This window comes from Triticum urartu, chromosome 7A (assembly GCF_056163025.1).
Source record: "Triticum urartu cultivar PI428250 chromosome 7A, HENAU_Tu73, whole genome shotgun sequence".
NCBI lineage: Eukaryota > Viridiplantae > Streptophyta > Magnoliopsida > Poales > Poaceae > Triticum > Triticum urartu.
Genome location: NC_141879.1, coordinates 614,060,371 through 614,130,776, shown reverse-complemented (window position 1 = coordinate 614,130,776; position 70,406 = coordinate 614,060,371). Strand labels below are relative to the sequence as shown.

At 43.7% G+C, this 70,406-nt stretch overlaps 7 protein-coding genes across 7 annotated transcripts; 5 read left to right on the top strand and 2 right to left on the bottom strand.

The window, feature by feature from the left end:
- Positions 1–11,418: 11,418 nt before the first annotated feature.
- LOC125520098 (putative B3 domain-containing protein Os03g0621600) lies at positions 11,419–14,815 on the top strand. The gene is made up of 7 exons (XM_048684922.2): positions 11,419–11,663; positions 11,798–11,916; positions 12,876–13,197; positions 13,282–13,454; positions 13,553–13,880; positions 13,995–14,191; positions 14,336–14,815. The coding sequence occupies exons 1-7, from the start codon at positions 11,630–11,632 to the stop codon at positions 14,603–14,605; spliced, it is 1,443 nt and encodes a 480-aa protein (XP_048540879.1). The 5' UTR covers positions 11,419–11,629; the 3' UTR covers positions 14,606–14,815.
- On the top strand, positions 14,676–17,235 carry LOC147960690 (uncharacterized). Its single transcript, XM_087533493.1, has 2 exons — positions 14,676–14,734; positions 15,159–17,235. The coding sequence occupies exons 1-2, from the start codon at positions 14,676–14,678 to the stop codon at positions 17,233–17,235; spliced, it is 2,136 nt and encodes a 711-aa protein (XP_087389619.1).
- A 7,762-nt stretch (positions 17,236–24,997) lies between these two features.
- Positions 24,998–27,992, top strand: LOC147960689 (uncharacterized). Its single transcript, XM_087533492.1, has 3 exons — positions 24,998–25,727; positions 26,219–26,316; positions 26,904–27,992. Exons 1-3 carry the CDS (start codon positions 24,998–25,000, stop codon positions 27,990–27,992), a joined length of 1,917 nt encoding a protein of 638 aa, XP_087389618.1.
- An 11,713-nt stretch (positions 27,993–39,705) lies between these two features.
- Positions 39,706–44,522, top strand: LOC147960688 (uncharacterized). Its single transcript, XM_087535848.1, has 7 exons — positions 39,706–40,507; positions 40,627–40,671; positions 42,060–42,162; positions 42,241–42,362; positions 43,002–43,140; positions 43,410–43,479; positions 43,586–44,522. The coding sequence occupies exons 1-5, from the start codon at positions 40,289–40,291 to the stop codon at positions 43,020–43,022; spliced, it is 510 nt and encodes a 169-aa protein (XP_087391974.1). The 5' UTR covers positions 39,706–40,288; the 3' UTR covers positions 43,023–43,140; positions 43,410–43,479; positions 43,586–44,522.
- A 3,215-nt stretch (positions 44,523–47,737) lies between these two features.
- LOC147960687 (uncharacterized) lies at positions 47,738–48,427 on the bottom strand. Its single transcript, XM_087533491.1, has one exon. The coding sequence runs from the start codon at positions 48,425–48,427 to the stop codon at positions 47,738–47,740; it is 690 nt and encodes a 229-aa protein (XP_087389617.1).
- Positions 48,428–50,161: 1,734 nt separating this feature from the next.
- Positions 50,162–61,762, bottom strand: LOC147960686 (uncharacterized). The gene is made up of 7 exons (XM_087533490.1): positions 61,708–61,762; positions 60,900–61,156; positions 52,141–52,273; positions 51,613–52,053; positions 51,448–51,525; positions 50,465–51,367; positions 50,162–50,373 (listed from the first exon to the last, which is right to left on the bottom strand). Exons 1-7 carry the CDS (start codon positions 61,760–61,762, stop codon positions 50,162–50,164), a joined length of 2,079 nt encoding a protein of 692 aa, XP_087389616.1.
- A 2,049-nt stretch (positions 61,763–63,811) lies between these two features.
- Positions 63,812–68,329, top strand: LOC125521844 (methyl-CpG-binding domain-containing protein 2-like). The gene is made up of 5 exons (XM_048686904.2): positions 63,812–63,943; positions 65,800–66,382; positions 66,930–66,983; positions 67,114–67,268; positions 67,669–68,329. The coding sequence occupies exons 2-5, from the start codon at positions 65,817–65,819 to the stop codon at positions 67,983–67,985; spliced, it is 1,092 nt and encodes a 363-aa protein (XP_048542861.1). The 5' UTR covers positions 63,812–63,943; positions 65,800–65,816; the 3' UTR covers positions 67,986–68,329.
- Positions 68,330–70,406: the final 2,077 nt, after the last annotated feature.

The following is a 70,406-nucleotide window of genomic DNA, read 5'->3' as shown; positions in this document are numbered from 1 at the left end:
ATAAAGAACTCACATACTTATTGCAAAAATCTACAAGTCATAAAAAACCAAGCACTACGCGCATGCTCCTAGGGGGATAGATTGGTAGGAAAAGACCATCGCTCGTCCCCCACCGCCACTCATAAGGAAGGGAATCAAAGAAACACCTCATGCTTCAAATTTGTCACACAATGGTTACCATACGTGCATGCTACGGGACTTGCAAACCTCAACACAAGTATTTCTCAAATTCACAATTACTCAACTAGCACAACTCTAATATCACCATCTCTATATCTCAAAACAATCATCAAGTATCAAACTTCTCATAGTATTCAATGCACTCTATATGAAAGTTTTTATTATACCCCTCTTGGATGCCTGTCATATTAGGACTAAATTCATAAACAAAGCAAACTACCATGCTGTTCTAAATACTCTCAGAATAATATAAGTGAAGCATGAGAGTTCAATAATTTCTTCAAAATAAAACCACCGCCATGCTCTAAAAGGATATAAGTGAAGCACTAGAGCAAATGACAAACTACTCCGAAAGATATAAGTGAAGATCAATGAGTAGTCGAATAATTATGTAACTATGTGAAGACTCTCTAACATTTAAGAATTTCAGAGCTTGGTATTTTATTCAGAAAGAAAGCAAAACAAAATAAAATAAAATGATGCTCCAAGCAAAACACATATCATGTGGTGAATAAAAATATAGCTCCAAGTAAAGTTACCGATGAACGAAGACGAAAGAGGGGATGCCATCCGGGGCATCCCCAAGCTTAGGCTATTGGTTGTCCTTGAATATTACCTTGGGGTGCCTTGGGCATCCCCAAGCTTAGGATCTTGCCACTCCTTATTCCATAGTCCATCGAATCTTTACCCAAAACATGAAAACTTCACAACACGAAACTTAACAGAAAACTCGTAAGCTCCGTTAGTATAAGAAAATAAATCACCACTTAGGTACTGTTGTGAACTCATTATAAATTCATATTGGTGTAATGTCTACTGTATTCCAACTTCTCTATGGTTCATACCCTCCGACACTACTCATAGATCATCAAAATAAGCAAACAACACTATAAAAACAGAATCTGTCAAAAACAGAACAGTCTGTAGTAATCTTTAGGTTTCGAATACTTCTGTAACCCCAAAAATTCTGAAATAAATTGGTGGACGTGAGGAATTTGTCTATTAATCATCTTCAAAAAGAATCAACCTAATCCCACTCTCCAGTAAAAAAAGGCATCAAATCTCGTGAGCGCTAAAGTTTCTGTTTTTTACAGCAAGATCACATAAACTTCCCCCAAGTCTTCCCGAAGGTTCTACTTGGCACAAACACTAATTAAAATATAAAACCACATCTAAAAAGATACTAGATGAATTATTTATTACTAAACAGTAGAAAAAAGCAAAGAACAAAAATTAAGTTGGGTTGCCTCCCAACAAGCGCTATCGTTTAACGCCCCTAGCTAGGCATGATGATTTCAATGATGCTCACATAAAAGATAAGAATTGAAACATAAAGAGAGCATAATGAAGAATATAACTAGCACATTTAAGCCTAACCCACTTCCTATGCATAGGGATTTTTTGAACAAACAACTTATGGGAACAATAATCAACTAGAATAGGAAAGCAAAACAAGCATAACTTCAAGATTTTGAGCACATAGAAAGGAAACTTGGTATTATTGCAATTCCTACAAGCACATATTCATCCCTAATAATAATTTTTAGTAGCATCATGAATGAATTCAACAATATAACCATCACATAAAGCATTCTTTTCATGATCTACAAGCATAGAATTTTTATTACTCTCCACATAAGCAAATTTCTTCTCATGAATAGTAGTGGGAGCAAACTCAACGAAATAATTATCATGTGAGGCATAATCCAATTGAAAGTTAAAATCATGATGACAAGTTTCATGGATATCATTATTCTCAATAGCATACAAGTCATCACAATAATCATCATAGATAGCAACTTTGTTCTCATAATCAATGGAACCTCTTCCGAAATAGTGGAATCATTACTAAATAAAGTCATTACCTCTCCAAATCCACTTTTATAATTATCACAATAAGATTCAACATCCTCCAAAATATTGGGATCATCACTTCCTAAAGTTGACACTCTTCCAAACCCACTTTCATCAATATAATCATCATAAATAGGAGGCATGCTATCATCATAATAAATTTGCTCATCAAAACTTGGGGGACAAAAAATATCATCTTCATCAAACATAGCTTCCCCAAGCTTGTGGATTTGCATATCATTAGCATCATGGATATTCAAAGAATTCATACTAACAACATTGCAATCATGCTCATCATACAAAGATTTAGTGCCAAACATTCTAATGCATTCTTCTTCTAACACGTTGGCACAATTATCGGAATCCTTATTTTCATGAAAGTCATTAGAAAGATGAAGCATATGAGGTACCCTCAATTCCATTTTTTGTAGTTTCCTTTTATAAACTAAACTAGTGATAAAACAAGAAACAAAAAGATCCGATTGCAAGATCTAAAGATATACCTTCAAGCACTAACCTCCCCGGCAACGGCGCCAGAAAAGAGCTTGATGTCTACTACACAACCTTCTTCTTGTAGACGTTGTTGGGCCTCCAAGTGCACAGGTTTGTAGGACAGTAGTAAATTTCCCTCAAGTGGATGACCTAAGGTTTATCAATCTGTGGGAGGCGTAGGATGAAGATGGTCTCTCTCAAACAACCCTACAACCAAATAACAAAGAGTCTCTTGTGTCCCCAACACACCAAAAACAATGGTAAATTGTATAGGTGCACTAGTTCGGCGAAGAGATGGTGATACAAGTGCAATATGGATGGTAGATAAAGGTTTTTGTAATATGAAAATATAAAAACAACAAGGTAACTAATGATAAAGTGAGCATAAATGGTATTGCAATGCTAGGAAACAAGGCCTAGGGTTCATACTTTCACTAGTGCAAGTTCTCTCAACAATAATAACATAATTGGATCATATAACTATCCCTCAACATGCAACAAAGAGTCACTCCAAACTCACTAATATCGGAGAACAAACGAAGAGATTATTGTAGGGTAAGAAACCACCTCAAAGTTATCCTTTCTGATCGATCTATTCAAGAGTTCATCCTAGAATAACACCTTAAGACACAAATTAACCAAAACCCTAATGTCACCTAGATACTCCTATGTCACCTCAAGTATCCGCAGGTATGATTATATGATATGAATCACACAATCTCAGATTCATCTATTCAACCAACACAAAGAACTTCAAAGAGAGCCCCAAAGTTTCTACCGGAGATTCAAGACGAAAATGTGTGCCAACCCCTATGCATAAGTTCACGAGGTCACGGAACTCGCGAGTTGATCACCAAAACATACGTCAAGTGGATCACGTGATATCCCATTGTCACCACAGATAAGCACATGCAAGACATACATCAAGTGTTCTCAAATCCTTAAAGACTCAATCCGATAAGATAACTTCAAAGGGAAAACTCAATCCATCACAAGAGAGTATAGGGGGAGAAACATCATAAGATCCAACTATAATAGCAAAGCTCGCGAGACATCAAGATCGTGCTGCCTCAAGAATGAGAGAGAGAGAGAGATTAAACACATAGCTACTGGTACATACCCTCAGCCCCGAGGGTGAACTACTCCCTCCTCGTCATGGAGAGCGCCGGGATGATGAAGATGGCCACCAGAGAGGGATTCCCCCTCCGGCAGGGTGCCGGAACGTGCCTAGATTGGTTTTCGGTGGCTACGGAGGCTTCTGGCGGCGGAACTCCCGATCTAGGTTATTTTCTGGAGGTTTCTGTATTTATAGGAATTTTTGGCATCGGTCTCATGTCAAGGAGGTGCCCGAGTCGTCCACGAGGTAGGCCCACGCGCCCGGGGGGTGGGCACGCCCCCACCCTCGTGGACGGCCCGGGACTCTTCTGGCCCAACTCTTTTACTCCGGGGTCTTCTTTTGGTCCATAAAAAATCATCAAAATTGGCATGTCAATTGGACTCCGTTTGGTATTCCTTTTCTGTAAAACTCAAAAACAAGGAAAAACATAAGCTGGCACTGGGCTCTAGGTTAATAGGTTAGTCCCAAAAATCATATAAAATAGCATATAAATGCATATAAAACATCCAAGGTTGATAATATAATAGCATGGAACAATCAAAAATTATAGATACGTTGGAGACATATCAATGACAAAGACACTCTATTCTTCGAGGACCAGATTGTGGTTCCTAAAGGTGATCTAAGGAAGGTCATAATGAACGAGGCGCACAATTCTCTTCTTTCCATTCATCCTGGAAGTACGAAGATGTACCATGACCTCAAGCAGTCGTTTTGATGGACTCGAATGAAGCAAGAAATTGCTCAATTCGTGAATGAATGTGATGTCTGCCGAAGGGTGAAAGCAGAACACCAACGACCAGCTGGTCTCCTCCAACCTCTTGCTATTCCAGAATGGAAGTTTGACCATATTGAAATGGACTTCGTTAATGGATTTCCTAAGTCCAAGAGGGGAAATGATGTTATCTTCGTTGTCATCGACAAGCTTACAAAAGTGGCTCATTTCCTTCCAATCAAAGAATATATCATAGCAGCTTAGTTGACAGAGCTATACACCTTCAGGATTGTCTCCTTGCACGGTATTCCGCAATTGATCTCTTTAGACCGTGGAAGCATTTTCACTTCTAAGTTTTGGGACTCCTTCCTGAAGGCCATGGGCACCAGCATTCGCTTCAGCACAACTTTCCATCCTCAAACTAGTGGCTAAGTCGAGCGAGTAAATCAAATTCTCGAAGATATGCTCATGGCTTGTGTCATCTCCTTCGGTATGAAGTGGAAAGATTGTCTTCCATATGCCGAGTTCTCCTACAACAACAACAGCTTCCAAGCGAGTTCGGGCAAGGCCCCATTTGGAATTCTCTATGGCAGAAAGTGTCGTGCTCCTCTCAATTGGTCAGAGACTGGTGAACGCCAGCTTCTTGGCAAAGACTTGATCACAGAAGCTGAAGAAATGTGTAAAGTCATCCGTAAAAATCTCAAAGTCGCGCAATCACGCCAGAAGAGTTACTATGATAGCACGCACCGTGACTTGGCTTTCGAGATCGGAGACCATGTCTACCTTCGCGTCTCTCCAATGAAAGGCACTCGTCGCTTCGGTATCAAAGGGAAGCTTGCCCCGAGATATCTGGGTCCTTTCAAGATCATTGGCAAAAGAGGCGACCTCGCCTATCAACTTGAGCTTCCGTCCAACTTTGCAAATGTGCACGATGTGTTTCACGTGTCACAGCTTCGCAAGTGCTTCAATAATACTAAGCGCACTATCAACTTCGAAGAGATTGATCTCCAAAAAGATTTATCTTATCATGAGCATCCCGTTGCTATTCTTGAAGGAACCAAGCGCAAGACTCGCAATAAGTCAATCAAATTCCTGAAAGTGAAGTGGTCACACCATTCTGACCGAGAAGCCACCTGGGAACGCGAGGACCACCTCTGTTCCGAATATCCAGAGTTCTTTCAGTCCTAGATCTCGGGACAAGATCCTCTTGTAGTGGTGGAGTGTTGTAACACCCCGAATGTAACTTGCCATATTTGTAACTCCGACTCTTGCCATTTTCGGCTTTATGTTATGATATTCCCTTCGTGGTTGGGTTTTGTCTTTCATTTTGTATTTTGCTCATGTCATGCATTTCATATCATGTCATCATGTGCATCACATTTGCATTCGTGTTTGTCTCATGCATCCGAGCATTTTCCCCGTTGTCCATTTCGCAATCCGACACTCCCACATGCACCCGGCGCACCCCTTTTGCCTCTTTTCGTGAGTGGGAGAAAAACGTTCTCGGAATGGGTCGAGATTTGTCAAGTGGCCTTGGTACACCACTGGTAAACCGCCTATCAAATTTCGTTCCATTTGGAGGCCGTTTGATGCCCCAACAGTTAACCGAGTAACCATAAAAGCCTCTTTGTGTTGCAGCCCAAGACCCCTCCAAAACAGCCCAATAACCCATCTAAACCACCTCCATGTTCTCCGTCGTCGGATCACGATCGTGTGGGCAAAAACTGCACCTCATTTGGACACTCCTATCTCCACCTACCTATAAATATGCATCTCCCCGTCCAAATCCGGGTCCCGAAACCCTAGCCCCGCTCCTCCTTGCCGCCGGACGCGTCCGGACCGCGCCGGACACGTCTGCGCCGCCACTCCCCTCCACTCCTGAGCCACCACGTGTCCAACCCGGGGGGCCCGCCGCCGTGGCCCAGCGAGCCCGAGGAGGGCCCGCCCGGCCCATCGTACCGCGCCGCCGCCGCGAGCCTCCGCCCAACGCTGCCGCCTCACCGCTGGCTGCCACCGTCCGACTCCGCCGCCCGCGTCGCCGCACGCCGGCGCCGCCCCGCCACCCACCTCGCCGGCGCCCGTGCGCCCCGACTTCGGCCGTCTACCGCCGTCCCCGGCCACCAACTTCGGCGCATCTCCGGCAAGCTCGAGATCCGGCCTCGGTTCGCATGCGTGTCAGGAACCCTAGATCTCGCGAGGTTGACCCCCGAAATCTCACTAAGTCCTAAAAGTCTGTAACATTTTTATGCCTCCTTCATCGCATCATATCTCCATGACCGTGGCTCCAAATCATGCATATGATATGTTAAAATGTTCGTCTCGCTGAGATCTTCATGTTAGAAACATTTCCATGCACGTTACTGTCCATTATGATGTCTTTTTCATCGTTGCAAGAGTGCTATAAAATGTTAACTGCTGGTTCTTAACAGAACATGGAGATTTGTCATTTTTGTTGCATTTTCTGTGAGCATCTTATGAGTATGAGGTCTATATGTGTTTTGAACTAGAACATGTCATATTTACAGAAGTTCAAGCCTTGTATTTTTGTAATCTATGTGGTGACTAGAACAAGCATGCAAAGTAGGCTCCATAATGTTGTTGTTTTCAGGGACTTTGGATTTTGCTAAGTCCTTTTCCTGCTGTTATTTTGATGCCATGTAAACTTGATGCTACCGTGAGATCCATGCTTATTTTGAGATACTACATTAAGGATGTTTTTAACATGTGGTTATGATATATCCATTCATGCCTCTGGTTGCAATTATGGGGTGCTTTAACATGTTTTTTCTTTCTCTACTTTTGCTATATATTATTCCTAGCGGATTGTTAACATGTTAATCAATATTGCCATGGTTGTTGCTAGTGATCCATGCATCCTATGAACTTGCTCTTGCCATTTATAGCTTCATGAACATGTATTCTGACTGTTGGTATGCTTGTGGTGTCATGTAATCCTTTGTGCTGAGTGGCATGAGCTTGCAAAGTTTCTATCATGAATCTGTTTCTGCCATGCTCTGTTTTTCTTCTAAGTCTGAAACTGTTAATATAACTTGCTATGTTTACATGGGTGCCATCATATCTTTTGTGCCTTTTTGGCTCATGATCAGTAAGGGAGTTTTGTTCTATGCATTTAGTAGAATTATGCTATGCCTTTGTTTTCTATGATATATTCCTGTAACATATTGTTTGCTTGCTCTAAACATTGCTTCCTGATATTGTTTTTAACATGTTAGTATTTTCACTAAGTCTGTGAAGCTGATATCTTTTGCACTCTTGCCATGCTTGTTTGAACCTGTTCTAGTGTGATTTAGCCGTTGCTCAGTGTTCATGCTTTGTCAAGCATCTCTTCTAAATCACTGCCATATGCTTTGTTGCTATGTTGGAGTGCAGTAGCTTAGTTTCTTGTTGCATTCTAAGTGTCATCATGTTGTTAATCGTAGATTTGCGTCATTCTTGTTTTGCTTGCCATTTGCAATCCGTGCATCTGTTTTCGGTGATCCTTATATCAATTTTGACCGAAATCACCTCATCTTTCCAGCGGCATTCTTGGTTTGCCAAGTTGATGCCTTGGTCATTCTTTCCTTTCCGGAACACGCATATGCATTGCATATCATATCTTGCATATCATGCCATGTATTGCATCATGTTGCTTGTGCATTGCATCGTGATTGATTGTTGTTCCATTGTTTGTGTTCTTGTTTTGGGTAAAGCCGGGAGACGAGTACGTGAACGAGGAACCTGTTGAGTATGCTATCGAGGATCAAGCTTTCGACAACTCTGAGAACATTGCAGGCAAGATGACCATATCCTCGATATCACTTCTATCTTTGCTCGCTAGTTATTCGTTCTATCACTATGTCGCGCTACCTACCACTTGTTATATCATGCCTCCCATATTGCCATGTCAAGCCTCTAACCCACCTTCCTAGCAAACCGTTGTTTGGCTTTGTTGCCGCTTTTGCTCAGCCCCTCTTATAGCGTTGCTAGTTGCAGGTGAAGTTGAAGTTTGTTCCATGTTGGAACATGGATATGTTGGGATATCACAATATATCTTATTTAATTAATGCATCTATATACTTGGTAAAGGGTGGAAGGCTCGGCCTTTTTCCTGGTGTTTTGTTCCACTCTTGCCGCCCTAGTTTCCGTCATAACGGTGTTATGTTCCTTGATTTTGCGTTCCTTACGCGGTTGGGGATTTATGGGACCCCCTTGACAGTTTGCTTTGAATAAAACTCCTCCAGCAAGGCCCAACCTTGGATTTACCATTTGCCTACCTACCACCTATACCTTTCCCTTGGGTTCTGCAGACTCAAGGCTCATCTTTATTTTAAACCCCCGGGGCCAGTGCTCCTCTGAGTGTTGATCCGAACTAGAGTCCTTTGCAGCACCACCTCAGGGAAACTTGAGGGCTGGTTTTAGTTGTACGGAGTGCTCATCCGGTGTGCCCTGAGAACGAGATACGTGCGACTCCTATCGGGATTTGTCGGCACATCGGGCGGCTTTGCTGGTCTTGTTCTACCATTGTCGAAATGTCTTGTAACCGGGATTCCGAGACTGATCGGGTCTTTCCGGGAGAAGGAATATCCTACATTGACCATGAGAGCTTGTGATGGGCTAAGTTGGGACACCCCTGCAGGGTTTAAACTTTCGAGAGCCATGCCCGCGGTTATGTGGCAGATGGGAATTTGTTAATATCCGATTGTAGAGAACTTGACACTTGACTTAATTAAAATGAATCAACCGCGTGTGTAGCCGTGATGGTCTCTTTTCGGCGGAGTCCGGGAAGTGAACACGGTCTTGTGTTATGCTTGAACGTAAGTAGTTTCAGGATCACTTCTGGATCACTTCTAGCTTCTCGACCATTGTGTTGCTTCTCTTCCCGCTCTTATTTGCGTATATTAGCCACCATATATGCTTAGTGCTTGTTGCAGCTCCACCTCACAACCTTCTCCTACCCATAAGGTTAAATAGTCTTAATCTCGCGGGTGTGAGATTGCTGAGTCCTCGTGACTCACAGATACTTCTAAACAGTTGCAGGTGCCGAGGATACCAGTGTAGGTGATGCTACCGAACTCAAGTGGGAGTTCGACGAGGATCTGGGTCGTTACTATGTTCCGTTTCCTGATGGTCAGTAGTGGAGCCCAGTTGAAACGATTGGGGATCTAGCATTTGGGGTTCATCTTCCTTTTCTGTTGGATTTGACCGTAGTCGGTCTATGCGTGTATTTGAATGATGTATGAATTATTTATGTATTGTGTGAAGTGACGACTGTAAGCCAATTTTTTATCCCTTTCTTATTCAGTACATGTGATTGTGTGAAGATTATCCGTCTTGCGACAAAACTACCATGCGGCTATGCCTCTAAGTCGTGTCCCGACGCGTGGGAGATATAACCGCATTGTGGGTGTTACACTATGCATGCGTCTGAATATGTTTGTAAATGTGGTGTGTATACCTGTTCGAAGTGGTATGTTCCTCATCCTCTAAAACACTATGTTCCTTAGTTTTAAAGAGCCCACATTCAACTAAGGTACCAATTAAGATTGGGTTACCCAATTTTAACCAGGTCAACAATTTCTCAAATCAATCTCATTCAATTCTTATACTATACACTATGCTTTCTAATTTTTATGGCCTTGCAATTAATTGAGGTATTCAATTTAGAATTAGGTCAGATCGATTTTGATCGGGTCAACAATTTCTCAAGGGCTCTCCCATTCAATTCCGTTAATTCACTGTGTTCCTATTTTGAAGCTCTTTCATTCAATTGATGTATTCAATTTTAGATTTGGTTTACGATTTTGACTAGGCCAATGATTTTTCAAATCAATCAGCAACAACCGGCCTATAAAAACACACAACTTTTCACCCCCTAGAAAAAAGAAGTGCATTATGTGATACTGTAGCACCAATATAATACATGCAGCCACCGACGTAGAAATTTTCCTCAGATAAATATACATTGGTTAACAAATAACACAGAACCACACTACAAAAGGCCCATCAAATCACAACATTATAAATAAAAATAAAACTCACCCCATCATCACCCCCACTTGTCAAACTAAATATTCCATCAGTTCTAAAATATAAGGGGTATTAGTTTTTTGGAAAGTCACATTTCTTTAACTCTGACCAAATTTAGAGCAAAAAATATCGACATTCACAATATTAAACAAAAAAGTATAGAAATACATTTCATGATAAATCTAATCGTACAGATTTGATATTATGAATTTCGATATATTTCTCTACAAATTTGATCAAACTTAAAAAATTTGACTTTAAAAAAAATAATACACCTTATATTTTGAAACATAGTGAGTACTTTTTTTAAGAAACCCAACAACACCTACGTCGTAGCAAAGTGCATCCAACCCTTCTAGTTTTGATGATTTTGCACTGTCCCATGCATGCATGCTGATAGGTGGTTAAATCGTGCAATACAAAAAGGATACACGATCATGCCAAGCACTTCTTCAGTAAACCCGGCGAGCTCAAACTCAGGCATCACATGATTTTTTTTAAATGTTCATGAATTTCAAAAAAATATTCTTGATTATAAAAATGTTAATAATATTTAAAAGAAATTTTTAAAAATAAAAACAGTAAGGAAATGGGAAAGAAAAACCGAATAAAAATCATGAATTGTAAAAATATGTATGTAAACTCAAAACTAATGATACATCAGGATCGGGTATTGTTCTTGGGTGGTCGAACCTCCTTGTGACCAGGCTGGTTATTTCTATCGCCCTGCATGCGCTTTTCCTCGCGGTGAAAAAACTGAATCTCCTTGTGACCAGGCTGGTTGATTGACCGCTGGAACCACCAACATTTTCACTTTCATTGAGATAGATTTCATTTTTTCTTTCGCCGTCGAAAAAAAGAGGGATGGGATGCCGATGAACTACGCCTTTCGATGGTTTCGATGACGGAACCAAAACAGTGTGCAGTACACCGGCCGTGTGTCTGTGTGGATGGGTCGCGCATTTCGACTTCATGTGGGTGCGTACAGTATCTATCTATACGATATCTATCTATCTACCGCTGTACCACAACTTTGGTTGGTCTAGCAAATAATTGAAGAGCGCCGCCCCAAGCAGAAGTAGCAGGCGGAGAGAGAGGGGGAGCTTCCCTTTCGGGCTTCACCCACACCCAGTGCCGGACTCCCCAATACGACCGCCCAACCAACACAAAGAAGAAGCAGCTTGACCTTGACCTTGGGGTCGGCGACGCAGCCGGCGGCGGCGGCGGGGGCGATCTGTCCACCCATGGACACGGACATGGACGAGTTCAGCAACCCAGGTGACCACCACCTCCCGTCCGTCCGTCCGTCTTCTTCTTTTTCTTTCTTTCTTGATTGATTTTATTCGCCCCCGGCCGGCCGGAGAAAAATGCCGCCTTCTCTTACACCGATCTGTGGCCCCATCCGTGTCCAGGCTGCGGCGGGACGGGCGGCGCCGGCTGCGACTGCCGGGACTGCGAGGACTACTGGAACCACGACCACGGCCACGCCAAGCAGTTCCTCCTCTTCGCCTCCGACCACAAAGATTTTCTGGTGAGAACCCCTCCTGCTCCCCCTTCTCTCTCTCTCTCTTTCTCGGTTCTGACTTCCCTCTGTACATTTCCTCATTCAAGGGTTCAATTTGAGGGTTTTTGGGGGCTGAAAAAAATGTTTAATTTCATCCTTGGCTTAAAATGTTGCTGCAAAATCTGCCTGGGAATGGATAGAACATGACATTTTGCCTGGGGGGAAATTTGTTTCACAACATGTGTACGTAATGTACCAGGAGGTGGCAGGAACAAGTCTGTACTGTGTGTTTATTGGTGAGCACTTTTTGCAAGGGAAAAGAATGATTCCCTTCCAATGCTGCTAGTGTTAGTCAATTCATCCTGTTGCTGCTCCTAGCAAGGGAGGGGTTTTCAGGATTATTTTGGGGGTGTTCAATTTTCACTCAAGAAACATGTTTAATTTCATTCTTATCTATGCCATGTGTGCCTGGAATAGGTGGCGTATTCATGGTAGAATTGTTTCAGGATATTTAGTTTTGGAAGAACCAACTCACAACACTATGAAGAGGTAGCAGGAAGGCAAACACTCTGTACATGTGTGTCAAACTAATCGTTGATACTGCAAGTGAAGCTACTACTCCCTCCGTTCCATATTACTCGTCGCTGATTTAGTACAAAGTTGTACTAAATCAGCGACGAGTAATATGGAACGGAGAGAGTAGCTCTTATGGAGATAGAGAATAACTACACTGCTGCCTGTGTGTGAACCTCTTATGGAGATCGATACTACTAGTACTGTACACTGCAGATGCACTGCATACCAATACCCTGAGCCCGGTATTTATTAATGTTCACCAAAAACTTTGTTTTGTTTGTTTTCCATATCCTCTGCTAGTGCATGCAATCTGAATTGTGTCAGGCATTTTCTTCAAATAGTGTGAAACTCAATGCCCACAAACGCTGAAACCTGTATCTAACTCTAACAAAAGTGAATCTTTCTGACAGTGCATACCGTGGGAGGTCAGAAGACAGCTGAGAAATGTGATCACCGATGGCGAGCCTATCAAACTTGAAGCTCCCGATGGCCAGATGTACAGTGTTAAATTCGTCAAGTTCGGCCTGATAACTCTTACGACTGGCTGGCGGCGCTTTGTGAATGCAAATCGCATACGACAAGGTGACCCCATCTTGTTCGTCTACTGTGGGAGCTCCACGTTCAAGGTCCACATATGCAGTTCATCCAGTCACAAGAATTCTCTGCCCTGTTCTCAACAGCCTCCCAACATCCTTAGAGCTGTTCCTCCTCATGATCGTCATGTGCTGAATGGTAAAGTGAATTAAGACCTTCAAGTCGGGTGATTTTGGTAATGCTTTTCTGATCAATGTAACAGTTTTCTTTCTTGATGCGCAGAACAAATGGTGCCTGGTCCTGCACATGTTGGCTATACCATATCCCTTGGGACCTGGCTAACCAAAGAACAAAAGAAGAAAGTGCTAGAGCTAGCTGATAGCAGCATGAGGTCTGAAATTCCTCTGCATGTGGCAGCTATGATCAAAAGAAATGCCAACGAGGACTGCTATGTTGTAAGTTGCATCCTTCCTCACATAATTTCCTGGTCGTGTTTGTTACTCTGATCCATAGGCTATTAATTCCTGCTTGTATTTTTTTTCTGTTCTTGCAGTACATACCGTTGAGGCTTTTGGACAATTTCAAAGAGGGGGTAACTGAAGCTGCCATTCAGCTTGAAGCCCATGGCAACGACATGGTATACAGTGTTGGCACAAGCAAGCACAGTGATGATCAAGTAATCCTCCAATCTGGGTTGAGTCATTTTGTAGCTTCTCTCCGCATACAAGACAACGACCTCCTCGTCTTCAGAAACAAGTGGAAAGACCGCCTTGAAGTTCTTGTCCTTGATCCGAGCGGCTGTGAGAAAACTTGTTTTGCCATGGGAAACTCTTCAAATGCTCAGGAGATGGCTTCGACATCCTCCCCTTGTACTAAGTCAGGTAATAGTATTGTAGTTAGTTACCATGTGTATTTCTTTCCATTTACCATATTTTAGATGATCAACTTGTGGTTATCGTATGCTAACCACAACAGAGTATGGCATGTTTTTTCAGGATACATCGCTGGCAAGTCGAATGAAACAAGTTCAGAAGCTCCTATGTCCAACAAGTCCTACATATTACCCGAACGGAAGAACCTAACTATGCAACAAGAGAAGAAAGTAAAGGAGAAAGTCCGGTCGATAGGATCTGAATTCCCTGTGTTTGTGAAGGTGATAACGGCACGCGATTTATCGAAGCCAACAAAGCTGGTGAGTTCAGAACTTCAGATGCCATGTGCAAAATGTATAGTCCATTTCTCATCCGAAAGCTCGCAAATTTAGAACCATTTTCTTGCTGAATTAATTATCGGCCTGAAATTCGATCGCCATCTTGACGCACTCTTTTCTGAACAGAATTTCTGCGTGGAATATGCTTCGGCGTGTCTCCCGCTCGAACAAACACCTCTCCTACTTGGGCTGGCGGGCAGCACGATGCAGTGGCCTACAATGCTGACCGTCATGGAATATACGAATTGGAGGATGATTTCCTTACTCTGGAAGGACTTTGTCTTGCAGACCGAGATGAAGGCGGGAGACATCTGCCTCATCGAACTGGCAGACAGGAGCAGCAAGAGCCTCAAGATGATGGTCCATCTGATCCGCAAGTCGGAAATGCAGCTCTAGCTCTTAACAAGCATCTAGTTAGTGGTCTCTTTGTGTGTGGTCTGTAGTATGATGACTTTTAACTCAGCTGATGTATGCATTGCTTGATGATTATTTGGAACAACCTGATGTTAAGCAGGTCTCTAATGTGTAATGTAATCTGGGGAAACACTGAACCCTTGACCCACCTCTAGCACTGCTGCTGCTGCTGATGATGATTATTATTTTTTATTTGAAGACAGATTTTATTTTATTTCTGATTTATTTAATTTATATTGTTGCGACAAATCTTGTTCTGTCGCTCACTGGGGCGTCTCCAGCTGACCAAAAATTTCTTCAGCATCGTGCTTGTGTTCCCTACTTGCATGTGTGGCTGCTTCAATTTGGACCTGTTTTCTTGTTCAAAATGTTGTGAGTTGCATGAATGAGCAGATAGATGATTCAACCACACCGTCTAAACCTGATGTAAGGGGTCAGCTGCTCTGAATCTCTTTCAAGATCATATAAATTATGTACTTGCAATTAGTTCAGTGCTCTTTTGGGTATGTTATTTGTTCTAATAACGTGTCTCAAGGTACTCTAACTATGGTGAGGGACTGCACCGTGGATCTTCATCGGGTGGCGGCCGTGGTTATAACCAGTACAATTCCGAGAACACTGGACATTTTCAAGGTCCACCCGGTAATTTTGTTGAAGGTGTTGCCGGACCCAGGGATCGATTCCGAGGTGTCTATCATCGCGGTGGGAGAGGGAGACGACCACCACCGCCTCGACACTACTCACCGCCACCACCGCCTACTGCGGATATGGCCTCGGAGGAGGAGCTCGAGCATACAGCTGATGGGGTGGGAGACCCATCCACGTTACCCGCGGTGGCAGTGGACGCGGTTCGGGCTCTCGCAGCAGTGCATGTTCCGGTGACTACAGGAGGTGTTAAATCTAAGGATGGCACGTCTGATAAAAGGCCGGAGAAAGCGGAGGGCGAAAAGCTCTCTAAGTGGGCAATTAAGAAGAAAAAGTTGCCTTGTTATAGATGTGGTGAACCGGGTCATTTCGTGGTAGAGTGTACGAATGAGCTTTGTGATTATTGCCTCCGCTCCCAGCATGTGACCGGGGAATGCCCTCTCCTTTCTGGTCCTAAGCCTGGCATTAACATCTTTGGGGTCTGCTGTAAGGAGTTGATGTTCTTTGAGACACCGGAGGTGGATCCTCTACCACAGATGATTGAGAGTTCTTTCCCGGCAGTTATCAGAGTTACTAATGGACAGTTGACCGAGGCTCAGATCGTCAGACAACTACGTGAGTTAGTGCCGGGTAATTATCAGTGGCAGCTGAAGCAGTTAGAAGGTCGGTCTTATAAGGTTGACTTTCCCACTAAAAAGGATCAGATGCATGTTCTTAAGTGGGGTTTATGCAGAGTTACGAGCACAAATATTGTTATCGCTTTCGACGAGTGGAAGCAGGAGGAACCTAAGGGTACACCTTTGGAGAAGGTGTGGGTTCGTTTTTATGGCGTGCCACCTAAATATGTAAAACATTTTCTGATTGCTTGGAGTTTGGGTGGTTTAATTGGTAAGACAGAAAAGGTTGACATGCCATTCACTCGCGCACAAAACGCTGCGAGGCTTTTGGTCAGTGTTGAGCATATACCAGATGTAGTCAGATGGACACATGCTGGAGTCACTTATGTCTTAGAGCTTCAGATCGAGGATACTGCAGTTTCCGAGGATGGGGATGGGACACAAGACATGGATACGACTGAGGGTGGCGGCGCACCCGGGAACCAGGAGAAGGGGGCCGATGATACACTGCCAGAGTCGGACAAGGGGCCAGCAACACAGTCAGATAAGGTAGCCAGTTCTACCAAAGAGGCGCCCCCGTCCACTACTCCGATGAACACACTTCGCTTTGGTTCATTTGCACCGGGGTCCGCTCCTAGCCGGTTATGGAGCACCAGGGTCGAGGCAGACGACCCGACAGAGCTTGAGCTGCCACCAGTGCCGAGTTTAGTCGGCGATATGACGATCGCGGAGCCTACTCCCGGTACGAGGGTGGCTTCCGTTGGGATGGCCGCGGGTTTGGGGGGCCGTGGGCAGGATGTCCATCACACCCAGATACCAGAGCCCGACTTTTCGTCGGCGGGAGGGGTGCCTGGACAGGAGGTCTACGGTGCTCTTCCTATTTCGACGTCTCCGGTCGAGTTGGGGGTGAGGTGCGGGAAGGAGTCCCGTGCTATAACCCCTCCACAGGACCGCACCATCCACAGTGGCGAGCCGGGGGTGAGATGCGGGAAGAAGTCCTGTGTCGTAACCCCTCAGCGGTATTGTACCGAGAAGGGTGGCCGAGGGACGACGGTTTCCACGGGTGATAAGGGGGACGGGATCAGTGAGCAGGCGTCTCCACGGTCCTCCTCCCCCTTGCCACTCACAGCGGAGGTTCACTCCACCATGCCTTACCCTCCTTCACCGACGATACGGGAGGGGCGTGGGAGTCCTGACCGCACCCCACGCGGGAGGACCATGGAGGAGCTCATCGCTTTTGGCGGGATTGCGGATCCGGTGTCGGCTGGCAGGCGTGTCAGCAACCGGATCCAGGGACAGCCGGATGCGGACGACCTGCAGCTAGCGCGTGCCAAGAGGGTCATCCTTTGATATAAGTTTTTCAATTTTACACTTCTCTGAGAATGAAATAGTTGATAAGGCAAATGACTTAGGCATTTCTTTGGGATCAAATGAAACTGAGGTCGTCAAATCCATTAATGATCTTTTAGACATGGAAGCGGAGAGGGCTTCTGAGATCATTCGTAATCTTGCCTCTATCCAACCTATGAATGACAATGACATGAATAATTTAGGAATTAATGATCTTGCAACTATCTGTAATAATCTCTTGCCTAGTGTCGAGGTTGAAGATGAGGAGGAATTTGAGAACACAGATACAGTAGAGCCTCTCTTGATGGACGAGGCAGTGTCTGTCATAGATAATACTATCATCCCGCGGGGTGTTGAGGAGAAGCCCAAACGACCCTGGAAGCGGAAAATTTATCCTACTTTGGCAGTATGCAGAAGTGTTAGAGTTAAACTTAAGAAAAAAATTCATGATGACTTATGAAAGGACTCTTTTGGAATAGCAGAGGTCTAGCAGACTTGGCTAAACAAAGATTCTTAGCAAAGACAACATTAGAGCATCACTTAGATTTCGTTGCACTTTTGGAAACTGGACAAGATAATTTCACATCCCAATTCCTTCAAACCCTCTCCAGTGGTATCGATTTTGACTGGCACATTTTACCACCTAGAGGAAGATCCGGCGGGATTTTACTACGAGTACGGTGTGAGACGTTAGAGGTGCTTAATGTGGTGCAGGGAGACTTTTTGGTTAAATTCAGGGTGAGATCAAAATTGGATGGGTTCCGATGGTCGCTAGTTGCGGTATATGGGGTAGCACAACCTGAATTTAAACCTGATTTTCTTGCCGATTTAGTGCGGATTTGTGGAGATGAAAATCTACCACTACTAGTCGGGGGGGGGGGGATTTTAATATCATTCGGAGAAGAGAAGAAAATAATAATGACAATTTCGATGGACGTTGGTCTATGATGTTTAACATGATTATCGAGAGCCTCAATTTGAGAGAAATTGAGCTCACTGGTAGACAGTTCACATGGGCCAACTCGTTAGCTGTTCCGACTTATGAAAAGCTGGATAGGGTACTTGCTAGTGTGGAGTGGGAACAAAAATATCCGTTGGTGATGGTTCATGCGATGCAAAGAGCGATCTCGGATCATACACCACTCTTTTTAGATTCGGGAGAGGCTACCCATGTTGCAAACAAAAGTATCTTCTCCTTCGAGCAAAGCTGGTTTGAGCGAGAAGGATTTATGGAGATGATTGCACGCGAATGGGCTAAGCCGGTTACGGGAAGGACACATGTCGAGAGATGGCAAAATAAGATTAGACACCTTCGACAATTTCTGAGAGGATGGGCCAGGAATGAGAGTGGGATTTATAAGCAGAAAAAAGAACGTCTAACTCAACTCATTGAGGCACTAGATGTAAAGGCTGAAACCACTCTTCTTTCTGTTAATGAGCATCGAACGAAGTCCGAGCTGAGCAAGGCCTATGTGCTCTCTTGAGAGAGGAGGAACTCAAGTGGGCGTTGCGTGCGAAAACGCTTAAGGTTGTCCAAGGGGACGACAACACATAGTTTTTCCATATGGTTGCAAATGGTAAACATAGGAAGAAGAAGATCATACAGCTTGAACAGGACGAGGGAACAATAGTGGGGCATGAAAATCTGAAAGCATATATTTCCAACTATTATAAAAGCCTTTTTGGACCTCCCAATACTTCCATGGTGTCTCTTGACGAGTCTGTGATTGATGATATACCTCAACTACAGGCAGCGGAGAACGATGTTCTCTCTGCATCGTTTACTGAAAAAGAAGTTTATCTGGCCATAACTCAAATGAAGCCGAATAAAGTACCGGGACCAGATGGGTTTCCAGCTGAATTCTATAAGAAATGTTGGCATATCATTAAAGATGATCTTATGCCTATGTTTCATGATTTTTTCGATGGCCATTTGGAGTTGTTTCACCTCAACTTTGGTACGATAACGTTATTACCGAAGAAGAATGAGGCGGTCCGGATAGAACAATTCCGACCCATTTGCCTGCTGAATGTGAGTTTTAAAATCTTCGCAAAGGTAGGAACCAATAGATTGACACAAATTGCTCACTCAGTGGTTCAACCTAGTTAGACAGCTTTCATGCCGGGACGACACATACTCGAAGGAGTGGTTGTCTTACATGAAACACTTCATGAGATTCACTCGAAGAAACTAGACGGGGTTATCTGAAAAGTGGATTTCGAGAAGGCTTATGATAAAGTAAAATGGCCTTTTCTTCAGCAGGCAATGCGCATGAAGGGTTTTAGTGAAACCTGGAGGCGCCAGGTGGATACTCAAGTCTAGAAAGGTAGTGTCGGAATTAAGGTGAACGATGACATCGGTCACTACTTCCAGACGCATAAGGGGTTGAGACAAGGGGATTCCATGTCACCTCTTCTGTTCAATATTGTGGCAGATATGTTGGCCGTCATTATTGGCAGGGCCAAGCAACATGGCCATGTAGAGGATCTAGTTCCTCATCTGGTTGATGGAGGGGTGTCCATTCTACAATATGCTGATGGCACTATTCTTTTCATGGAACATGACATGGCTAAGGCACGTAACATGAAACTTATCTTATGTCTATTCGAACAATTGTCTGGCTTAAAGATCAATTTTCATAAGAGCGAGGTGTTCTGTTTTGGGAAGGCCAAAGACGAGGAACATACTTACAAACAATTGTTTGGATGCGAATTAGGTGCTTTACCATTCAGTTACTTGCGTATTCCGATTCATCACCGTAAACTATCCAATAAAGAATGGAAATGTATTGAAGAACGAATTGAAAAAAACTCAGCTGCTGAAAGGGCAAGCTGATGTTATATGGAGGTCGATTAGTTTTGATTAACTAAGTATTAACTAGCATGCCAATGTTTTTACTTTCGTTCTTCGAAATTCCGAAAGGGGTCCGAAAGCGACTTGATTTCTTTAGATCTCGTTTCTTTTAGCAGTCTGATGAGACCAAGAGGAAATACCGTCTCGCGCGATGGGATATCCTTTGTTGACCTAAAGACCAAGGGGGTCTCGGTATTGAGAACTTGGAGATTAAGAATAAATGCCTTATGAGCAAATGGTTGTATAGGTTAGAGACAAAGCCGGAGGGCATGTGGTCACAAATCCTGCGCAATAAGTATTTGCACTTGAAAACGCTAGCCCAGGCTACCATCAGACCGACTGATTCACCGTTCTGGAAGGGACTTATGAGAACGAAGGATATGTTCTTCCGTAGGGTCAAATTCTTGGTTGGCAACGGGATGTCAACAAGATTTTGGAAGGATACGTGGCTAGGAGAGACACCTCTGGCCTTACAATATCCTACCCTTTACAATATTGTGCAACGTAAGGAAGATTACGTAGGTATCGTCCTTCAAACTATTCCCTTGAACATCCAGTTCAGACGTACGTTAGTGAATGAGAGATGGACAGCCTGGATGCACTTGGTTCGGAGATTGATTGAAATTCGACTCTTCGACGTGCCGGACTCCACACAATGGAAGTTAACTAAAAATGGGATATTTACGGTGAAATCCTTTTATACGGATCTGATCAATTCTGGCTCCATCTCAAGGTCACTTCATATATGGAAGGTTAAGGTTCCTTTGCGGATTAAATTTTTATGTGGTTTGTTCACAAGCAAATAATACTCACAAAGGACAACTTACTTAAGAGGCGATGGGTAGACAACTCACGGTGTTGTTTTTTTGCTCAGGATGAGACAATACAACATTTATTCATTAAATGTCCACTTGCCAAGTTACTTTGGAAAACGATTCATATAGCTTTTAATATTAATCCTCCAGTAGATACTGCGTCTTTGTTTGGGACGTGGTTAGCTGGGGTTGAATAGATCACGACATCTTGTATTCGGATTGGAATATGTGCGTTATTATGGGCTATATGGAACTGCAAAAATGATATGATTTTTAACAGACAACACAACTTAACTTTTTTGCAGGTTATCTTCAGAGCTACAGCTTGGATCCGTACGTGGTCCTTACTCACTCCTATGAACTACAGAAAGCCTTTGGTTACTGGGTGCAACCAATGAAAGATGGTGGCTCGGATTATATTCAACCGGTTCGGATGGCGTTCGCATAACAGGATAGGAGTCTAGAGAGCTTGTCCTTATTATCACCGTATCGGTTGTCTTTGTCCGCTTGTATTTTTCAGTTTTATGTGCTATGACTTGCTTCGTTTGTGAGCTGTAAGACCTTTATGATGATACTTTCTAGATTTTTAATAAAAGGGCCGCATGCATCATCATGATGCAGAGGCCGGGTATATCTCCATTACCAAAAAAAAAACTCTAACCCTTTGGCTTTGTAGTTTGGTTTAAGACCTTCCGTAGTGATGTGATTAGTCGGCTATGCTTTATGTTGTTGTTTGAGATGTTACTAGGAGTACTTGATAGCAATACCACGTATCGTATTATGATCTGTGTGTTATGATTAGCATCGTGTTCGTATAAAAAGTGCGGTTACCATGCTATCCTATTTGAGAAATGTTATATGTCCAGGTGCGCTAGCGCCTACCCAGCCATGTCCACCTCCACCGGCATGGACAAGAGAGAGTTCGACGAAGCCGCCATGGCCACCTCTTTCAGTAATGTCACGTGCGCTGGACGAAGCCGATGAAGCCATTGATCGTTATAATTGTACTTTTCTTATTTTCCTCTCAAAACAAGGGACTGTATAGAGTTTTTTTTAGAGCATCTCCAACCGTAGCTGCAAAAAACACGCGCACAGTAAATGAAGGGTTTAGCGCGTGCAGGGCAAAAGCATCTCCAACCGTAGCTACAAAAAAACACGCGCACGGTAAATGGAGGGTTTAGCGCGTGCAAGGCAGTTTCACGCGCTCCAGCGGTGGCGGGAAACTCAGACGCGTGAAAAAAGATTGCGCGCGCGAAAAAGCGGTCGGGCGCGCGCTAGTTTTGACGCGCGGCATCCGACGCGCTTTATAAATGCAGCGCCTGCCACTCGCCACACGCCCTCTGCTGCTTTCTCACCTCGTCACCGGGGAGTTTCGGGCTACCGTGGCGTCCGTGCGCGCCCCTCCGGCGCCTTCTCCGCAGAGATATGGTCCGGCGACATGCGCCTCGGCCTCGGCACCTTCGTCACGGCTGCCCACGAGGCCGCCCACGCGTACGACGCGGCGGCATGGCTCCTCCGGCGGTCTCATCGGGACATGAACTTCCCGGAGGTGCTGACGCGGGAGCTGGCGCCTCCCCCGCGGCTTATCATCGGTGAGGATTGTCGCGACAACCGGAGGTGGGAGCGCCATCAAGATGGACAAGGAAGCCATGGCACTGTGGCGCGAACGCTTCCCGCAGGACGTCATCAATGAGCGCCAGTTCTACGCGCAAAGGAGGGCGGAGCAAGCCTCCTATAGCGAGGACAAGCGTACGTGGAAGGCGACTGCTCAATTCAACATCGACCTAGGAGCAGCGTCATCCTGGGACTCCGACGACGATCAGTACCTTGACGCCTTCATTGAGATGTAGGAGGAGGACATCACCGAGACGGAGTCGAAGGAGGAGGATGACGACGACGAGGAGTAGTTTTTTATCTATTGTTTTATGTATCGTAGAAGGAGGCTATGAGCGAGGAGAGACTAGTGTACAAAAAACACTTTGTGTGCAAAAATAGAAAAATCAACAACATCCATCGAATTTTGAATGGATGTCTCAGATCCACCTTGAGGAACATGGTGGAGGGATCTTTTTGTACATAACTGTTAGTGAAGGGGGTTTTCACAAAATGCACAGAAGCTCCACCAACTCGCGTGCATTGAATCCGAGACATCCATTTAATATCCGACGGATGTTTTTTTTCTCGTCCGTCCCAAGGGTGACGGGGTGGTTTCCCTCTCGCGACTGGTTAGGCGACCCCGAGTCAATCCCCGCCGCCGTCCTGGTGCCAGCGCTGCCACCCTGCGCCGCCGCTCTCGCTAGCTCCGCCCACCCCGTGCGCCGCCGCTCCCGCTACCTCCGCCCACCCCGTGCGCGGTGCCCCGCTTCGCTAGGTTCCCCACCCCCTCCAAGCCCTCACACTGGTACTCTAGATCCACCCTGCTCCCACCCGCCATTGTCAGAGTTACCCTAAGCTGTGCATCAGCCACCCCGCGGGGCGCCGGGTTTCGGCCTCTCTCTCCTGCACCCTTCATCCCTCGGGTACCCTGTCCCACCCACAATCGCCGAGTTCGAGTGTTGCTGAGGCACCACAACACATTCCTCTCAAACCCTAGTTTGTGGTCCAGATCCCTTTGTCCTGATTTCGAAGCCGCTAATGGAGCGTGTTGAGGGCTTGATGAAGGGGCTAAAGTTGTCGGATCTGGAAAGCAAGGGGAGGAAGATCATTTGGACAGATGGAAGAAAGGGGGGAGCTGTGGAACCACAAGCAATGGCAAAATTAATGTCAGACAAACCGGCCTTTGCAGAGGGGATGGAGACTGCTCTGGGAAGGATCTGGTGTCCGATGAGGGGGATACGATGCAAGGATCTGGGAGACAACATATTCATGATCACGTTCCACCAACAGTCAGGTAAAAGAAGGGCTCTAGATGAAGGGCCTTGGACGTTCGGGGAGTCTCTGCTGGTGGTTGAAGATTTTGATCCGAGCAAGAGTGTGAAGGAATATGAATTCAAAACGATTCCGATATGGGTTAGAGTTTTTGACTTGCCGCTAGGTATGATGCACTGTGAGGCTAGTTTGGCAATAGGAGACATAATTGGGGAGGCTCTTGAGGTGGATGCGGGACCTGACAGAATGGCAGTGGGAAAGTTCTTAAGGATCAAAGTCTGTATGGATATTTCGAAGCCGATAATGAGGGGTTTTGTGCTGGATGATGGGGACGAAAAGGAGAATGGGGAAGGGATGTTAACCGATGAGGAGAAAAAGAGGAAAAAGGAGAAGAGTTGGTGTCGGTTTGAGTACGAGTTTCTGCCTGACTTGTGCTACATATGCGGCATGCTAGATCATGTGGATAAGGACTGTTCCATAAGACTGAAGAAAGGGGAAGAGAAGCAGTTTGGTCCTTGGCTTAAAGCACACATACCAAGAGCAGCGAGCGATACAAGCAGGGGTAGCTGGAGTGAAGGTCGGAACAACCTTTCTGGGAGGAGTTCTGGAGGTGGAAGAAGCATGAACCTAGGGCTCTCTAAGGGGCGTTCGGGCAGTGATAGCGACAGCTGGAAGAAAGAAATACCGGGGGCTCGACACCAACCGGCAAGGAAAGAGACTCGTGAGGAGGTCACCAGCCCATTGAAAGTTCACTATGGAAAGGTGTAGAACGGTGCAGCTGGAAATAAGGCGGAAGGAACGAAGATGAACAATAGTGCACAGAAGCAACTCACCTATGGGATAGGGGGAGAGGGTTCTGAAAAATGGGGGTAGGGATGGTTTTGTCAGGCACAAGTCATGTTGTCGCACCATCAGAACATGTGCTAGAAGGGAACAAGGAGGAGGTAAAGGGAGGGGACAAGGATATGTTACCGGCGGAAACCTCACTAGCTGATCGGGACAGCGACAAGAAAAGTGGAAGGGTGGGGGCAAAATTTCATAGGAAAGACCGGAAGGAAAAGAAGGGAGATACCTCTAAGATGGAGGTGAACGTTGGAGAGAAGTGGGGTGGAGATGCAATGGAGTGCGGCGAGGGGCTGGATGGGGAGGCGAAACGTTGCAAGACGAAGGCAAACGAAACACACACCACTGAAGCGGGGCTGTCAGAACAGCCCTGCAAGGACCAATGAAGATAATAGCTTGGAACTGCCGGGGGCTTGGGAACCCGCCGACAGTTCGTAGCCTTCTGAAGCTCCAGAGGGCGGAAGAGCCTGATATTCTATTCCTCTCCGAAACGAAGATGAAGGCGAAGGAGATAGAGTTCTTGAGGTGGCGTTTGAATATGGTGAACATGGTGGTGGTGGATAGTGTTGGACGGAGTGGGGGTTTGGCGCTGTTCTGGAGGAGAGGGGTGGATGTAAGTTTGAGGTGGAAGGGACGTTACCATATAGATGTTGATGTGGTGGAAGAGAATGGGAGTAAGTGGTGGTTGATGGGTGTGTACGGAGAATCTAAAGCGGGTGAAAAAGAGAACACCTGGAGGCTTCTTAGAATGTTGCATGGACAGGCCGATCTGCCATGGCTTTGTCTAGGGGATTTTAAGGAGATATTATTTGCGGGGGAGAAGGAAGGAGGGCCGACTCGGGGCCAGGGATGCATGGATTCGTTCAGGAGATGCCTGGAATTCTGTGAGCTAGAAGATCTTGGCTTTGTGGGTGACCCCTTCACCTGGCGGAATAACTGGAGTAAGGTGGAGGGGTATACACGGGAGAGGTTGCACAGAGGGGTTGCGAATGTAAAGTGGAGGTGCATGTTCCCACTGCACAAAATCATCAACGGTGATCCACGTCACTCGGACCATCGACCCGTCATTGCAGAGCTTGGGGACCAGTATACGGGGGAAGGAAGGGAAGCAGGTGGGTCCAGCTATTTTCGGTTTGAAGCTCGCTGGCTGCAGGAGGAGGGATGCGTGGAAGTGGTTGAGGGGGCTTGGAGGGAGGTTGTTCGGTGGGAGAGGTGATCAGTAGGGTGGGGAGGAATCTAGCAAGATGGGATAGGGAAGTGTTGGGGGAGCTGAAAGGCAGAATAAAAAAGGCAAAGCGGGAGTTGGAACGGTGTAGAAGGAAGGCGATAGATCAACAACAAGTATCAAAAGAGCAGCTCCTTCGGTATAAATTGAGCAGACTTGAGGACCAATATAATACTTACTGGCAGCAGAGATCTCATGTCAACTGGCTTCAGAAGGGGGATAGAAACACAAAGTTTTTTCATGCTCAGGCGTCAGAGAGGAGAAGAGTTAACATGATTAAAAAATTGAAGAAGGAAGATGGAGGTGTAGTGGAGAGGGAGGAGGAGATAGGGCCTTTTATTACTAACTACTACAAAAGTTTGTTCGTATCTTCTGCAGGTTCTCCAAATGATGATATCTTCAAACACATCCCTATTTCAGTCACACCAGAGATGAATGCTTTGCTGACCAACCTTTCACTGGGGAGGAAATCAGAAGTGCTTTGGATGCTATTGGGGACCTGAAGGCACCGGGACCGGACGGAATGCCCGCTATACTTTACAAGAAGTTTTGGCACATGATGGGGTAGAAGATCCAGGAAGAGGTGCTAGTAGTTTTGAATGGTGGTGATATCCCGAGTGGCTGGAATGAAACAACGATTGTGTTGATCCCCAAGGTAAAGAATCCAGAATCCCTTGCTCAATATAGGCCGATAAGTCCCTGTAATGTCCTCTATAAGCTGATATCAAAGGTTTTGGCCAACCGTTTGAAGGTGGTACTCCCGGAGATAATTTTACCTACCCAGTCTGCCTTCGTCCCCGGGCGTATGATCACAGATAATGTGTTGTTGGCATATGAGATTACCCACCTGATGCATAAGAGGAAGGGAGGCAGACACGGACTCGTTGCGGTGAAGCTTGACATGAGTAAGGCGTATGATAGGGTGGAATGGGATTTTCTAGAGAGGATGATGCACACGATGGGTTTCGATCCGGCATGGGTGAGTCCGATTATGTTGTGTGTTTGATCTGTTTCGTATCGTGTGAGATATAATAAGAAACTGACTGAGGTTTTCCTCCCACAGCGAGGTCTGCGGCAAGGCGATCCATTATCACCATATCTGTTCATCTTGTGCGCGGAGGCGTTCTCAATCCTGTTGCAACGAGCCGAGCTGGAGGGCTCGATTGAAGGGGTACAAATCTGTCCTGGGGCCCCAAGGATCAACCACCTATTCTTCGCCGATGACTCGTTAATTGTCATGGAGGCAAAAACAGAGAGTGCAACTCGCCTGCAAGAGATCCTCGCGCTGTATGAGGCTCAGTCTGGCCAGAAAATCAATAGGGACAAATCTTGTGCTTTCTTCAGTAAGGGAACAAACAACCACACCAAACAGCAGGTGCTGCATGTCCTTGGCATACCTTTTGAATCACAGAATGAGCGGTACCTCGGGTTACCGGTGCATATTGGGGCAGCCAGGAGTAAGGAATTTGAGTACATAAAGGAAAATATCTGGAGGAGAATCCAGGGATGGATAGAGAAGCTCTTGTCCAAAGTAGGTAAGGAAACACTAATTAAAGCGGTTGCCCAGGCAATACCCACATATGCAATGTCTTGCTTCGATCTTACAAAGAATTTATGTGAAGAGATCACCTCCATGATCTGCCGTTATTGGTGGAGCCAGCAGGATGGCCAGCACAAGTGTCACTGGATTGGGCGAGAGAGATTGATGAAAGCAAAGAGGGATGGAGGCCTTGGCTTCCGTGACCTTCACATTTTCAACATGGTGATGCATGCTCGACAATGCTGGAGACTAACTCAAAACCTAGAATCGTTATGTGCTGTGGTTCTCAAAGCCAAGTACCACCCAAACTGCTCTATTCTAGAGGCGACAGAACAAGAGGGCATGTCCTACACATGGAGGAGTATACTCCAGGGAAGAGATTTGCTGAAGGAGGGCATCGTGTGGCGAATTGGGGATGGAATGCAAGTGAACCCATGGACCGATCCATGGCTGCCGAGGGGGTCAACCAGGAGGCCTGTCGCTCTACAGGGACACTCCATTATCACTAAGGTCAACGAACTGATTGACCCAGTTTCAGAAACTTGGGATGAGGAGCTGGTAAAAGAGCTATTCACTGAAGATGATGCAAAGGTTATCATGGCAATGCCATAGAGAGTGGATATGGAGGACTTTATCTCCTAGCATTATGACAAAAAGGGGGTGTTTTCTGTCAAATCTGCATATCACCTAGGAGTGAGCCTAAAGGAGTCTCGTCATTGTCAAGATGCAGGAACATCTGGTCAGCAGGGGCCTAGCTCGGTGAACTGGAATCAAATCTGGCAGCTTGAACTCCCGGGCAAAGTCTGCATGTTCTTGTGGCGTCTGGCTCACAACAGTCTTCCAATCCGGATGAATATCAAAAGGAAGCATATTGAACTTCACACGAGATGTCCCATGTGCTGGAGGCTTGATGAAGATGGAGGGCATTTATTCTTCAAATGTAAGAAGGTGAAAGCTGTTTGGAGAGAACAATTCCTGGAGGATGTTCGCGTCTCCCTCAGCCAGTGCCAAGATCCACAAGATATGATACGCCATGTTTGCGCTATGCAGCGAGAAAAGAAGTGTTGGGGAACGTAGTAATTTCAAAAATTTCCTACGCACACACAAGATCATGGTGATGCATAGTAACGAGAGGGGAGAGTGTGATCTACGTACCCTCGTAGACCGATAGCGGAAGCGTCAGCACAACGCGGTTGATGTAGTCGTACGTCTTCACGGCCCGACCGATCAAGCACCAAAACTACGGCACCTTCGAGTTCTAGCACACGTTCAGCTCGATGACGATCCCCGGACTCCGATCCAGCAAAGTGTCGGGGAAGAGTTCTATCAGCACGACGGCGTGGTGACGATCTTGATGTTCTACCGTCGCAGGGCTTCGCCTAAGCACTGCTACAATATTATCGAGGATTATGGTGGAAGGGGGCACCGCACATGGCTAAGAATATGATCACGTGGATCAACTTGTGTCTAGGGGTGCCCCCTGCCCCCGTATATAAAGGAGCAAGGGGAGGAGGCCAGCCGGCCCCTATTGGCGCGCCAGGAGGAGTCCTCCTCCTAGTAGGAGTAGGACTCCTACTAGGAGGGGGAAGGAAGTGGGGAGGGAGAAGGAAAGGGGGGCGCCCCCCCCTCTCCTAGTCCAATTCGGACCAGGGGGAGGAGGCGCGCGGCCCACCCTAGCTGCCCCTCTCTCTCTCCACTAAGGCCCATATGGCTCATTACTTCTCCCGATAGGGTTCCGGTAACCCTCCGGCTCTCCGGTTTTCTTCGAAATCACCCGGAACACTTCCGGTGTCCGAATATAGCCTTCCAATATATCAATCTTTATGTCTCGACCATTTCGAGACTCCTCGTTATGTCCGTGATCACATCCGGGACTCCGAACTAACTTCGGTACATCAAAACTCATAAACTCATAATATAACTGTCATCGAAACCTTAAGCGTGCGGACCCTACGGGTTCGAGAACAATGTAGACATGACCGAGACACGTCTCCGGTCAATAACCAATAGCAGAACCTGGATGCTCATATTGGCTCCTACATATTCTACGAAGATCTTTATCGGTCAGACCGCATAACAACATACGTTGTTCCCTTTGTCATCGGTATTTTACTTGCCCGAGATTCGATCGTCGGTATCTCAATACCTAGTTCAATCTCGTTACCGGCAAGTCTCTTTACTCGTTTTGTAATACATCATCTCGCAACTAACTCATTAGTTGCAATGCTTGCAAGGCTTATGTGATGTGCATTACCGAGAGGGCCCAGAGATACCTCTCCGACAAATGGAGTGACAAATCCTAATCTCGAAATACGCCAACCCAACATGTACCTTTGGAGACACCTGTAGAGCTCCTTTATAATCACCCAGTTACGTTGTGACGTTTGGTAGCACACAAAGTGTTCCTCCGGCAAACGGGAGTTGCATAATCTCATAGTCATAGGAACATGTATAAGTCATGAAGAAAGCAATAGCAACATACTAAACGATCGGGTGCTAAGCTAATGGAATGGGTCATGTCAATCACATCATTCTTCTAATGATGTGATCCCGTTAATCAAATAACAACTCTTTTCTTCATGGTTAGGAAACATAACCATCTTCTATTAACGAGCTAGTCAAGTAGAGGCATACTAGTGACACTCTGTTTGTCTATGTATTCACACATGTATTATGTTTCCTGTTAATACAATTCTAGCATGAATAATAAACATGATATAAGGAAATAAATAATAACTTTATTATTGTCTCTAGGGCATATTTCCTTCAGTCTCCCACTTGCACTAGAGTCAATAATCTAGTTCACATTGCCATGTGATTCAACACTAATAGTTCACATCACCATGTGATTAACACCCATAGTTCACATTGTCATGTGACCTATACCCAAAGGGTTTACTAGAGTCAGTAATCTAGTTCACATCGTTTATGTGATTAACACCCAAAGAGTACTAAGGTGTGATCATGTTTTGCTTGTGAGACAATTTTAGTCAACGGGTCTATCACATACAGATTCGTAAGTATTTTGCAAATTCTATGTCTACAATGCTCTGCACGGAGCTACTCTAGCTAATTGTTCCCACTTTCAATATATATGTATCTAGATCGAGACTTAGAGTCATCCAGATCTGTGTCAAAAACTTGCATCGACGTAACTTTTACGACGAACCTTTTTGTCACCTCCATAATTGAGAAATATTTCCTTATTCCACTAAGGATAATTTTGACCGCTGTCCAGTGATCTACTCTTAGATCACTATTGTACCCCCTTGCTTAACACAGTGTAGGGTATACAATAGATCTGGTACACAGCATGGCATACTTTATAGAACCTATGGCTGAGGCATAGGGAATGACTTTCATTCTCTTTCTATCTTTTGCCGTGGTCGGGCTTTGAGTCTTACTCAATTTCACACCTTGTAACACAGCCAAGAACTCTTTCTTTGACCGTTCCAATTTTTGAACTACTTCAAAATATTGTCAAGGTATGTACTCATTGAAAAAAAACATATCAAGCGTCTTGATCTATCTCTATAGATCTTGATGCTTAATATGTAAGCAGCTTCACTGAGGTCTTTCTTTGAAAAACTTCTTTCAAGACACTCCTTTACGCTTTGCAGAGTAATTCTACATTATTTCCGATCAATAATATGTCATTCACATATACTTATCAGAAATGTTGTAGTGCTCCCACTCACTTTCTTGTAAATACAGGCTTCACCGCAAGTCTGTATAAAACTATATGCTTTGATCATCTCATCAAAGCGCATATTCCAACTCTGAGATGCTTGCACCAGTCCATAGATGGATCGCTGGAGCTTGCACATTTTGTTAGCACCTTTAGGATTGACAAAACCTTCTGGTTGTATCATATACAACTCTTCTTTAATAAATCCATTAAGGAATGCAGTTTTGTTTATCCATTTGCCGGATTTCATAAAATGCGGCAATTGCTAACATGATTCAGACAGACTTAAGCATAGATACGAGTGAGAAACTCTCATCGTAGTCAACACCTTGAATTTGTCGAAAACCTTTTTGCGAAAATTCTAGCTTTGTAGATAGTAACACTACTATCAGCGTCCGTCTTCCTCTTGAAGATCCATTTAATCTCAATGGCTCGCCGATCATTGGGCAAGTCAATCAAAGTCCATACTTTGTTCTCATACATGGATCTCATCTCAGATTTCATGGCCTCAAGCCATTTCATGGAATCTGGGCTCATCATCGCTTCCTCATAGTTCGTAGGCTCGTCATGGTCAAGTAACATGACCTCCAGAGCTGGATTACCGTACCACTCTGGTGCGGATCTCACTCTGGTTTTACCTACGAGGTTCGGTAGTAACTTGATTTGAAGTTACATGATCATCATCATTAGCTTCCTCACTAATCGGTCTAGTAGTCACAGGAACAGATTTCTGTGATGAACTACTTTCCAATAAGGGAGCAGGTACAGTTACCTCATCAAGTTCTACTTTCCTCCCACTCACTTCTTTCGAGAGAAATTCCTTCTCTAGAAAGGATCCATTCAAAGCAACGAATATCTTGCCTTCGGATCTGTGATAGAAGGTGTACCCAACATTTTCTTCTGGGTATCCTATGAAGACGCACTTCTTTGATTTGGGTTTGAGCTTATCAGGTTGAAACTTTTTCACATAAGCATTGCAACCTCAAACTTTAAGAAACGACAGCTTAGGTTTCTTGCCAAACCATAGTTCATACGGTGTCGTTTCAACGGATTTAGATGGTGCCCTATTTAACGTGAATGCAGCTGTCTCTAATGCATAACCCCAAAACGACAGTGATAGATCGGTAAGAGACATCATAGATCGCACCATATCTAATAAAGTGCGATTATGACGTTCGGACACACCATTACATTGTGGTGTTCCAGGTGGCGTGAGTAGTGAAACTATTTCACATTGTTTTTAACTGAAGGCCAAACTCGTAACTCAAATACTCTTCTCTACGATCAGATCGTAGAAACTTTATTTTCTTGTTACGATGATTTTTCACTTCACACTGAAATTCTTTGAACTTCTCAAATGTTTCAGACTTATGTTTCATCAAGTAGATATACTCATATCCGCTCAAATCATCTGTGAAGATCAGAAAATAATGATACCTGTCGCGAGCCTCAATATTCATCGGACCACATACATCAGTATCTATGATTTCTAACAAATTTGTTGCTCTCTCCATTGTTCCGAAGAACAGAGTCTTAGTCATCTTGTCCATGAGGCATGGTTCGCAAGCATCAACTGATTCACAATCAAGTGATTCCAAAAGCCCATCAGCATGGAGTTTCTTCATGCGCTTTACACCAATATGACCTAAATGGCAGTGCCACAAATAAGTTGCACTATCATTATTAACTTTGCATCCTTTGGTTTCAATATTATGATTATGTGTATCACTACGATCGAGATCCAACGAACTATTTTCATTGGGTGTGTAACCATATAAGGTTTTATTCATGTAAACAGAACAACAATTTATTCTCTTACTTAAATGAATAACCGTATTACAATAAACATGATCAAATCATATTCATGCTCAACGCAAACACCAAATAACACTTATTTAGGTTCAACACTAATCCCGAAATTATAGGGAGTGTGCGATGATGATCATATCAATCTTGGAACCACTTCCAACACACATCGTCACTTCACCCTTAACTAGTCTTTGTTTATTCTGCAACTCCCGTTTCGAGTTACTAATCTTAGCAACTGAACTAGTATCAAATACTGAGGGGTTGCTATAAACACTAGTAAAGTACACATCAATAACATGTATATCAAATATACTTATGTTCACTTTTCCATCTTTCTTGTCCGCCAATCACTTGGGGTAGTTCCGCTTCCAGTGACCAGTCCCTTTGCAGTAGAAGCACTTAGTCTCAGGCTTAGGACCAGACTTGGGCTTCTTCACTTGAGCAGCAACTTGCTTGCTGTTCTTCTTGAAGTTCCCCTTCTTCCCTCTGCCCTTTTATTGAAACTAGTGGTCTTGTCTACCATCAACACTTGATGTTTTTCTTGATTTCTACCTTCGTCAATTTCAGCATTACGAAGAGCTTGGGAATCATTTCCGTTATCCCTTGCATATCATAGTTCATCACGAAGTTCTACTAACTTGGTGATGGTGACTAGAGAATTCTGTTAATCACTATTTTATCTGGAAGATTAACTCCCACTTGATTCAAGCAATTGTAGTACCCAGACAATCTGAGCACATGCTCACTAGTTGAGCGATTCTCCTCCATCTTTTAGCTATAGAACTTGTTGGAAACTTCATATCTCTCAACTCTGTTATTTGCTTGAAATATTAACTTCAACTCCTGGAACATCTCATATGTTCCATGACGTTCAAAACGTCTTTGAAGTCCCGATTCTAAGCCGTTAAGCATGGTGCACTAAACTATCAAGTAGTCATCATATTGAGCTAGCCAAACGTTCATAACGTCTGCATCTGCTCCTGCAATAGGTCTGTCACCTAGCGGTGCATCAAGGACATAATTTTTCTGTGTAGCAATGAGGATAAACCTCAGATCACGGATCCAATCCGCATCATTGCTACTAACATTTTTCAACACAATTTTCTCTAGGAACATATCAAAATAAACACAGGGAAGCAACAACGCGAGCTATTGATCTACAACATAATTTGCAAAATACTACCAGGACTAAGTTCATGATAAATTTAAAGTTCAATTAATCATATTACTTAAGAACTCCCACTTAGAAAGACATCCCTCTAATCTTCTAAGTGATCACGTGATCCAAATCAACTAAACCATGTCCGATCATCACGTGAGATGGAGTAGTTTCAATGGTGAACATCACTATGTTGATCATATCTACTATATGATTCACGCTCGACCTTTCGGTCTCCGTGTTCCGAGGCCATATCTGTATATGCTTGGCTCGTCAAGTATAACCTGAGTATTCCGTGTGTGCAACTGTTTTGCACCCGTTGTATTTGAACGTAGAGCCTATCACACCTGATCATCACGTGGTGTCTCAGCACGAAGAATTTTCGCAACGGTGCATACTCAGGGAGAACACTTCTTGATAATTAGTGAGAGATCATCTTAAAATGCTACCGTCAATCAAAGCAAGATAAGATGCATAAAAGATAAACATCACATGCAATCAATATAAGTGATATGATATGGCCATCATCATCTTGTGCTTGTGATCTCCATCTTCGAAGCACCGTCGTGATCACCATCGTCACCGGCGCGACACCTTGATCACCATCATAGCATCGTTGTCGTCTCGCCAATCTTATGCTTCCACGACTATCGCTACCGCTTAGTGATAAAGTAAAGCATTACAGCGCAATTGCATTGCATACAATAAAGCGACAACCATATGGCTCCTGCCAGTTGCCGATATCTTGGTTACAAAACATGATCATCTCATACAATAAAATTTTAGCATCATGACTTGACCATATCACATCACAACATGCCCTGCAAAAACAAGTTAGACGTCCTCTACTTTGTTGTTGCAAGTTCTACGTGGCTGCTACGGGCTTAAGCAAGAACCAATCTTACCTACGCATCAAAACCACAACGATAGTTTGTCAAGTTGGTGCTGTTTTAACCTTCGCAAGGACCGGGCGTAGCCACACTCGGTTCAACTAAAGTTGGAGAAACTGTCACCCGCTAGCCACCTTTGTGCAAAGCACGTCGGGAGAACCGGTCTCGCGAAATGTCGGTCCGAGCCGCTTCGTCCAACAATACCGCCGAACCAAAGTATGACATGCTGGTAAGCAGTATGACTTATATCGCCCACAACTCACTTGTGTTCTACTCGTGCATATAACATCAACCTAGGCTCGGATGCCACTGTTGGGGAACGTAGTAATTTCAAAAATTTCCTACGCACACGCAAGATCATGGTGATGCATAGTAACGAGAGGGGAGAGTGTGATCTACGTACCCTCGTAGACCGACAGCGGAAGCGTTAGCACAACGCGGTTGATGTAGTCGTACGTCTTCACGGCCCGACCGATCAAGCACCGAAACTACGACACCTCCAAGTTCTAGCACACGTTCAGCTCGATGACGATCCCCGGACTCCGATCCAGCAAAGTGTCGGGGAAGAGTTCCGTCAGCACGACGGCGTGGTGACGATCTTGATGTTCTACCGTCGCAGGGCTTCGCCTAAGCACCGCTACAATATTATCGAGGATTATGGTGGAAGGGGGCACCGCACACGGCTAAGAATATGATCACGTGGATCAACTTGTGTCTAGGGGTGCCCCCTGCCCCCGTATATAAAGGAGCAAGGGGAGGAGGCCAGCCGGCCCCTATTGGCGCGCCAGGAGGAGTCCTCCTCCTAGTAGGAGTAGGACTCCTACTAGGAGGGGGAAGGAAGTGGGGAGGGAGAAGGAAAGGGGGGCGCCCCCCCCCTCTCCTAGTCCAATTCGGACCAGGGGGGAGGAGGCGCGCGGCCCACCCTAGCTGCCCCTCTCTCTCTCCACTAAGGCCCATATGGCCCATTACTTCTCCCGGTAGGGTTCCGGTAACCCTCCGGCTCTCCGGTTTTCTCCGAAATCACCCGGAACACTTCCGGTGTCCGAATATAGCCGTCCAATATATCAATCTTTATGTCTCGACCATTTCGAGACTCCTCGTTATGTCCGTGATCACATCCGGGACTCCGAACTAACTTCGGTACATCAAAACTCATAGACTCATAATATAACTGTCATCGAAACCTTAAGCGTGCAGACCCTACGGGTTCGAGAACAATGTAGACATGACCGAGACACGTCTCCAGTCAATAACCAATAGCGGAACCTGGATGCTCATATTGGCTCCTACATATTCTACGAAGATCTTTATCGGTCAGACCGCATAACAACATACGTTGTTCCCTTTGTCATCGGTATTTTACTTGCCCGAGATTCGATCGTCGGTATCTCAATACCTAGTTCAATCTCGTTACCGGCAAGTCTCTTTACTCATTTCGTAATACATCATCTCGCAACTAACTCATTAGTTGCAATGCTTGCAAGGCTTATGTGATGTGCATTACCGAGAGGGCCCAGAGATACCTCTCCGACAAACGGAGTGACAAATCCTAATCTCGAAATACGCCAACCCAATATGTACCTTTGGAGACACCTGTAGAGCTCCTTTATAATCACCCAGTTATATTGTGACGTTTGGTAGCACACAAAGTGTTCCTCCGGCAAACGGGAGTTGCATAATCTCATAGTCATAGGAACATGTATAAGTCATGAAGAAAGCAATAGCAACATACTAAACGATCGGGTGCTAAGCTAATGGAATGGGTCATGTCAATCACATCATTCTTCTAATGATGTGATCTCGTTAATCAAATAATAACTCTTTTGTTCATGGTTAGGAAACATAATCATCTTCGATTAACGAGCTAGTCAAGTAGAGGCATACTAGTGACACTCTGTTTGTCTATGTATTCACACATGTATTATGTTTCCGGTTAATACAATTCTAGCATGAATAATAAACATGATATAAGGAAATAAATAATAACTTTATTATTGTCTCTAGGGCATATTTCCTTCAAGAAGTTGCGCGTGGATGTGCTCCTATGGGACTGGTGGACGTCGAGGAACAAAGTCAATGCAGGTGAAGTACAGAAGACAGCAGCAGAAATTGGTTCTTTCATCACAAAACACTTGACTGATTTCACTTCGGTGCACATTCAGAAAACGCCCCAGCCGCAACAACCCCAGGTTTGGATCCCTCCAGCTACAAACTTGATCAAGATCAATATGGATGCTGCTTTTCAGGTGGAGTCTGAGAAGGGTGCGTGGGGTTTTATTGCGAGAGACGAAATTGGCGCTTTCTTGGCGGCTGCTGCTGGCAAGATGAACCATGTAAGATCTGCCCTGCACGCGGAGGTGATCGCTTGTATGCGAGCTATTGAAGGGGCAGCTGACCTGGGTGCACAACGTATCAGTTTTGAATCAGACTGTTTGACAATGATTTCTGCACTTAAAGGGCGGGACTACGATGCTGCGGAGCTGGGAGTTCTCTTCAGAGAAGCAAGAAGCCTGTGCCATGCCTCCTTTGTTTTCTCTGAATTCATGTATTGTCCCCGGAACTGTAACCATGTGGCGCATGCTTTGGCCCAGTTTGCTATGGGTGCTGCTGAACCACTTCATGTGTGGGCGAATGTTGCCCCAGACATTGTTTCTGTCTTGGTGAACGCTGATATGGCTTCCCAAGTTTAAGTGGAATATAATTTGTTCCTTCTCAAAAAAAATATCCGACGGATGTCACTGCATTTTTCTATTTTTGACATCAGGTGCTGCTTTTACACTAGTCTCTCCCCTATGAGTTAGCTTTGTATCATTTTTATCTATCTATGTATCGTTTTATCTATTATTTTATCTATCTATGCCTATTGTATCGAGTCGGAGCTGAATGTGTATCAAGTCGGAGTAGAAGGAGAAGAAATATAGCGTGTCTGCTGGAGCGGCGGGCGCGCACAATTTTTTGCAGCGGCCGCTGGAGCCAGCGCTCCGCGGCGCGTAAAAACTGGCTACGGAGGCGCTGCAAACACCTTTTTAGGGCGCCGCGCGCCGGAGATGTTCTTAGATGAGCAGCTGTATAGAGTTCCCTTAGGGCATCTACAACGCCGGTGCTAAGACCAGACGCTAGGTTCCAATTCATAGCCGTTTCGTTAAAATCCCAATCAATCCCAGGATTCTGGCTGGCATCGATGCCAAGCCAGTCGTTGGGCGCCTGATCTCTTTTTTTTTCTTGCATGGGCCTTTCTAACAAACGCAACAGGTTCTCAATCGATCACGGTAGCGCTCGAATAGGCGCTTGTGCGTTGCCCCAACAAACCCCTCCATCGACGCTTCTCCCTTAATTAATTACTAGCAAATATGCCCGTGCGTTGTAATGGGGAACAAAAAATTATGGCTAGCCAACTAAGTATGACTCAATATTCTAATATATGAATGTACTCTATTTTAACAGAGTGGCTCACCATGTTGCCATTCTCATCCTAGCCGATGATGGTCGCGATGTCTACGTGATCACAATGCATTCGATGCGGTAAATCCCAAGGCTATGAGTTTGCCAGTGCATACCACACTTGTCATTATGTTGCGCAAGGAAACGTTTAAAACTTTAAAAACAAATCTCATTGACCACAAACTACTCCCAACGCCAAGACATATAAAGACTTTCGAAAAACTAATCAAATCCTAGACATAAAATACTTTTGAATTAGTGAACAGTTTTTCAAATCGACAAACATTTTTTTTTGAAATTTTTGATTTTCTCAAAATCATGAACATTAGTGTTTTTACAAAAAAAATGTACAAACCGGTTTCGAATTCATTAACAGTTTTTGAACCAACGAACATTTTATGAATCAATGAATTTTTTTAAAATTGGGAACAAATTTTAAAAACAAATGTTTATTTTTATTTTTGTGAACATTTTTTTTGCGGGAATTTGTGAACATTTTCTAAATTGTCATGAACATTTTTTTCTGATTCCCGAATATGAACATGATTTATTTCCCGACCATTTTTTCCAAATTGTGATTGATTTATAATTTTGCGAACAGTTTTACAAAACCACCAACATTTTTTGAATCTGCAAAATTTTTATGATTTTCAATTTTTTTGAATTCACATATATTTTATGATTTCTCAAATTTTTTTTGAAAAGTTGCAACTTTTAGAATATTAAAATCCTGAATTAATTGAAAGAAGAAAGAAAACAGAATGAGAAAAGAAAATACAAAAAAATAAAATAAAACAAACAGGGCAGCGAAGCCCAGCACATGGGCTGGCCCATGAACGCATACATGCATGAAAAAAGAAAGATGTAAATTGTGGAGGCTGGGATCAAACCATGGTCTAGTCACCAGAGGAGAGATCCGCCAACCAGTCTGCTGCTTATCGTTTTGTGACTTCCACGATGGATCTGTAAAATAACAAAGGAGATGGCGACTTTTGGTCTGAAAAATTGAATCGTTTTCTCACTTGCGGGTGGCATCGGTGAGTAATATTTACCAACTTAGAGTGTAATTTTAATGACGGACGACCAAAAGCGATAGCCGCTTTATTAGTAGGTATAGGTATATATATATATATATCCCTAATAATAAACCAGCGATTGCTTTTAGTCATACGTCGTTCGATGTTTTTACAGAAAAAAGTCCCTCCACTTCTCAGAAATCAACCGGCAGTCCCTGTTTTGAAGTAAGAAAACGTTTCGTCGGGGATGTAAATAAAAAAATGGACAGACACGAACACGGCTGCTCGGGCTCTCTCTCTCCCTGCCAGCCGCCAGGAGGCACGCGGCCCACGCGGCGGCGATCGATCCGGTGACCTACACAGTTACACCTTAGCTCCTCCTTTGCCCCGCGTGCCCGTGCTCCTCGTTGTGCTCCGCCCGGGAGGGCTTGCGCTCGCCGCTCAACCAGAGCCACCGCCAGCTGGTCGTCGTTGCACTTGCCGGCTACCTAGCCGTCCCCTCTGCACTGCCCTCCACCTCAAATTTGTATGCGTATGTGTTTGTGGATGTTCTCAGTTATTTTTTGCACACAAGGTGTTTGTGTGTTTGTCCGAGCCAGTTTCAGTCACAGATCCTTGAGGTAAACTCCCACATGAATACAACATGAGAGTAACTCTCCTTCCATATGATTCAAAACATGTTATGATGGTGGGAGCTAATCGGGTTATTAGAATAATGGTTTGCTAATTAATTTACATTGTGTGGAGTCTCAAGACACATGGGTACGCCGGCTCCTATTGCTTGACAAATGTATATCTGCAGATTTTCTTTAATTGTATAAAGAAGTTACAGTTAGGTGTTGACCTTTTTTTGTACCTAGACACAGCAGCTCCAACAAGATCTGGGCGCTCATAATGAGATATATATGCATGCTTTTTGTTTTTGCCGTGCCTTGTTTTCTGTTTATCTTTGCTGCGCCTTTTTAGTTTTAATTGTTGTTTACCTTCATCCGACCGAATTGAGCTATCAGAGGTGCCGCGGTCTTTTGGCAAACATGCTCTATATTTTATGGTTTGGCATCTACAGGATGCCATCTCAGGTCATGGATCCACTGTGGCTGCTTCGTCCTTCACTGAGATCAGAGGTAACCTACACAGTTGGAAATTGTTGCTCAAGTTCTTGCTTCAACAAATTTTGTTTCAGATATAATTTATGGACATGCCATGTATTAATTATTCTTATAACGGTCATCTGAATTTGCAGAGAAAATTATATTTTGGAAGAAGGAACCCATACCTCAGAAGATGGGTGAGCTGTAGGATTCGATTCTGGTCAACTTGAATTAGTTTTTGCCCATCATGTTCTTTGTATTAGGAATTCAGATGCCTTCCAGCTCTAATCTTTTCGTATTGTTGGTGCATGCTGGGAGTCACATTGTTATGCCTGCTAGCAAACCTTAGGATTGGAAGTCTTACCCTGTAGGTTATTAATATCTTTCCACTATATTGAGGTTCAGCAATTTAATTCATATTAAGGTCACACAAGCAGTTTTGTTTTCGGATTTATCTTGGCAAACATATTTGGTACATCAATTTAATTCGTATTAAGGTCATAGAAGCAGTTAGTTCCATTACACTTGGGTCACCGACGGTTGTCGTGCTACTATGCTCCTCTCATGTTGTAGTGGCTAGCTGCTGCAATTCACGGATCATGCTCTTTCGTGGGAAGGAGGCTATGGCTTTCTCAATTGATCAGAACAACCGAACCCCACATAGTTCTTTTCTAGATATATATTGTTATTTCTGATACTGTGTGGACCATCAGAAACCTGATGTGTGTGTATGTGTGTGTATCATAGAATATCTTGCTATTTATGTATGTTGCTTCCCTTTTATTCATGTACTACTTCTCTAAATATAAGCCGCTTCTTTTCTATTGTTAGCACCATCTTTTGAGGTTAATGCGCTAAAAGTGTAAAGCCTTTCCCTATGCAAAATGATGATATTAGAGCTATGCGTCTTATAATCCCTACTGTATATGACAATGCGATATTCAGTTATATTATGTTTGTAGCATGGCATTTTTTCATTCCTTTTTTCCGATGTATCACATGGTAAATTATGATGTACAATGACTGCTCTTGGAAAAAGTTTGGAATTCGGTTAGGGATTCTACAACAAACTAGGTTTTAGGATCTGAATCTAAATGACCTCTTCTTCAGTTCAGTCCTAGCAAAAGCTGATCAGAGAAACAAAGAAGCAACAACGAATGGGTCCCTTTCTTGCCCAAAAGAGTTGTCTGTGTGCAAGTCATGAACCTTTTGTCCATCAATACAAGTGCAGGATTTGAACAAGTTTATTCTGACCTTCTATTGGGAGTTTATATTATACCTTTCATGCGAAGTAGTTACATTTATCGCATGGAAGACGATGCCCAAAGATTGGAAGGTGGAGAGATTCAGACTTTGGAGGATGTTAATATTCTCAAAGGTTTTCAATTAAACATGTTGAAATCTTCCATGTAGCTGTGATTGTTCTCTCCGGACATGGAGGATCAGTTCTTGGGCAAATTTATTTGTCTGTTGTATGACTTGCGACCATTTTTTCTAAATTTCTATTCATATGTTATCAAACCATAAAGATTTCAATATCTTAAAACTTTAGTAGAATTAATCTGCCTGTATTTCTGGACTCTAGCATTTTGTGCTTGGTGGCCTTCTTCGCCGACTTCATGGGCGTGTCAACCCTCATCTCCACTTCGACATCGACCACATCTACGACCACGACACCTGGCACCTTGGTACGCAAATTAAATCCTTCTTCACCTAGCTAGGCCGTTTTTGTTCTGGAAATTCAGATGCTCGAGCTGGTGGAGCAGGGTATGATTGTGATCTGTGCAATGGGTGCATAGTGGAAGGGGTCGTCCTTCCAGTTCAGCAGGGGCTGCACCTTCTACCGCAGTTAGCCCGCCCCGCATTGGCAGCAGCGGATTCAGATTGTGTAAGCATCATTCGCTCACTAGATCAATTCAAATTTTGTGTTCTGATTTTCCACGTTGCAAGCTTTGCTATATATCACATATCACAACTCTATCATCTTTCAGTACCATGATATGCATGCATATCTCTTCGGTTCTGGAACAAGAACTGCATGTCTTTCAGTTTGCACTGTGGATAAAGTGCAGTGTATGGTCGGTGTTATAAGTAAAAAGTCTAGGCAGATCAAGATGCAAGTTTGTTTGGTTTTAACTCCAAGCGTGAATATTTGATAATTAGAGAGAAGGATCTTGGGTAAAGATCTTTGCCAAGATCAATGTAGTCATATAGGCCGGGTTATCTTCTAGCAACAATTTCTTCTTTGTCTATTCCTCTTTTTTTCTTTTTTGTATCTTCCTTTTCTCAATGCTGAGATTCCCTGTATGATGATTGTAATGAGCCAGATTGGCAAATACTGGACATTCTAGATTTGGAAGAATGTAGTGATCAATTTTTGTGCAGGTGCAAATGCAACGCAGAACGAAACAAAAAATAGATACTCCTAGGCTCAGTCTTTCTACTGCAATTAAAAATATATACTTGTTATGACACTTTTGTCAATCTGTTTGGCATGTTTTATTATCTTCTTTGCTGGCCCATGAAGGTTTGGAGATGGTGGCCGTGAGGAGGATTTCAGGGGAGATCGTACTGTGACTATAACAAGAGGCTGATATTTGACCTGCACTGTATGCGAAAAGAAGGTTCAGGAGCTCCAAGCCAACAACCGCCAGAGCTTTGAAGCTGTAAGATTTCTACTTTCTAACTTCTGTCACAAAATTTGTTGTAGCCTGTTATTTTGTATGGTAGTCGAGTTTATTGTAATAACGAGCTATAGACCTATTGTTCAATTTTGTTTGAGATAGAATAATATCTTGCTGTTCTCTATAGTGACAGAATAATATCTTTTTTATGTGGGACAGTGGGAGTGATCTTTCTGATTCATTCTCTGTAGTGATATCATAAAGGCACTACACTTTGAAATCTGCTGAGAAATAGTCATTTAAACTTGCAGATTTTTACAACTAAAGTGAAGATACTGTGATGGTGTGTAATTTTCTGGAAACGTCGAAGACGAATTTCAGGTTGGCAGAACCTTTTGTAACTTGCTTGTCAATTCCTACTTCATACAGTTCAGTTCCTTAGCACATATCTGATATCCTGAGTGATGGTCCTCTGTGATCAATGCAGGAAGGCACCCCTTTCTTCTTCAAAGGCCAACGTATTTGGGAAGCAGTTATTAGGGAACTTTTATCAAAAGGTCTATCACATGCTAAAGAAGTAGCCTTCCTACAAAAATAGGCGTGGTCATTGATATCTGGGTTAGATAGAAGCAATGTTTGAATTTGAACTGTGCATGTGTCTCAACATGTTTTGTTGGTGCCATATTAACACATCAGTTGTACCGGTCACACCTAGAACTAGCGCCACCACCACAAAGGAAATGAAGAAATAGATTAGTAAGTTGTACCAAAGGCGTCTACTGTGACATATTATCTCTGTATCTTTTTCAATCTGTTCGTATTGATAGCTGAGAGTGACACTTAGAACGATAATTCAGATATCATTTTTGTATTTAAGATGCAGGCTGAATTTTTTACTTCTGTAACTAAAATAACTATTATGTCAGATAGTTTGTGTCATGTGTACTTGTTGATTTCATATATGGTGCAGGGTAGTTGATTCTTTACAAGTGTTTGGAGCAACCAAAATTCAAGCGAGAATACAATACTTCGTTGGTGTGTCCATACATATGTCTATATATATACGCTGGAACCCTCAAGTGAGTACGAATCAAATGAACGATGCCCGAAGAACTCAGGTGCATTTCAAAATGTTATATTCCTCCCACATTCAGCCAACTGGAGTATCCTGCTCTCCCTTCTAGAGGTTCTACATCCTTATTTGACGAATCAGGTGCTTGCATTCTATTGTATCAAGATGTGTAAATATTTAGTAAGTTGTCTGCCGATTACCAGGTTCATTGACTTATGAAGGAACTATTACTCATGAAAGTGTACATGCAATGAGTTATGTAGTTCTCATTTTTTTTTTACCAAAAGACAATTGACTTTACTTGGTTCATTTTTTTGTTCTGTAGTAATCGATCATATATTCGTAGTTCTGAAAGATCTGACATTTCAAGTTGTCTATAAGTATGCATGCTTGGGACAAGGGTGGATGCAATATCACTTGGATTAGTAGGGTGTATTTTTACTTGTGTGTCCATGCTCCTGCTCGAGTGAAAATCTGATTATATCTATATATATCTTCTAGAACTGATGGTGAGTTGTATGTTACTCTGTGTCATGTATAATGAATTCTTCCTTGCCTGTTTTCCCTGTCATGACAAGGTTTTAATAGCGTATCTCCCGTTGCAACGCACGGGCAATTGCTATTGCTTCTTCCTCCCTAATTATCGTACGTCGTTAGTCCGTAATAATTTTCGTACGGTTTATTCCGTCCGTCCGTCCGTTGAATACATGCCAGGTTCGTTTTTGTTCGTCTCAGGCAAACCCCTCTACGCTGTGGACCCATTAATCCGGCCCACCTAGGCCGAGCGAACAAACCAGGGCGAGCTCTTTGGCCCAATGAATCCAGCCCATCTATCAAGACCGACCGACCAACACGCAAAGGCTTTGCCAACTAAGCTAGAACGAGCTTCAGGTAGTAACACTGATTGTTCTATACATTAATAGTCTCACATCGCTCTTTTACATCCAAAATACCTAATTTATATACATCTTCGAGCTTTCTCGGTATCAGCAAGTCATCTCAAAGATCATGACAGAAAATTGAGGAAGAAAAGGGAGGCTAATTAACTGGAGAAAGCGATGCAAGTTAACATTCTATATGTGTGGTGGGCTACTAAGGACAAGAGGGGACAGAAAAAAAAGAATTAAGAAAGGAAATCAGAATCCTAATTTAGGAAGGGCACGAGGTGATAGAGAAGATATAAGGAAGGAATTCAGAATCGAAGAGGCAATAGTAGGGAACACGGACATTGAAGGGGACTCTAGAGGATGGCATTGTGGATTCAGATAAGAATATACAATGGTAAAAAGAATAAGAATAAGAGGATTGCAAGCTCTCGACGCCACTATTTGACAGGGTGTGGTGACGGGATTTGGCATCATGAGATCAGAGAGGTGTTTGCCCCCTGCATTGGTGGATATATTTCGGGGTTCCGATTGATTTCTTTTGTTTTGTGAGACGTCCTAAGTTGCTTCTTCTGCTGCAACCCTCCATTCACTTTTGCCGACTTTTTTAGCGGCGTGGGGAGCACAGATATAGAGTAATCATTGGCTTACTTTATGAGTACTATCGGAATTCCAACTTCAGAAAGGCTTCGGCGATGCTTATTACAGCCAAAACACATCTCAAGTACCTCAACTGAATGCAAAAAATATATATATACTAGTAAATGGCACGTGCTTTGCACGTGTAGCTTTATGAATGTAGACCAACATCACCAAGTGAACTTTGCAACTCAAAATAAGTAAAATACTCCCTCTGTCGCATATTTTAGTTATCGCTACAACGGATGTATCAACAACAACTAATATAGGACAAAGGGAATAAATAGTTACTCGCTCCAATCCGAATTAATTGACATGACTTCTATGCAATGTCTTACTTACATTGTATATAGGTTGCGTCAGTTAATTCGTATTGGATGGAGTATATTCTTTTTAAGACCGGATAGACGGCTTCCTGAGGTTGGCCTTTAACATAGCAAACCATCAATGTAGGAACACCCAAGGATTTTTTTTTTGAGTTTCCTGAAATTCATAGTTTGACACACTTGTCTTCAAACAAAAAGAAAAAACAGAGGAAAAATATGTGCTCGTTGTGTTTGGTACTTGTACATATATCATCTACTTCAAAGCTCAAGCTTTGTCCTTCTTATCAGATTTTACAGAACAGCATAAAAAATATACTCTAATGTGTAACAACATATTTACAAATTGCAACATAAAAGTTTCAGTTTTGATTAGGCTAAACTTCTTCGCAAAACAGATTTCCCTAGACAGCTGACATTCCCCAATTTTCAGAGACATTCCCTTCAAAAACCATTTGCTACTGCACCATTGTAGACATGATCAGCTCTTGACATTCTTCTAGAATAGGCATCCGCATGGACTTGGTGCTTTGCAAACCTGCCCAGTAATTACATTTGTAAGGGAAAAAAATATTATACCACAAGGATGCACTTGGACAAAAAAATGCAAGAGGAACAGAGAAAATTATATGCTTGCAGGTAGCACCTTAAGTTACATTCACACGCACAAGATTGCATGTTTCTAATGTCATGGAATCAAGCATGGATGCACATGTGTAATTTTTATGCTTGTAAACATAAACAAACTTGCAGTATTAGAAGTAACAATGACTAATACACCAATACCTGTATGTAAATTACATCAAGACATCTTTGTAGACGATATTTTTGGTGCTTTTTCCCGATGGATCAATTTCCTTATTTGGCTTTGCAAGTATTCTTGTTGTTTGTCTTGACATCCCTCTTGATAAAGCAACATAGAGTTGACCATGAGAGAACACCGGCTCTAGAAGATAGATGCCAACATTTGGAATAGTTTGACCTTGAGCTTTGTTGATTGTCATTGCAAAGCTGAGTCGAATTGGAAATTGCTTTCTTTTAAACTTGAAGGGGAGTACATCATCTTCTGAAGGATATAGAGGAATTCGTGGAAGGAATACTCTTTTCCCAGCATGTTGCCCGCCAATTATTTCTGCATCAATAGCGTTCTCTTGAAATGCTCTGATAATAAGTCTTGTTCCATTGCACAATCTGTTAAAAGGATCTAGATTGCGAAGTAAAATCACAGGACAATTAATCTTCAGTCGAAGGACATGTGGAGGCAGGCCATTAGGTGTGAGTGAGTTTAGAAATTCAGGTGGGTAGTAGTTATGTGGATCATCCACTGCTGAATCAAAACTATAGTAGATTTGTTCTTCCCCAGGAAACCGATCAATAAGCTTCTCGTTTAGTTCATCAACATATTCATTCTTGGTGGAGAGAATGGCACGAGTACTAATATAAGATGGTGATATTCCATTCTGGCCAAGTGAAGGAAAGATATCATTAATTAACTTACTGACACAGTGTTTTGGATCTATGTATGGTACAACAATTTCATCTGGTAGGCGCACATAATCTTGGCCTATTGATTCTTCTGTACCATCACCAATTCTTAACAGAAAATCTGAGAACCATGGATCAGATTGTGCTCTCATATTACGCTATAGTTTTATTTGTTTTATACACCGCCAAAGATACGATTTCTTTAGTGTAGCATCTGTAATTTGTGCTCTTGTGCCTCACCTCACTACAGGGAGAACTTGTCTGAAATCTCCTCCTAACACTATGACCTTTCCTCCAAATGGAGATAGAACACCAGTAATATCTTGCAAGGATCTATCAAGTGCCTCCACAGCTTGACGTTTTGTCATGGCTACTTCGTCCCAAATTATCAAGGACGCTCTCCGAAGCAACTCTGCAGTCCCACTCTGTTTACTGAAGCTGCACAAACTGTCATCATGAATATTTACTGGTATTTTAAATCTCGAATGTGCTGTCCTACCGCCCGGCATGATGGACGCTGCAATTCCAGATGTTGCAGTTGCAATTGCTATTAGCCCCATGGAACGCACTTTAGCGAGTAAAGCTTTATAGAGATGTGTCTTTCCTGTACCTCCTGGACCATCAATAAATAATATCTTACTCTTCTTCTGTAGGACGTGATGCATTATCTCATCAAAGGCAAGTCTTTGCTCACAATTTAGTGTTGCATAAAGGTCCAGATGCTCTGGATCAATATTAATAGACATCTCTTCTATTACTTCTCTACAATTAGAGCCAGCCAACTCAGTGCCATCTAGCATTTCTGGAAGATCAAAGCAACTGATGTCCTTCCCCATTGAATATAGGATATCACTAATATCTCTAAGTACCATCTTCTCTATAGATTCTTTATCAGTTGCGCTGCCCTGCTGAAAATCATCAGCCATGGCCTCAAAATGCTTTTCCCATAATTCACGGACATTTTTTACCTCACAGAAAACCAATATTGTAGTAAAAAGCCTTCTAAAGGCAGAAGGCATTGCAAATGTCGCAGCCTCGCTCAGACAATCAGAAATACTACAATCAGCCTCAATCAGACCCCTTCTTTTTGCGGCCTCTCTAAAAGTGGCAAAAAAAAACCATCGACAGTCCGTAAATCCTCAAAAGATGTAGCCCCTCTCACATGATTTAGCAGTATCCTCAAGTAATAGCGTTCTCCTTCAGCTGGGTGTGCAACGACAAGTCTCCCTACTTGTATTCTCTGTTTGCGACGTTTCCAGCTCTTGGTACTATTATTCCATACAAAAAATTCTGGAAATTCCTTGTATAAGAAATTCCTGGCATAACTATCAATAGAGTTCATTCTGAAGTATTCAGTTAGCATTGTTCTCGAAGACGATCCTTTGCAGACCACATCCTCTAATTTTTCTGAATCTTTATAGTGAACAAGGTGCATATTTGGCAGATGGACTTGTAGCTGTATAACTGATGGATACATCTCACTAAGGTTGAAAGAGTAAATCCTCCAGATTGCTTCCGGAGGTGAAATAAACCTTGCATCTCTATACTCACGAATTTCATTAATAACTGCATCATCTTCTGCGGCTTCGATGACAATGGAGGCACGATCATGACCTTTGTAGATGTATTTGAATAAATATTTCACAGCCTTGACGCTAGAGCAAACTTCAATATTTATATGGCAATTGTATCGAATAAGTAAATAGGGATTGTATGGGACAACCCATCTATTATCCAAAACTGCACCCCTGATGCGCACTCGACGGCCGTCATTCCTGCGCCTATAAATTGGATAAGAGTCCTCTCCTTGTTGTGTAGTCTCTGCGAAATGTCGAGGATAATGATACCGACAACTTCCATTTTCCATGCAAGGATTATTTATGTTGAGAACTCCACATGGGCCGTGCATCATGTGCTTAATAACTAAATCATGCAGCATAGGATATTTATCATTATCAGGAATTTCAGCTGATATTATCTCATCATATTGGTCCAGATTAGTTATCTTGTAGTTTGATTTCAGAATTATTAAAAAATGTGCATGTGGTAGACCTCTTTTCTGAAATTCAATCACGTGCACATGTGCAGCAACTTCACCAAAGAATTTCTTCTTAAACAAAAGATCCTTTGAATCCTCCAATTTTGCCTTGAAGACTCGTGCTACCAAGTCCGGCCTGTCTTGTGGTGATTGACCTTCTTCTAGTTCTCTAGTTATCTCTTCCCAATGTGGGTTGCAAGTCACTGTAAGGAATATGTCTGGTTTCCCAAACCGTTGGACCAAAGCCATTGCATCCAGATATCTTCGACGCATATCTCTTGGTCCTCCGATAAATGATGGGGGAAGCACAATGCGCCTACCTGTCATGCACCCACGTGTTTCACCGGCAACAATGCTATCGACCAATCCTTGATACAAATCTGCTCTGATGAGAACCTGAGTTGATGGCTTTGACAAGAATGCCAATCTTATTGATTCAATCTTAATGTACATATCAACTATATATTGTTGAGTCAATCGCCTTCCAAAGAGTAAGATGTTAAACTTCCCAGGTCTAATTTGCAGCTTGAAACAATAATATTCTCTTGGTGAGATGCAAGAATCAGAACTATTCTCTAGCATTCCTACAGAATCCAAAATAATATATGATTATTAAATAGTTCTACAAATCTGCTCTGATGAGAACCTGAGTTGATGGCTTTGACAAGAATGCCAATCTTATTGATTCAATCTTAATGTACATATCAACTATATATTGTTGAGTCAATCGCCTTCCAAAGAGTAAGATGTTAAACTTCCCAGGTCTAATTTGCAGCTTGAAACAATAATATTCTCTTGGTGAGATGCAAGAACCAGAACTATTCTCTAGCATTCCTACAGAATCCAAAATAATATATGATTATTAAATAATTCTAGAAACTAAAACTTTGAGCATGTAACCAATTAATGTATGATGGAAACTTACCTTCCATATCAAAATCATTTGCTTGATTGTCTATTATTTTCCTAGCATGTCGACTTAATCTGGGCAGATCCAAGTTCCATCCGACCTCTCCGTTTGGGAAAAACAACGGATATGATAGTGGATCATAGCAACCATGATATGCTTTTATATATTGTGGACGGTCTGATACACCATAAATCATGATACTTCTATCAAAATGACCTCGAGGATCGCTTCCCTCGACCCAAATTGCTGCCACCTGTGATGCTGTCGGAGCATTATATACTCTCTGGTCTAAAGCAATATTTGTGTTGAGCTCAATCCTATACTCGCAAAGGTTTGGAATGGAGCCGAGACTTCTAAAGATATGGACATAAGGATTAGATGAGAGTATGCCCAACAATTTTTTGATGAGATCTTTATCAAGGTTAGGTGAATGACGAAATCTTTGCTGTAAATCTGCATCAGTGTCATAAAAGTACAGTTGTAGATGCTTGGGCACATCATCCTTTGGCACTAATTGGTCAATTCGATGATAAATTTGACCTTGTGCGCGGAATGTGTAAACTCCAGATCTGTTATTGCAAAAACGTTGATCCAAGACAACACCAAGAGATGTAAAGGAGAAGTGAGAATTGAAGTAACGTATGTTATCCCGGAAATACTTCGCATCTGGATCTTGGCTGCTGTACAGTCGACGTAATTCACCAGGGACTGGTGGAGTTACTATTTTAACTTTTCCACCCATGCAACAAAACGTTGGTTTCTCATATTGGAACCTTTTTGCATTGCAATGCCTACAGTCAGGAACTGGATCTAGAAGATGATAATCAGTGGGTAAATTTTGATATATATGATCATATGGATCTGCCTGAATGCAACTTTGGGCATTATTATTTTCTAAATATGACTGAAATTCAAAACCTGCATTTTTTATTAGGCTAGATTAGAAATGCAAATCATATTTAAAAGTAATAATGTCGATTAAGTACAGTAATACTTACCATGCCCACTAAACATACGAATTTCTTCATCAGGGTCATCATTATATCCAAGCATTTCTCCTGTTTCCCCAATGTTATCTGTTGATTGTCGAATCATCATATACGTCACACAATGTTTTATATGGACCAATATAATAGATAAATGCTAGTTGGTACTGAGATTACCTTGAATGGCAGGAAAAGAATCCTTTGGCAGGTAGATGAGATCTTCATGTTGACGGCTGGTATGACCTTGTAGTTGCACATGAGTATATCCAACTGTATTTTGTAAATTACTACTGATTGCCCCATCAGATGTATCTTGTGCATGGCTGCAACTCGCGTCTTGAGACTTTCTTCTTCTTTTATACTCACGGCCTCTTTGTAAATATGCTTCTTTTTGTTCAGGTGCCAATTGGGAATACCAGCTAGTGTCGTGTCGCCGCTTACATCCACTGTTATTTTTTTGCGCATCAATTACAGCTTGGCCTTCCGAAGCAATAGGAGATACAGAAATTCCAGATGGACTGATCTTCAGCCGAGTACCCTTTTTTGGGTGGCACATGTTTGGCTGAACAAGGACGCTTTGGTCAGATGCAGACACATCATAACTATCGAATGTTGTCACTGTTTTTGACATTACAACAAACAAATTAGTCTGTAATATTAGTAAACAGAAATGTATTAGTACTAAATTAATATATTTTTATCAACCTCGTTTCCTTTTTGTCAGACACCTACTTTGATGGACCCCTGAACTGTGTGTCATAGAACCTGAAAATGGAAGGCTTTCTTGTTCTTGTAACATAGTCACGGCTACTTCTTTCCCTGGCACACAAATTGCAGACTAATGTCACCACCTAATCATGTATAATGAAGATGCTTATTTTACTTATCATCACACAACAAAGTACCTTCTGGCTGTTGGAAATATGCCCTAGAGGCAATAATAAATTAGTTATTATTATATTTCCTTGTTCATGATAATCGTTTATTATCCATGCTATAATTGTATTGACAGGAAACTCAGATACATGTGTGGATACATAGACAACACCATGTCCCTAGTAAGCCTCTAGTTGACTAGCTCGGTGATCAATAGATGGTTACGGTTTCCTGACCATGGACATTGGATGTCGTTGATAACGGGATCACATCATTAGGAGAATGATGTGATGGACAAGACCCAATCCTAAGCATAGCACTAGATCGTGTAGTTCGTATGCTAAAGCTTTTCTAATGTCAAGTATCATTTCCTTAGACCATGAGATTGTGCAACTCCCGGATACCGTAGGAATGCTTTGGGTGTGCCAAACGTCACAACGTAACTGGGTGGCTATAAAGGTACACTATGGGTATCTCCGAAAGTGTCTGTTGGGTTGGCACGAATCGAGACTGGGATTTGTCACTCCGTGTGACGGAGAGGTATCTCTGGGCCCACTCGGTAGGACATCATCATAATGTGCACAATGTGATCAAGGAGTTGATCACGGGATGATATGTTACGGAACGAGTAAAAGAGACTTGCCGGTAACGAGATTGAACAAGGTATCGGGATACCGACGATCGAATCTCGGGCAAGTAGCATACCGATAGACAAAGGGAATTGTATACGGGATTGATTAAGTCCTTGACATCGTGGTTCATCCGATGAGATCATCGTGGAACATGTGGGAGCCAACATGGGTATCCAGATCCCACTGTTGGTTATTGACCGGAGAGTCGTCTCGGTCATGTCTGCATGTCTCCCGAACCCGTAGGGTCTACACACTTAAGGTTCGGTGACGCTAGGGTTATAGAGATATTAGTATGCGGTAACCCGAAAGTTGTTCGGAGTCCCGGATGAGATCCCGGACGTCACGAGGAGTTCCGGAATGGTCCGGAGGTAAAGAATTATATATAGGAAGTGCTATTTCGGCCATTGGGACAAGTTTCGGGGTCATCGGTATTGTACCGGGACCACCGGAAGGGTCCCGGGGGTCCACCGGGTGGGGCCACCTGCCCCGGGGGGCCACATGGGCTGTAGGGGGTGTGCCTTGGCCTATATGGGCCAAGGGCACCAGCCCCAAGAGGCCCATGTGCCAAGAGATGGGAAAAAGGGGAGAGTCCTAAAAGGGGAAGGCACCTCCGAGGTGCCTTGGGGAGGATGGACTCCTCCCCACCCTTGGCCGCACCCTTCCTTGGAGGAAGGGGCAAGGGCTGCGCCTCCCCCTCTCTCTTGGCCCTATATATAGTGGGGAAAAGGAGGAGCAAACCAATCTAAGGCCTGGCGCCTCCCTCTCCCTCCCGTGACACATCTTCTTCCTCCCGCAGCGCTTAGCGAAGCCCTGTTGGAATCCCGCTACTTCCACCACGCCGTCGTGCTGCTGGATATCCATCAACCTCTCCCTCCTCCTTGCTGGATCAAGGCATGGGAGACGTCTCCGTTCCGTACGTGTGTTGAACGCGGAGGTGCCGTCTGTTCGGCGCTAGGATCATCGGTGATTTGGATCACGACGAGTACGACTCCATCAACCCCGTTCTCTTGAACGCTTCCGCGCGCGATCTACAAGGGTATGTAGATCCACTCCTCCCTCGTTGCTAGATGACTCCATAGATAGATCTTGGTGACACGTAGGAAAATTTTGAATTTATGCTACGTTCCCCAACAGTGGCATCATGAGCTAGGTCTATGCGTAGTTTCTATGCACGAGTAGAACACAAAGTAGTTGTGGGCGTTGATTTTGTTCAATATGCTTGCCGTTACTAGTCTTATCTTGATTCGGCGGCATCGTGGGATGAAGCGGCCCGGACCGACCTTACACGTACTCTTACGTGAGACAGGTTCCACCGACTGACATGCACTAGTTGCATAAGGTGGCTAGCGGGTGTCTGTCTCTCCCACTTTAGTCGGATCGGATTCGATGAACAGGGTCCTTATGAAGGGTAAATAGCAATTGGCATATCACATTGTGGTCTTTGCGTAGGTAAGAAACGTTCTTGCTAGAAACCCATAGCAGCCACGTAAAACATGCAACAACAATTAGAGGACGTCTAACTTGTTTTTGCAGGGTATGCTATGTGATGTGATATGGCCAAAAGATGTGATGAATGATATATGTGATGTATGAGATTGATCATGTTCTTGTAATAGGAATCACGACTTGCATGTCGATGAGTATGACAACCGGCAGGAGCCATAGGAGTTGTCTTTATTTATTCATGACCTGCGTGTCAACATAAACGTCATGTAATTACTTTACTTTATTGCTAAACGTTAGCTGTAGTAGTAGAAGTAATAGATGACGTGACAACTTCAAGAAGACACGATGATGGAGATCATGATGATGGAGATCATGGTGTCATGCCGGTGACGATGATGATCATGGAGCCCCGAAGATGGAGATCAAAAGGAGCAATATGATATTGGCCATATCATGTCACTATTTGATTGCATGTGATGTTTATCATGTTTATACATCTTATTTGCTTAGAACGACGGTAGTAAATAAGATGATCCCTCATAACAATTTCAAGAAGTGTTCTCCCCTAACTGTGCACCGTTCCTAAAGTTCGTCGTTTCTAAGCACGCCGTCATGATCGGGTGTGATGGATCCTTACGTTCACATACAACGGGTGTTGACGAGCCTAGCATGTACAGACATGGCCTCGGAACACATGCAAAACACTTAGGGTTAACTTGACGAGCCTAGGATGTACAGACATGGCCTCGGAACACAGAAGACCGAAAGGTCGAGCATGAGTCGTATAGAAGATACGATCAACATGAAGATGTTCACCGTCGTTGACTAGTCCGTCTCACGTGATGATCGGACACGACCTAGTTGACTCGGATCATGTAATCACTTAGATGACTAGAGGGATGTCTATCTGAGTGGGAGTTCATAAGATGAACTTAATTATCCTGAACATAGTCAAAAGGATTTTGCAAATTATGTCGTAGCTCACGCTATAGTTCTACTGTTTAGATATGTTCCTAGAGAAAAATTAGTTGAAAGTTGATAGTAGCAATTATGCGGACTAGGTCCGTAAACTGAGGATTGTCCTCATTGCTTCATAGAAGGCTTATGTCCTTAATGCACCGCTCAGTGTGCTGAACCTCGAACGTCGTCTGTGGATGTTGCGAACATCTGACATACACGTTTTGATGACTACATGATAGTTCAGTTAAATGGTTTAGAATTGAAGCACGAAAGATGTTTTTGAAATGTCGCGAAACATATGAGATGTTTTGAGGGCTGAAATTGGGATTTCAAGCTCGTGCCCACGTCAAGAGGTATAAGACCTCCGACGATTTTCTTAGCCTACAAAACTAAGGAGAAGAGCTTAATTGTTGAGCTTGTGCTCAGATTGTCTGAGTACAACAATCGCTTGAATCAAGTGGGAGTTGATCTTCTAGTTGAGATAATGATGTTTCTCCGAAGTCATTACCACCAAGCTGCTAGAGTTTCGTGTTGAACTATAATATATCAGGGATATATATGATGATCCTTGAGATATTCGCGATGTTTGACACCGTGAAAGTAGAAATCAAGAAGGAGCATCAATTGTTGATGGTTGGTGAAACCACTGGTTTCAAGAAGGGCAAGGGCAAAAAGGGATGCTTCATGAAACGGCAATTCAGCTGCTGCTCTAGTGAAGAAACCCAAGGTCAAACCCAAACCCGAGACTGAGTGCTTCTGTAATAAGGGAACAGCCACTGGAGCAGAATTACCCTAGATACTTGGTAGATGAGAAGGCTGGCAAGGTCGATAGAAGTATATTGGATATAAATTGTGTTAATATGTACTTTACTAGTACTCCTAGTAGCACCAGGGTATTAGATACCGGTTCGGTTACTAAGTGTTAGTAACTCAAAATAAAAGCTGCGGAATAAACGGAGACTAACTAAAGGTGAGCTGACGATATGTGTTGGAAGTGTTTCCAATGTTGATATGATCAAGCATCGCACGCTCCCTCTACCATCGAGATTGGTGTTTGCGTTAAGCATAGACATGATTGGATTATGTCTATCGCAATACGATTGTTCATTTAAGGAGAATAACGGTTACTCTGTTTATTTGAATAATACCTTCAATGGTCTTACACCTAAAATGAATGGTTTATTGAATCTCGATCGTAGTGATATACATGTTCATGCCAAAAGATAGTAATGATAGTACCACCTACTTGTGGCACTGCCACGTAAGTCATATCGGTATAAAATGCATGAAGAAACTCCATGCAAATGGACCGTTTTGACTCACTTGATCTTGAATCACTTGAGACATGCAAATCATACCACATGGGCAAGATGACTGAAAGCCTCGGTTTCAGTAAAATGGAACTAGAAAGCAAATTGTTGGAAGTAATACATTTTGATGTGTGCAGTCCAATGAGTGCTGAGGCATGTAGTGGATATCGTTATGTTCTTTCTTCACAAATGATTTGAGTAGATGTTGAGTATATTTACTTGATGAATCACGAGTCTGAATTATTGAAAGGTTCAAGTGATTTCAGGGTGAAGTTGAAAGATCGTCGTAGCAAGAGGATAAAAGATCTATGATATGATCATAGAGATGAATATCTGAGTTACGAGTTTGGCACAAAATTAAGACATTGTGGAAATCGTTTCACAACTAATACAGCCTGGAACACCATAGTGTGATGGTGTGTCCGAACATCATAACTGCACCCTATTGGATATGATGCATACCATGATGTCTCTTATCAAATTACCACAATAGTTTATGGGTTAAGCATTAGAGACAACCACATTCACTTTAAATAGGGCACCACGTAATTCCGATGAGATGACACCGTGTGAACTATGGTTTAGAGAAACCTAAGCTGTCATTTCTTAAAAGTTTGGGGCTGCGACGCTTATGTGAAAAGTTTCAGGATGATAAGCTCGAACCCAAAGCGGATAAATGCATCTTCATAGGACACCCAAAACAGTTGGGTATACCTCTTGTCTCAGATCCGAAAGCAATAAGGGATTGTTTCTTGAATTGGGTCCTTTCTCAAAGAAAAGTTTCTCTCGAAAGAATTGAGTGGGAGGATGGTGGAGACTTGATGAGGTTATTGAACCATCTCTTCAACTAGTGTGTGGCAGGGCACAGGAAGTTGTTCCTGTGGCACCTACACCAATTGAAGTGGAAGCTTATGATAGTGATCATGAAACTTCAGATCAAGTCACTACCAAACCTCGTGGGATGACAAGGATGCATACTACTTCAGAGTGGTACGTAATCCTGTCTTGGAAGTCATGTTGCTAGACAACGATGAACCTACGAGCTATGGAGAAGCGATGGTGGGCCTGGATTCCGATAAATGGGTTGAGGCCATATAATCCGAGAGAGGATCCATGTATGAAAACAAAGTGTAGACTTTGGAAGAACTACTTGATGGTCGTAAGGCTGTTGAGTGTAGATGGATTTTAAAAGGAAGACGGACAATGATGGTAAATGTCACCATTAAGAAAGCTCGATTTGTCGTTAAGATGTTTCCCGACAAGTTCAAGGAGTTGACTACGATGAGACTTTCTCACTCGTAGCGATGCTAAGAGTCTGTTGGAATTGTATTAGCAATTACTGAATTATTTATGAAATCTTGCAGATAGGATGTCAAAACATTGTTTCCTCGACGATTTTTGAGGAAAGGTTGTATGTGATACAACCGGAAGGTTTTGTCAATCCTGAAATATGCTAATAGGTATGCAAAGCTCCAGGGATCCTTCTAAGGACTGGAGTAAGCATCTCGGAGTTGGAATATATGCTTTGATAAGATGATCAAAGATTTTGGGTTTATACAAAGTTTATGAGAAACTTGTATTTCCAAAGAAGTGAGTGGGAGCACTATAGAATTTCTGATGAGTATATGTTGTTGACATACTAATGGATCAGAAATGACGTAGAATTTCTGGAAAGCATATAGGGTAATTTGGAAAGTGTTTTCAATGGAAAACCTGGATTAAGCTGCTTGAATATTGAGCATCAAGATCTATAAGGATAGATCAAAACGCTTAATGGTACTTTCAAATGAGCACATACCTTGACATGATCTTGAAGTTGTTCAAGATGGATCAGTCAAAGAAGGAGTTCTTGCCTGAGTTGTAAGGTATGAAGTTAAGACTTAAAGCTCGACCACGGCAGAATAGAGAAAAAGGACGAAGGTCGTCCCCTATGCTTAAGACATAGGCTCTACAGTATGCTATGCTGTGTACCGCACCTGAAATGTGCCTTGCCATGAGTCAGTCAAGGGGTACAAGAGTGATCCAAGAATGGATCACAGGACAGCGGTCAAAGTTATCCTTAGTAACTAGTGGACTAAGGAATTTTCTCGATTATGGAGGTGGTAAAAGAGTTCGTCGTAAAGGGTTACGTCGATGCAAGCTTAACACCTATCCGGATAGCTCTGAGTAGAGATACCGGATACGTATAATGGAGCAACAATTTAGAATAGCTCCAAGTAGAACATTTATTTGGAATAGCTCCAAATAGAACATGGTAGCTACATCTAGGAGATGACATAGAGATTTGTAAAGCACACACGGATCTGAAAGGTTCAGACCCGTTGACTAAAACCTCTCTCACAAGCAACATGATCAAACCTAGAACTCATTGAGTGTTAATCACATAGTGATGTGAGCTAGACTACTAACTCTAGTAAACTCTTGGGTGTTAGTCACATGGCGATGTGACCTGTGAGTGTTAATCACATGGCGATGTGAACTAGATTATTGACTCTAGTGCAAGTGGGAGACTGTTGGAAATATGCCCTAGAGGCAATAATAAATTAGTTATTATTATATTTCCTTGTTCATGATAATCGTTTATTATCCATGCTATAATTGTATTGACAGGAAACTCAGATACATGTGTGGATACATAGACAACACCATGTCCCTAGTAAGCCTCTAGTTGACTAGCTCGGTGATCAATAGATGGTTACGGTTTCCTGACCATGGACATTGGATGTCGTTGTTAACGGGATCACATCATTAGGAGAATGATGTGATGGACAAGACCCAATCCTAAGCATAGCACTAGATCGTGTAGTTCGTATGCTAAAGCTTTTCTAATGTCAAGTATCATTTCCTTAGACCATGAGATTGTGCAACTCCCGGATACCGTAGGAATGCTTTGGGTGTGCCAAACGTCACAACGTAACTGGGTGGCTATAAAGGTACACTATGGGTATCTCCGAAAGTGTCTGTTGGGTTGGCACGAATCGAGACTGGGATTTGTCACTCCATGTGACGGAGAGGTATCTCTGGGCCCACTCGGTAGGACATCATCATAATGTGCACAATGTGATCAAGGAGTTGATCACGGGATGATGTGTTACGGAACGAGTAAAAGAGACTTGCCGGTAACGAGATTGAACAAGGTATCGGGATACCGACGATCGAATCTCGGGCAAGTAGCATACCGATAGACAAAGGGAATTGTATACGGGATTGATTAAGTCCTTGACATCGTGGTTCATCCGATGAGATCATCGTGGAACATGTGGGAGCCAACATGGGTATCCAGATCCCGCTGTTGGTTATTGACCGGAGAGTCGTCTCGGTCATGTCTGCATGTCTCCCGAACCCGTAGGGTCTACACACTTAAGGTTCGGTGACGCTAGGGTTATAGAGATATTAGTATGCGGTAACCCGAAAGTTGTTCGGAGTCCCGGATGAGATCCCGGACGTCACGAGGAGTTCCGGAATGGTCCGGAGGTAAATAATTATATATAGGAAGTGCTATTTCGGCCATCGGGACAAGTTTCGGGGTCATCGGTATTGTACCGGGACCACCGAAAGGGTCCCGGGGGTCCACCGGGTGGGGCCACCTGCCCCGGGGGGCCACATGGGCTGTAGGGGGTGTGCCTTGGCCTATATGGGCCAAGGGCACCAGCCCCAAGAGGCCCATGCGCCAAGAGATGGGAAAAAGGGGAGAGTCCTAAAAGGGGAAGGCACCTCCGAGGTGCCTTGGGGAGGATGGACTCCTCCCCACCCTTGGCCGCACCCTTCCTTGGAGGAAGGGGCAAGGGCTGCGCCTCCCCCTCTCTCTTGGCCCTATATATATTGGGGAAAAGGAGGAGCAAACCAATCTAAGGCCTGGCGCCTCCCTCTCCCTCCTGTGACACATCTTCTTCCTCCCGCAGCGCTTAGCGAAGCCCTGTTGGAATCCCGCTACTTCCACCACGCCGTCGTGCTGCTGGATATCCATCAACCTCTCCCTCCTCCTTGCTGGATCAAGGCATGGGAGACGTCTCCGTTCCGTACGTGTGTTGAACGCGGAGGTGCCGTCCGTTCGGCGCTAGGATCATCGGTGATTTGGATCACGACGAGTACGACTCCATCAACCCCGTTCTCTTGAACGCTTCCGCGCGCGATCTACAAGGGTATGTAGATCCACTCCTCCCTCGTTGCTAGATGACTCCATAGATAGATCTTGGTGACACGTAGGAAAATTTTGAATTTATGCTACATTCCCCAACACTGGCGTCGTAGAAGATTCAGTTGGCAAGTGTGTGTTATCATTGGTACTCATACTGGTCTCCCCTCTTACGGGTTGCACAGTCTTACTAATTGCACTGTCACCTCGCTTGATTCGTTTGTACTCACGATTCCTTTTCAAATAAGCTTCTCTCTGTTGTGGCGTCATCTGCATATACCTAACCCGATCACGGTAACGTTTGCGTTGAGAAGGATCCGTTGGTACAGCACCGGTTTGTTCAGTTAGGTGACGATATTGATCTACAATCATCAGCTTAATGAGACACACACAAGAAAAGATTGGTACTGAACTGGAATTTACATTTCAGGGCATGCAGAGAGAGAGAGAGAGGGAGAGAGAGAGAGAGACAGAGAGAGAGAGAATGTTCTTTAGCCAACAATCATTTTTTCATGAGTAAACAGAAAATATGAATTCATTATCGCAGTTGATGTCCGTCAGTAATGAGTGTCAATCATATTTCTATCAAAATAAATATTTTAAATGTGAACAACAAAATGGCCCAAATAAAATAGCAGAGTCATAAAAAATCAAGAAAAATAATCAAATCATCTTTCGTGACACACTTATCTCAAAACATAGTAGCTTTTGTAGTCTACGTACAGAATCTGCAACTTACACTGACTTAGTCAAAAACGCAAACACCTTGCACGCAAAGAAATAGCCAAGAAAATCAACAAGGTATAACCAGCTAATCCTAATGACAGGAAGCAATCTGACATAAAGGAATTCTCCAAACTCATAACCATCAACAGAAAAAGAAAAACGGGAATGTAGAGAAGGAGCAACTGACCTGTGCTTTTCTCCCGTGCTGTTGGCCGTCCGCACAAAGAATGTGTATTGTACATGGCGGCTTGCCGGTGTACGGCGCGGCTGGAGAGAGCGAAGAGACGAAGACGCGCGAATCTAAATGAACGGAGACGGGGCGCAAGAGTGGCACACTTCAGAACAACCAAGCCCTGCGATCTCAATAGCAAGGTCGTCAAAGAGTTGAGGTACTCTGCAAGCAGATGCAAATGGAATTTTAGCAAGATGTGAGCGGGGAGATACAGGCAATGGGAGACAACGGGGATGGAGTTGTGGCAGGATGATAGCCTTGGGCTAGCCCGGGATGAAGGTTTTTGTTTTTTCCTTTTGAAATCGGGATGAAGCTTGAAGGTATGCAGTCTTTTCCATTCCAGCAGAGCGCGCGCGGGGCTCTGTTTCAATTAAATTATTCCAAACGTCGTGAGCCGTGGAGCTATCGGGAAGATGCGAGTAGCTTCCGAACGCGCGAGCGCGCGGGAGACAGCGCGGGAAGGGAGTGGTGACGAATCCAACTTATTGCAGCCGTCCGATTCAGTGAAGCTAAAGGCTGATGAAGGGTGGATAAGGGGATATGTGGTGAAATCAACGGCTAGAAGTGAGTTTGTGTTACTTGGCGGGAAACAAGAGTGGAGTGTAAATCCAATTTCAAAACTGATGCATTATAGTAGTAGAGATATTGTATTACAGTTTAGTTGGTGTCCAGTTCCAGTTTGTAGGTAGGGGCCCATGCCGGCATGTTCTCTTATATAATGAACTCAGAGGAGGCTTTTTCATAATGATAGGCACTAAACCTCCTTTTATGTGCATTAGTTCACTATAAAAAGAATTAACGTATTGATCAGCTACTTATTACCAACTAGCCCATATTCAGGTATATATTCTACATCTCGTGTGTAATTCCCATTATCTATTTGCGTCTAGAGAATATGCATCTTTTACAATCCGGTTCAGAATTAATCAATGCCCTATTAAAATTTTGTTTTTCAAGTGGAACGTTTTCATTTATTTTTTTTCTAATTTGGAAAGAAGATGTCCAATAGAAGTTTTATCAAAGTGTGACAAACTAGAATGCATAAGGCACTACAGATGGAGACTCAAAAACTTCGACGTTTATTCAAATGAGCCCAAATGAGAATGACGTGGTCGAAACCCTTGCTGGCTGAAGTTTGCAAGCTAAATGGCAGGTGATTCTTTGCAATTTACTGTTTCTGAAGCATGAAGGTAAAAGGGAATAAATCTTTTTTTAGTTGAAAGCGCTGTCTTTTAAGCGGGTTCTATTCTGAATCTAAATTAGCATATCCAGGTCATAGACAGCTTCATACATATTCATAGTTGATGGATTAGCATTTTGAGTTGCTCAGGAATTTTTACGGATTACATGTTTATAGGATATGTTTATAACTTGCCACTTATTTATTTGAATATGTTTATGTTCGGTCATGCCTAACCCTGTTGACGATGTGGTATGGACAAATAACAAAACAGATGTGGTATGTTTCACTGACATTTGAATATATATAAAGATAAAAAATTTTATGTTCTAAGCGCCTAAACAAGCGCCCCTTCATTGTAAATGCCCTTAAAAGAAAAACTACTCGTCCGAGCAAAAACCCCCTGTCGATCGAAACTGGTTATCCTGGAAAACCTCTAGATCAGCTCTTCTTTCTTTACTTAGAAAAAAAATCCTTTATGGTCGTCTTCCAAACAACTAGTAGTACTACACTAGATCAAACTAATTTTGATTCTCAAAAAAGAAAGACCAACTAATATTGGACTCGAGAAACCCCAACAGTCCAACTGAAGTATAGACTAGATCGTGCCGTCGTGGGCGAGATAACGGGCGCGGGTGGGGTGAGTGGCGCCCGGCGCACCGCACAGCGGCACAGGCCATGCGGCACGTTTCCCCACCTTCGTCTCACCCACACGGCGGCACGCGCCCTCCTTGACGGCCGCCGCACTGTAGCGCATTGATGAACACTCCGCATTGAAGAGGCCTCGCCCACCTACCTGCCTTTTTCATCGCGTGGAGAGGGGAGTTCGCTTGCTGTTGCTGCCTTCATCCCTGCATGCAGAGTGGCAGCGGAGAGAGAGAGAGAGAGAGAGGAGCGCAACAACAGAAAGCGCACCCACCTCCTCCCGCCCCACACGGGCCGCCGCCTCCTCGCTCCCTCCGCCTCGGATTCCCCGGCCGCCGGCCCGCCGCATTCCCCCGCCGACCCCGCGTACGTCCGCGCCTCCTCCCTCCCTCCCTCCCTCCGTCCGTCCGTCCGTGATCGCGCGTGGTAGTCGGCACGGCAGGGGGTCGACGCGGCCGGGGGGCGACATGCATTCGGTCTCTCGCGGGCGAAGAGACCGTCCAGGGGCGGCCTCGGCTCGCCGCCGCGGTTCCTGCGAGGACCGCCGTCGTGCTTTCGGCCGATTCGCTTTTTAGCCAGTTTCGGGAGCCAAAGCCCGGCCCTTTTCCGTGTCGCCCGGTGGGGTTCGTGGTGGGTGGGTGTTTTATGTTAGCCAGTGTCCGCCCCTGTCAATGTCTGGGAACATGCTTCTTACTTCCTCCGTTCCTAAATATAATATATAATATAGGTCTTTCTAGAGATTTCAACAGGTGACTACATACGAAGCAAAATGAGTGAATACTTTAAAATATGTCTATATACATCCATATGTGGTAGTCCATTTGAAATCTTTAAAAAGACTTATATTTAGAAACGGATGGAGTATTTGGGATTATTTGCCTCTCCGACATCCGGTGGTAGGTCCGTCCATTTGGTGGTGGTGCCCTCGCCGCGTTGCCTCCCTGTTGATTAATTTGTCCCATCTTGTCCCCGCTCTAGCCCGTCGATTTTGAGATGCTCTTTAATTTGCTGTGACGATTTAGAGCGGATGTATATTCTTGTAACTTGTACTGCTGCGGCCTCGTCCTCGATCAGGCAGGGTCTTGATGATGCGGCGGCCGTCTTGTTTGGTTTGGTTGTATGCGAATGCGAGCATGTGTGGCTGACCACCTGATGCATGGCTTGTGATTCAGGGAGCCTGATTGGGTGACATGTGGTGGCTTATTTTTGGCCATTTGTCGCCCACGTTAGCCATTTAGGGGCAGCACTGTTTTCTGGCTGCTATAATTAAACTTGGTGTGCTCAAAATTGGTGGCGACCTTGTAGTTTATTCAGAAAAGGCAAGGCTTTATGTTAGGTTGGTTGGACTTCAGCACTTTATTACAAATGCACCTTGGGTCTTAAATAAAACACTTGTTAGTGTAACCTCTTCTCTTTAGTATTTGCCCTGATTCTGCTTGTTCACAGCACTGTGTGGGCGATTATGTGCTTTGGAACCTGGATGTATGGGCAGTTGTTGATAAATATGCAGTGCACATGCCTTCGCTAGTCAATATCTAACGCTTGTAATTTGCCTTATATGGACGATGGGGTATCAATTGACTGCTGCCGTTATTTCTGTGAGTTTGGTTTCTCACCTCCTGCAGAAATATATTTGTGATATGTCAGCACCATTGTTTACTTGGTTGATTTGCACATAAGATAGCATGATTACCGAGCTGTCCAAACGGTTAGGTTGTGTGATGCTAATGACATGTTTTGTGTAACCTATGAAGAGCATCCAGGGAAGTCATTGTGTTTTCGACTTTCGTACTACATTTGCTTCGCCTGATACTGTGCCTCTGAATTTTTTTAGTGTAATGTGGTGTTCTCCGTCAATATAAATGTGCAATATCTTGCATGCCACTGCATAACTGCATCTTACAGATAGTCTTGGTGTCATTCTAATTTTGTCGAATTCGCTTATTGAGTGCAGCGATGATTACGAGGTAACTGTAGTCCTACCAAAGGCATAGTTGTAGTTAGTACAGCCTTACAGGTTTATTTAATATGATAGAATTGGTCGTGTTTCTGTCTTCTGTTTTTTACGGTGGTAAATAGTGGAATCGTGCAATGTACTGATTTCTTGCAACTGCGATATGATAATTGATTGTGCAGCATGTTTTTTTTACCTGGAACAATGTGTGATAACTGTACTCAAACCATGCTTTTTTGTTTATTGAACCTTTTGGCCATTGTTGCAGGAAAAGATAGTTATCTCATGAGGAATTTTCGAGGTCATAACCCTGAGAAAGGGATGGTTCATCCTCGCAAGCGTTCAAGAAAGAGGCTTATTACCAGTGACAGTGATGATGATGATGACTATACTGACAAGGATTACTCAATTGAAGAAGACGCATCAAAGCAGCTTGTCCTTTATGATCCGCAGACCACACGTCGCCAGCAAAGGGAATTCCAGTTAGCCAAGCCCATATATGACTCTACTCCACTGCAGCAAATACCCCCGAAGACAAAGTATGGTGGACACTCCAGAGTTTTACCATCTATTGGGCACTATACTGTACAGTGCGCTCAGTGCTTCAAATGGAGGATTGTTCCAACAAAGGAGAAATATGAAGAGCTGCGTGAGACTATTTCCGAGGAACTTTTTGTGTGTGCAAGGGCTCGTGAATGGAACCGTGTTTTATCATGTGATGACCCAGAAGATATGTCACAAGATGCAAGTAGGGTGTGGGCAATTGACAAGCCAAACATTGCCCAAACTCCTGTTGGCTGGAATAGGGAGGTCAGAATCAGGGGGGAGGGTTGCAGCAAGTTTGCAGATGTGTATGCCACTGTTCCTTTTCCTGCATTGCACTAATACCTGTGATTTGTTATTATCAAGTCTTTTGGTCATTTCCATGTTCAGTCCTTCCACTGCATTTTTTTCAGAAACTAGTCCTTCCACTCTACTTAATAGCTTTTTGCACCGTATCATTCATGGAATGATTGATCTGGTTCTTGATCAGTCTCTTTGCTTTAGCTACAACTGGTAAAGTATTAGCATGCCCTTTTGTGGTTTATTCCTGTTAGCTATGATTCATGAAACTACACAGTACTGTACTCCATGCCTCTTTTTAAGAAATACTTCATGCTTCTTGATAGCATAAAACATTTGCCTCTTATAATATGTCAGTTTGACAGCCATTGTTTCCCTGAAAAGGAGGATAACCCTGTGCTGTTGAGCAACCATTTATATGTTTTATCAGTTTTGGTGATGCCAATTTAAATCTCTAGTAATCATGAAATCTGTTCTCCAAAGTTATTTGCTTGTGGTATTCCAACATGCAACATACTTGATCATAACAATATTTGTTATTTTGCTTTCTCTCAGATATTACACTTCTCCAGCTGGGACAACGTTGAGGTCAATGGTTGAAATTGAGAGGTGAGCTGATGAATTCATATTCTGTTACTTTTACCTACCGTTTGTTACTTACAGCACCCAATTGATCTAGCACGCCAAATTATGGCATGTTCTTCCCAGATGCGATACAATCATCGTTTTGATATTTCAGGTACTTGGCAGAGAATCCATTCTACGTTCGACAAGGGGTTTATTTAGGCCAGTTCTCGTTTGCTATCCCAAAGCCTCTGCAAGAAGATTATGTCAGGAAGCGTAAATATTCAGCAACAACTCGTGAATTACCGGATATTCTTGAGCCAGTTGAAGGTGTGTGAATTCAGTCTAAGATTTTCCGTACTGTTAGCCCTTTCTGCTATACATTTTCAGAAATATTTTCTTATCAATCCCCTAAGCTGCCAGATAGTGCATGCTTCAAATCAAGTATGATTGTGGAAATGGTAACCATGACAAATGCCTTTTGGAAACATGTGTGTTACTAATATGCATCTTCCAAGGGAAATTGTTAAATGAGCATGGATCAATGAACGAGTGCATGAGCTGCACTACTTATTATGTTCTACATTCATCATTCTTGGTCTTCGTACCATCTATAATGTTTTCTAGTTTTTTACTGACTTGGCGATGTGATGCATACATATTCTTTTCCCAACCATGCCATTGCTGTTTCCTGACATAATTCTGCATGTGTGGCTATTCTTTGTTTCAGTGAATCCACTGTGCTGGGCAGCACCTCCTACCCGCAGAGAGCTGCTTCAGATGGGGGCTTCAGCTTCGAACCCCGTCGACCTCGACGACGAGCCCGAGGTGTTTGAAGCAGCACCTATGCACACCAACAGGAGAAATCTGAATCAAGCAGTGCCGTCATGGAGCGGGCGCAAGAAGAGAGCGGCGGCGTCAGGAGAGCCCAAGAAGAGAACCATGCAGCAAGATTCGGCGTCGATCCGTCCACCGTCTCCACCCAGCTGGCCACGCCGCGGCCAGCCTCAGCGGTTCCCCAACGACGTCGAGCACGTGCTGCTGTGAGCCCGGCCGTAGGCGACAGCTTCCTCCGGGTCTTCCTGTGGCTTTGGTTTCATTTTGCCCTCGACGAACATCGAATCGAGGAGGCGGCGATGGACGTGGTTGATCAGATCGGATGCCGGAAGCATCGAGTTTTGGTGGTGTGAATATGATGCCCATGGCAATGGCGTAGGCCGTGGTATCCCCCAGATAATATAGGTTTGGTAGCTTTTTTGAGACTTGTTAGGACGTGTTGCTTGTACTGCATATATATGTATGCTCGTATGGTATGGTATGGTGGGACTAGGTGCGCCTTGACTGAGTAATGTTGGAGCAGGCCCCAATTATGTGATCCCTTTGTTATCTTATCCTGGGAGTCGAGTCATTTCTCATCTCCTAAGTTTGAAGATGTACAATATGTTGGCGATGAAGATAATGATGAGGGGAGGGGGAGTTCCACTCGAAGATCAGAGGCGCGAATGCATATGAGGTCTCCAGGGAGGATGCAAGAAAGGAGAAGATGATTTCTGTACAAGGAGATGCTACAAGATGATCACAATAAGGAAGGAAATGGAGGAAACAAGAAAGGACACCTGGATGGATGGAGCTCAAGGAACTTGAGGAGCGCAAGGTTGCCATTTAGCAGGAGAAGTTCAGGGTCATGGGAGAGGAGGTGATGACCAAGAAAATGGAGCAATAGCAAAATATTGCGTTCACGGGTACCAGTGTCTCTTTGTTTTCAAATCAGAGGCAAAAGATTTGCTTCATCGATTAACTGAGAGAAAAGAGTAAGAGTTGATGAAAAACGGTGCAAAAACAATGCAAATTTGACCACATGCGAACTACTCGCGAAGTATGAATCTCCGGCCCGCACACGCAAGCCACGAAACTCTCCCAACATGCTACAACCGCAAACCCCTGGCACATGGATCAGGCCAATATTTGACCACATGCGAACTACTCGCAAAGTAGGAATCTCCAGCCCGCATAGGCAAACCATCAAACTCTCCCAACACGCTATAGCTGCAAAACCCTGACACATGGATCAGGCCATCGCTAAAGTTACGTCCATCGAGAACACCTCGACACACAACATCAGACACCACCAAATCCACGGTGGCAACAAAAACCACGAAGACGAACCATGAGACTGTAAACCATACATCAAGTCGCCACATACGCTTTTTCTATATCGTCACTCTTCTTTGCTTTTGCTTCTGAAAAATTTGATTGGATGATGAGGGCAGAGACCGTGGTGGCGTCGATGGTAGAGAGGCCTGACAAGGTCGATACGTCAGTACATACTTTGAGGATGGATCAAGGGAAGTCGGAGGTGACGGCCCTTTGCAGCGTGTGCGTGTGGTACTCACTGAGAATGCGCCGAACCCGAGTGTTACCCAGTCCCGCCTATGTGGCTTTGGATGGGGCATCTAGCGTTAGATGTTAGGCATTTGTGCGATGTCTGTTTGGTATTTGGCCTAGACATTCGGCACACCTTCATAAAGAGGACAGGAGTAGCGACAGGTGTCGTTTAGATGGTGGCCTCGGGATTACTGTTGTATTTCTTTGTAAGGTCTTTTTGAATAATAAATAATATGGCCGCATGCATCTCCCAGATGCAGAAGCCGGGGAAGATTCCTCCTTTTTCTAAAAACAAATGAGGGCAGAGGCCGTGTGTGGCGGAGGCAAGCTGTGATGATGAGAGAAAGATAAGAAAAAGATGGGTTTACCATTGAATCAAAATCCAACGGTTTTAAACATCACACACTATCCGCAAAAATAAAAAAAATAAAAAAAATCACCAATGACTAAAACAGGCAACCGAGTTTCTAGCTCTCATCAAAGAATAAAAGTAAAACCCTGCAATTTACAATTCTTTTCTCTGAAAAATACAGTTTGTGTTTGGTGGTATTGTGTGCAAGCAGGGTTGAACAATCTGGTGTCCGTTGCGGGGTGGGTCCCACAGGAGAGAGAGAGAGAGAGAGAGAGAGAGAGAGAGAGATGCGGTCAGGGGTCCACCCGCAGCCGCAGCGAGAACTCATTCGAGGTTTGAAGGCTGATTTCGGGCTTCCCTCTCTTTTCTTGCGTATCCCCGCTTCCTTCCGAGCTCCATCCTCGTATCGCACCTCAAAAAAATCCCCGCAGCTTCCACCCATTCTTCCTGACGGGTTAGGGTTTGGTCACGAAATCGCCCGCCATCCCACGAAATCCAAGGGCCGAGCTCACCCTCACCCGCGCGGGGATGATGGGCCGTCTCGGTCTTCAGCTAGCTCCAGCACCACTACACGAGGAGCACTTGTCCGCCTGCGTCTCCACCGCGCGCCAAGCCCCAGGCCCCTCGCACATGGGATGGGATTGGGAGTGGGGTTCCCTCCGCACCTGCCCTTCACCTTCTTGTGCTCGGTACGTCGGATGCATTTGTAAACCTGTATCCCTATTTAACAC

Bases quoted from the DNA above. Each gene is read 5' to 3' on its own strand.
- LOC125520098 (XM_048684922.2), top strand. From the start codon at position 11,630: ATGGACACGGACATGGACGAGTTCAGCAACCCAG. The intron at 11,917-12,875 runs GTGAGAACCCCT...TCTTTCTGACAG, and splicing joins CCGACCACAAAGATTTTCTG to TGCATACCGTGGGAGGTCAG. The intron at 14,192-14,335 runs GTGAGTTCAGAA...TTTTCTGAACAG, and splicing joins TATCGAAGCCAACAAAGCTG to AATTTCTGCGTGGAATATGC.
- LOC147960690 (XM_087533493.1), top strand. From the start codon at position 14,676: ATGTATGCATTGCTTGATGATTATTTGGAACAACCTGATGTTAAGCAG. The intron at 14,735-15,158 runs GTAATGTAATCT...ACGTGTCTCAAG, and splicing joins GTTAAGCAGGTCTCTAATGT to GTACTCTAACTATGGTGAGG.
- LOC147960689 (XM_087533492.1), top strand. From the start codon at position 24,998: ATGAAGATAATAGCTTGGAACTGCCGGGGGCTTGGGAACCCGCCGACA. The intron at 25,728-26,218 runs GTGGGTCCAGCT...TATCTTCTGCAG, and splicing joins GGGGGAAGGAAGGGAAGCAG to GTTCTCCAAATGATGATATC. The intron at 26,317-26,903 runs GTGCTTTGGATG...TTCCTCCCACAG, and splicing joins CACTGGGGAGGAAATCAGAA to CGAGGTCTGCGGCAAGGCGA.
- LOC147960688 (XM_087535848.1), top strand. From the start codon at position 40,289: ATGCATGCTTTTTGTTTTTGCCGTGCCTTGTTTTCTGTTTATCTTTGC. The intron at 40,508-40,626 runs GTAACCTACACA...CTGAATTTGCAG, and splicing joins GTCCTTCACTGAGATCAGAG to AGAAAATTATATTTTGGAAG. The intron at 42,363-43,001 runs GTAAGCATCATT...TGGCCCATGAAG, and splicing joins CAGCAGCGGATTCAGATTGT to GTTTGGAGATGGTGGCCGTG.
- LOC147960687 (XM_087533491.1), bottom strand. From the start codon at position 48,427: ATGGCTGATGATTTTCAGCAGGGCAGCGCAACTGATAAAGAATCTATA.
- LOC147960686 (XM_087533490.1), bottom strand. From the start codon at position 61,762: ATGTACAATACACATTCTTTGTGCGGACGGCCAACAGCACGGGAGAAA. The intron at 52,054-52,140 runs GTTGATAAAAAT...TGTCAAAAACAG, and splicing joins TCTGACAAAAAGGAAACGAG to TGACAACATTCGATAGTTAT. The intron at 50,374-50,464 runs GTAAGTTTCCAT...TGGATTCTGTAG, and splicing joins AAATGATTTTGATATGGAAG to GAATGCTAGAGAATAGTTCT.
- LOC125521844 (XM_048686904.2), top strand. From the start codon at position 65,817: ATGAGGAATTTTCGAGGTCATAACCCTGAGAAAGGGATGGTTCATCCT. The intron at 66,383-66,929 runs GTATGCCACTGT...GCTTTCTCTCAG, and splicing joins TGCAGCAAGTTTGCAGATGT to ATATTACACTTCTCCAGCTG. The intron at 67,269-67,668 runs GTGTGTGAATTC...TCTTTGTTTCAG, and splicing joins TATTCTTGAGCCAGTTGAAG to TGAATCCACTGTGCTGGGCA.